General features: G+C 40.4%; 2 protein-coding genes across 2 annotated transcripts in view; one reads left to right on the top strand and one right to left on the bottom strand.

The window, feature by feature from the left end:
• dnajc24 (DnaJ (Hsp40) homolog, subfamily C, member 24) overlaps positions 1-3,605 on the top strand; it is a 10,587-nt gene extending 6,982 nt beyond the window's left edge. Inside the window, exons 4-5 of the mRNA XM_024280812.2 lie at positions 1,882-1,950; positions 3,236-3,605. Coding sequence (XP_024136580.1) covers positions 1,882-1,950; positions 3,236-3,423 — 257 coding nt within the window. The 3' untranslated portion in view covers positions 3,424-3,605. The remainder of the gene's footprint in view (positions 1-1,881; positions 1,951-3,235) is intronic.
• A 20,241-nt stretch (positions 3,606-23,846) lies between these two features.
• LOC112152474 (paired box protein Pax-6) lies at positions 23,847-51,438 on the bottom strand. The gene is made up of 11 exons (XM_024282079.2): positions 51,083-51,438; positions 48,398-48,451; positions 41,101-41,231; positions 39,087-39,302; positions 38,031-38,193; positions 32,584-32,736; positions 32,424-32,506; positions 31,148-31,298; positions 29,547-29,656; positions 28,827-28,968; positions 23,847-27,743 (listed from the first exon to the last, which is right to left on the bottom strand). Exons 1-11 carry the CDS (start codon positions 51,093-51,095, stop codon positions 27,658-27,660), a joined length of 1,302 nt encoding a protein of 433 aa, XP_024137847.1. The 5' UTR covers positions 51,096-51,438; the 3' UTR covers positions 23,847-27,657.
• Positions 51,439-53,508: the final 2,070 nt, after the last annotated feature.

The raw sequence follows: 53,508 nt of genomic DNA, 5'->3' as shown, positions 1-53,508 counted from the left end.
TGGACGCCTCCCTGGTGAGGCGTTCCGGGCATGTCCCACTGGGCGGAGGCCCCGGGGAAGACCCAGGACACGCTGGAGAGACTATGTTCCTCGGCTGGCCTGGGAGCGCCTCGGGGTCCCCCCAGAGGAGCTGGAGGAAGTGGCCGGGGAGAGGGAAGTCTGGGCATCTTTGCTTAGACTGCTGCCCCCGCGACCCGGTCCCGGATGAAGCGGAGGAAGATGGATGGATGGATGGATGGTTAGATGCTGTAATAATCAGTCACTGAATCATGTTTGACCCAAACCAGATGTAGAGCAGGGTCCAGTATCACTGTTCCTGTCTGTGCTGGCACATTTCTGATGTCTACATGAGTTTTAGACTTGGAGTCCTGCACTGATGACATGCTGTGTTCAGGTGATGCAGGTGCAGATCCACAGAGAGAAGTTCACTTCCTGTTTCTGCATCAGCATCTCAACGCTCCTGTTTGTCCTCGTGTTATCATCGTTTGAACCTCCTTAAATTATCACAAGTTTAGCAGCTTTTATTGCTCTCTCAGTGTATCGCTAATTAAAAGTGACGCACTAATTATTCAGCGTCATTATGGATGCACAGCCGCACGAGCCGATAATGACTGTTACAGTTCAGGAAAGACCTGTAAAGAGAGCGAGAACATCTGTCTGTCCTTCATTCCTCATCCTTTGGTTTGGTTCAGAATAAAACTAACGTTCCAAGACACTTCAGATCCAAAATGTTTAGACAGACTCAAGCTTTCATGGAAGGTTAAATATTTAAGAATCAAAGCAGCTGAACATCACCACTAAAACACACAAATATGATGTTTAATAGAAAGGTTACAGTCACATCAAACCAGGCCTTTGCAGACCACAACACTGCGGCATTTATGAAGCTTAAAGAGTTTTTGGGGAACCTCTGCAGAGACGAGCAGATCTACAACTTCTTAATGACGTCAGTCATAATTCACTGTAAAGCACGGCGGTGGGGGGATGATGATGTTGGGTTGTTGTGCAGCTGCAGCACTTTGACGTGAGCATGACCTCCATGTGAATGTCAATGTAGGTCTGTCTGTCCAACAGCTGAGGCTTTGGTCAATTAAAAGAGCTTTACTATGGAGAGAATATAAACTAACTGATTTGTGATTCTTGATTTGTAACTCATATTCTCAATTTGTGTGTAAGTGATGTGTTTAAATGCTGCTGCGTCATCAGATTTTTCTTATCAGTTGCTTTGAAACTAAATTGGGAAAAATATCTTGACTTTTTTTCCACTTTTTAAATAGATATCCCCAATAATGAATATAAAAAGGTCTAAATATGCGTTTTTAAACCACTCAAAACACACTGTAGGTTGCAGGACGAACATTCATTGAACACATAAAAAACTAAAATGTTAAAAATTTAAAAATGTAACTTTTTAACATAAAAATGAATTATAACAGACAGGAATATTATTCAACAATAAATCAACTTAAACCTTAACTAACTTTCAATATTTTGCTCTCCATAATAAAATACTTACAGTCAAAATTATACAAGTTAGAAAAAGAGTAAATGTTGAAAGGAAAAGCCTTCAAAGTTCAAAGGATCTGGCCCCCAGGCCTTGACTTTATACAAAGAGAGCGGACAGAGTGATCACCCCTACATGTGGAGAAGGACTGAGGGCCGACGTTCCAGGAAGAGCTCTCTGTTTTTGCTGTATAAGGAAGGGGTGTGCTGCCATCTTTAAAATACTTAACATATTTTTGAGTCTTCCAGAATTCATCGCTCCCTCGCTAGGGTTGTTTTTAGAGAGGATTGAACATTATGACACACTTAAGTTGCAAAAAGTTGATTTTGCATGATATAAGCACTTTAAGCTCACAGTTATGATTTGTCCTTTCGCAGCTGAGGCGCTGACACAGGACTGCCCAGTGGACTCTACAGTTCACCTGGAGGACATGAACTTTGACCTGGGTAAGAACTGCTGCGATATGACCTCAAAACATCAAACTCTAGAAAAAAAAAACTTTGACTCCAGATGACTTATGTTGACTGGGCAGGAAATACTGATATATATATATATATATATATATATATATATTACAACTTCCTTAAGTTTGGTTTACTTTCACACTGAATTGTGGAAGTCAACCAAACCAGACTGAACTGTGCCACTCCCCCAGCTTTCTGTAAAGGGCTTCTTCACCCTAAACAAACTGATTGTAGAATAAAAGCATAAAGAAGGAAATTCACCAAAGCTATCTTTTTTTGATTGTACTAATTTACTATTAAACATCTTTACCCTCACACCGCTGAGACATTTTGCAGAATTTGCTGAAAGAACCAACAAGTGAGATAAACCCAGTACAGACCAGACAGTCCAGAGTTAAGTGCCCAAAATTCCAAGGTGAAAGGATTTTTCTGATGACCTATATATAAATGGGTCTTTAAAAGTAATAGTCATTGCCATTCTTTTTAAAAATTAAAATAAACTTGTTTAATTCTTAAAAACATTGTCCAAAGCTGTCTTTGTGCTGCCCCCTAAAGGTTGAATCGAGGTATTACAATTGAATTTTCTGATTGGTCAAACCATGTACATTTCAGAAGTCCCACGTCATGATCTGCAGCTCCAGTAATGATGACAGTCCTGTTCCCCAAGCCCCACCCCTCTGACTGGATTTTCAAATTTCTGTTGTAGGTGGAGTCAGCCTCCAACTTCCCTGTTTGATTACCCTTTAAAAAGAATGTGTTATTTTCTGCCCCCGAAGACAGCTCAAGGGTTAAAGATCCAGATCCAGTGAACAGCTTGTGAGACGTACAAACTAGAACTGACGGGTCACAAGCTCCTGCTCCCGTCTATTCTGGTGCGTCCACGCGAAGACATAGATCCATGAACTTCTTTGATTTCCTCGTCTGAGCTGCCTCAAAACCTTACGACTGGATTGCTCCAATAGTTAGGCTAGTGAGGGGCAATAATAATGGAAGAGAGTTTAAACCAAGGCATCATGAGAAATGATGCATGTCTGGGTCCTATGGGAAATTCCATTAAATGTTAGCATCAAGCTAGCGGACTTTAGCTTTACATGCTAGATCGATCTTTATTTGAATGGATCGATTGTTGATCTATTAAGCTTATAAGCTTAATAGATATGAATAAATCTATAGATTTATGAATTAATCGATTTTATCAACCCAATCCTAATAAAGCATAAAAGACGCCGCAGCTCAATCTCCTCTGACTGAGCGGGTGTCGTTCCAGATGACCACATGTACGCGTACGACTGTCGCTGCGGAGGAGGGTTCAGCATCTCGGAGCAGGAGGTGGAGGAGGAGACGGAGCGGGAGGACAGGGAGGAGGGAACTCGCAGAAGCGTGCTGGTCTGCTGCGACACGTGTTCGCTCAGTGTATGCGTCACCTGGACATCCGACTGGAAAGCGAAGGCGTAAGGAGCGCTGTCATGATCCGGATCCTCGTGACTCGGTGGAAGTGTCATGTGACTGTTTTCATGTGACCTTCTCAAAGCTAGCCTTGAACTGTTGCAGATCCAAGCACCACTGAATCCTAAAGTACTTAGGATTTAAGTAATTTATTGTTTATTACTGAAAATAAAAATGAGTAAAATGGAAAACCTGACCAAACTTCTTATTTAACGTTTTACTTCAACAATTCTGCCTGCAGTCTCTCAGATGGATTATCACATACCGGCATTTCAAATCTACATTTTTCAGCAGTAAAAATGTTTTGCCTTCTTTCTTTGTTTTTCTGCAGCTCCGTTATGAAGTTTAATTTTCTCTTTTTTTGGGTTCAGGAATCATTTCAAAGTTTGAATATGATCTGTTGATGGGTTTTGCATCAAATTGAATATTAAAAAAGGTGAGCTACGTCTTAAAATCTTTTATGGTCACGAAAACCACAAAATTTCAAAATATCTTTAATAGCAATAGCCTCTTCACTCAGTTTCTTTATGAAAATAATTCTGATGAACAGAAATCAATAAACTTTTATCAAATTTGAATGTATTTTTCATTTTTAATCCAGTAAAAGTGACCAGTGTGGGCTTTTGTTAGTAACTGGGGGAACTAACAGTTTAATCAATCCTGTCTTTAACCTTTAAATGCACAACAAGAATAAAAGGTTTGATTTCTAAGTTTACAAAACTCAACAATGACTAGTTTTTATTTTCTTTCAAACAGGTGACTTTCTGTGTTGGGGGGTTGAGGCCGTCGTTTTCATTAGCGCCTCATGATAGAGGTCTGTCATACCGTTGGTATCGGTGGTAAGCACAAAGGCGGGGTGTGTCCGGTGGGGAGGGGCTTGTGTGACAGCTAACTGTTAATTGAAGGCGAGAAGGAATATTAATGTGACGGACACATGCTGTGCACAAAATCACTCCCAGCTGCACTTTAGATCACTTTCACCCCCATCACAAATCCACCTCCAGAGAAGGCCCTCCCCCATTCTGCTCATGCAGCAGGCCTGTTCCTATTGACCTTTACCTTAAATTCACTGATCTGTGTTTAGTAGGATTCCACCTTCCAAAGCATTTCACAACCCCCACCCCGCCAGGACTGCTGCTTCTGACCAAAAGTGTAGAGCTTGTGTCAAAGTCAAAGCACGGGGGCCGGATTTGGCCCTCCAGATCATTTTATTTATTGTTATTATTGGCCTGATGTTGTCTTGTGCTTATTTCTAACTTGTATAATTTTGACAAAATACATTTTTCAGGAGAGTAAAATATTGAAAGTTATAATAATATTCCTGCCTTTTTATTATTCATAATAATATAAAAAATTACAGCTTTAAAGTTTAAAAAATTGGCATTCTGCTAGTTTTTTTTTAACTGTTTTGGCATTTCCAAAGATTTTTTTGGGCTATTTAACTAATTTTAAGCTACATGCTAGCTGTTTTAGATGATTAAAGCTTTTTTTTAAGTTTTTTAGGCTGTTTTAGAGTTAGGCTAATATTTACATGCTAGCTGTTTTGGCTAACCAAAGATTTTGTTTAGTTTTTTAGGCTAATTCAACATTTAGCTAATGTTTTAGCTGGATATCTGCTTTAGCGTTTTTAAGTATCATCATCTTCAGCAGCCAAATTCATCCAACAGCATTCACACTAGTATTATCACAGGTAATGCTACATATCTAGTTCATAATGATGTGAAAAAGTTGTGGTTCTAAAATTTAAAAAATTTAGTTTTAGAGTGTTCAATAAATGTTTATCCTGTTTGTTCTGCATCCTAAGGTGTCTTTTGGCCGCTTTGTGCGATCAACTTTTGACACCCCTGGTGTAGAATATGTACTGTCATAGGTGAACTACAACTATCACTGAAATATCTCAAAACAACAATGACCTAGCCTAAATACACTAGAATCCCAAAGGTCACAATCAGGACAAGCTTCATCAACAAAAGCAAATCTGTTGGGATCAATGACTGCTTTTTATTTCTGAAACCAGTGTTTATCACCTGATACTGTAAAGTCACATGAATCAGTCTCTGAAATGAACACACCCAAAGATGCTAACCAGAACCTGAGCCACTTTAGGTTTTTCAATGCAGTTTGGCCTTTCTGAGTTGAGTAGGAGCATATCGACAGCACCAAACCTGGTGACATTATGTACAGTAAAAGATACGCTTCAATGGTAGAAATACAATGTGAGAAGAAATAGTAATTTATTAATATAATGGAGCAGAAAATACTGATTTTTTTTTTATAAATAATAAAAAATGTTTTAAAATCCAGGGATATTTCATCCTCAATTTTCTCATTGATGGATTTTCATCCATCCATTGTTTACTTCTTACAGATATGTTGTCCTGTGGCGTTTGCAGAAAAACAGACCCAAAGCATGATGTCTCCACCTCCATGCTTCACAGTGTGTTGTTCTGTCTCCAAACACAGAAAGTGGCTTTTCCATTAAAGGGTTTCATTTTGGTTTCATCTGATGCCACCATATTCTCCAATCTTCCTCTGGATCATTCCGATGGTCTCTGGAGAACTTTAGACAGGTCTGGACATGTTCTGGTTCACGCAGAGGACCTTTGCTGCGCTGCAGGATTTGAATCCATGACAAGTTTTGTGTGACTAATAACCTTTGTCCCAGCTCTCTTCAAGTCATTGACCAGCTCTCTTTTGTGGCCCTGGGCTGTTTCTTCACCGTTCCACCAGGTGAGATCGTTCATGGAGCTCCAAGTGGAGGGAGATTGTCAGAGGTCTTATATTTCTTCCATTTTCTAATAATTGCTCCAACAGTGACTCTCTCCAAGCTGCTTGTTTATCATAGACTGATTTATACCAGAGTTGTTTAGGTCTAAAATCTTGTTTAGACAGCGCTTTGCTCTTGGTCAAGGTGGAGAGGCTCCAACTAGTTCAAACAGGTAACATTTATGTATATAATGAGTGGAGGATAGAACTTTTTTAGAAGTACTAACAGGTCTGTGAGGTACAAAATTCTTGACTTCCATATCAGGCTATAAAAATATATTTTAGAATGAAACCACGTAATCAGAAAAATGTTGGGGACCAATGAATATAAACACCTGATGATAGATTAGAGTGGTACTGTTTCAAATCATAACGTCCGTTTCTACACAACCTAAAATGTATTCATTACATAAATTGAAAGAAGAAAAACCAGAAGAAAACAAGTCATCAGAAGTAATGTACAATACTGTCAAAAATCATGTTGACAACAATTTTGACATTTGCCTTAAAAAGGTTTTTCCATTTCGATGTTCGGCACTTGCATGACTTAAAAAAAACTTTGTGAGACATTAAAATGTGACATTCAAATAGCGGAACAGATTGTACATGTCCAGGATTGGTCTTTCATTGCTGGACATAAATACATATGACCTAAATGTCCATCAGACAGCTGAAGTTCAGTGATAAACACCAGTGAACTCCCAGGTCTGCTTTCATTATACTGTACATCAAGTGCAACACCATGACTTTATCTTCGATGTCAAATATTTCTGTTCAGATGTGGCTTCTGAAATTAAGTACCACGACAAAGTCAGTAAAGTGCATTTGTTTCCTATTTTTGATTAAAAACAATCTGCCTTCAAAGGTAATTTCTAATTCTCTGTGGATTTCTTTACCATAAAAATCTGTAAATTAAATTTCCTGGTTTTTTTTTGGCAGAAACAACTGAAGCTGCAATAAGGGTTCACTTTATTAATGCTGGAACTTGCTTAGCCTTGCAATACAGCTCATATCTGTGTTTATTAGCTAAATTAAGCAATTTCAAAAACATTTACATTTTTTTAAGCTAAACACAAATTTACAGAACAGCAGCAACAACAAGAAATCTGTCTAAAAATTCTTAAAACGCAGATTCAAAGCTCAAGAAAATCATTTTCCTGAAAGATTTTCCATTGCAGTACAAATATGAAGGTGTGAACCTGTAGAGTGTAACTGCCCTCTGCAGCCAGGGCGGCTCAGGGGGTGGGGTTTTTTGTGTGAATGTGTGCACGCGCATGTGTACATGTGCACGAGTTTAAGTATGTTTGAGTAATGTGTGTGAGACCCAGCAGCAGCTGTCTCTGTAACAAGAAGCACTGGGACGTCCCACTGGGAGCTCACTAATTGGCTGAGGCAGGCAGCTCCTCAGAGATCTGCTGCTCTTGTCAAGGCATTAGCACCTTGTTATCCTTTTTTGATCATCCAGCTTCTGATAAATTGAGTCAGACCTTGTTTGTTGTGCTGACAGTAAAAGTGTGCAGAGAGGGATTCTTCCCCGAAAACAAAGATAAGTTTATGACCTGAAGATCACATCAGCTCTCTGGTGGCGGGAGTGAATTCTGGTTCTGTCAGTGCTAGTCTGCTAGTAAAAGTAAATAAAGAAACAAAAAAAGACAGAGGGCAGTTTTTTTCCATGTGAAGACCATGACATTAGAGGTCGCTCATGATAAATAAATGAAACTTTGGCTTCTTGGCTGTAAAAAATTTCAAACTGTTCATACGTGTCCTGCTATAGGTTTCCACAACAATAAGGAAACTTGCTGCCTGTTGATCTTCCCTCGTAGATGAAGCCAAATTTATGGCTTGTAAACCACACGATCTGATAAGGATGTTTGCACATATACACACTCATCGACCAATTTACTGGTTAAACTTTATAAGTACCAGGTTGGACCCCCTTTTGCTCTCAGAACTCCCTTAATCCTTCAACAAGCAAACATTCCTCAGAGTTTGGTCCATACTGACATGAGAGTATCCTGCAGTTGCTGCAGAAATGTTGACTGAGCATCCATGATGCCAATCTCCGGTCCCACCACATCACAAAGGTGATCTATTCGGTTGAGATCTGGTGACTGTGGAGGTCATTAGAGTCCAGTGAACTCATCGTCATGTTCTAGAAACCAGTCTGAGATGATTCCAGCTTCATGACATGGAGCCTCAACGTGCTGGTAGTAGCATCAGAAGAGGGTACTCTGTGGTCATAAAGGGATGGACATGGTCAGCAACAATACTCAGGTAAGCTGTGGTGGAACCATGCTAAATTGGTACTAAGGGGCCCTAAAGGTGCCAGGAAATTAACCCCCACACCAGCAGCCTAAAGCATGGATACAATGTAAAACGGATCCATGTTTTTCTACCCTACAAATATCACAGCAGACATGGAGACTCATCAGACCAGGCAACATTTTTCCAATGTTCTGTTGTCCTGTTTTGGTGAGTTTGTGTGAATTGTAGCCTCAGTTTCCAGTTTGTTAGCTGACAGGAGTCGTACCTGTGTCTTCTGTTACTGTAGCCTATCTGCCTCAACATTTGACGTGTTGTGCGTTCAGAGATTCTCTTCTGTAGACCTCTGTTGTAACCAGTGGTTATTTGAGTTCCTGCTGCCTTTCTATCAGCTGGAACCAGTCTGATCATTCTTCTCTGACCCCTGAATCAACAAGGCATTTCTGTCCACAGAACATCCACTAACTGGATATTTTCTATTTTTTCTGACCATTCTCTGTAAATCCTAGATCTCTAGAGATGTGGACCTTCAGTAGGGGGGGTGGTAGGGAGAGGGAGGTTGTAGTGGGTAGTGTAGTGGGTGGGAGGTAAGGGAAGAGCTGCGGGTGCATCGGGATCTCTGGGCTTGTGCCAACCTGTGGTGATGGGACTCCGCCTGGTTGGTGGCCGGCTACTGGCTCCCCCTTTGGCCCGCGTCTTGGTGGCTGGCACCCAGGGGCTCCTTTGGATGTAACCTGGGAGCCCTGATGACAGGGATACTCATCCTCCGCAGTGCCAGGGAATCCCTGTAGGGGGGCCTCCTCAGCCCCTGGTTGGTGGGTGGGCGCTCTCCCTCACTCAGGCTGTGTGGGGATGCTCCTGGGTCTGGGGATTCTCCTGCCCCCAACTTCTGAGATGACCAGCCGGGCTGGGGAGGATCTGGTCCCCCTAATGACCACATGGTCCCCTGCATGCATGCATTTCCACGCCCACTATCACACTGCTCCCTGTCTGCTATGTCGCTTGCTTCCAACCCACTTCCAACCCACAGTGTATTGATGGAGACATCAGACATTTTCTGGTATGGCCCATTATCAGTTTAAAAAGTCTGTCTTATTTTGAGAATTTCATTTTTGGACATAACATTTTTCTTTCCAGCTGGTTTAGCATTAAGGTTGTACAATTCAAAATCATAGCCAATTCAAATTAACAGCTTGGTACCCGTATATCCTCATTTCCTCTGCGTCTTTCTTTCTTGCTTCTATTTCATTCCCCACCCCCCCTTTTTTCTTTCTTTTTCTTCCCTTGGCACTTTTACTCTCTCTTTCTTATGTCAAAAAGAAAGAAAATATTCATGTATAAGATATAAAATTTTATAAATAAAAAATAAGAAGCAAAAGGGGTTTATACAAATATACAAACTGGATGTTTTAAGATACATGACCCCTATTGTAAAGTAAATCTGTCCAAAACGAAAGGCCTTCAGCTCTTATCTGTTTGCTCAGCTGTTGAACAAGACAAGTTTAAAAAAAAGAAAGAAAATCCTAGTACATTATCAGTTTCTGAATTCCTCAAAGCCCGTCTGACACCAACAACCATGGCACATTCAAAGTCTCTTCATTCAACCTTCTTCCCCATTCTGATGCTCAGTTCGAAGTGCAAAAGATCGTCTTGACCAGGGTTGTGTCCGAATTCTGTCCCACTCACTATAGTGCGTTCGCCATTTTCTAAAGCTGTCCAAATCTACTGATTCCAAAATCTAGTGCACTTGAAATTTCCCAGAAGTCTTTGCGAAAAACTAGCGTGCATCGATGCTCTCTAGATCAGTGAATATAGACCACAATGCATTTTGGCCGAACAATTTCGAACAAAAAAATGTGTTTAAATGTAATATTTGAATATACCATCTACATTTTCACCATCAGAACACTCAATTTCCACTTTGTGAAATCAGTGAAGTCATATCCAGTGTTTAGAAAAACTAAAGAAAAGTAGTGAGCATCATGTCCGAATTACCTTTAAAATCCAGGGCAATACATAGTCCCACACTATATAGTTTTTTAGTAGTTTGGGGTTAGGGGGGAATTCGGACACAACCCATGTCTACATACCTAACTGCATTGAGTTGCTGTCATGTGATTGGCTGGTTAGAAATTTGCTTTAACGAGGAGTTGGACAGGTGTGTCTAATTTAGTGGCCAATGAATGTAAAGAGTGTGTACAGTGTATCATGTTCCACTATTCCTGATTTTATTGATGTTTGATAACTGGTGTCCACTTAGAATACATCTGTCATGTTGTGTTTTTCTTCGGGTAATATTTTGTTTGCCTCATAATTAACTTTTCTCAATGTACACCCCACCAAAGCCTTGCTGCACATGAAAATGGGGTTGCCATGATTGAGATCTATGGAGCGATTTCAGAGATCTGCCCTCTGGATGGAGCAAAATAGAAAGAAGGGGCATTGTACCCCGGCCGCAGGAAAGCTGCTTCAGTCCAGGTTAAGCGTGAGTAATCTGTGTTGGCTCACAGGCCCCCGTGGGGGTCACCGTCCCCCGCACCCACCCCTGTCTTTTCTGCCTAATCTGCTCCTCTCTATGTGCCCCTTGCCCTTCTCGGGCCTCTGGGCGCACCTCCCACCACCCTATTGTCTGGATTATCGGTGAGACTGGGAGTGAACTAAACCCCCCCATTCAAAGAGAGGGGCCTCAGCCCGGTCAGAGTAAGATCATGATGGAGGTAACTTCTTGTTATTTTGGGGGTTATTACATTGAAAGTACATTACTCACTGTAAATCATATTGTGAAAAACACAGTGGATGTCATTTTCATAGTGTTTGTTTCACTTCATTGATATTCAGGATAAAGAGGTAATTGTATTGGGGTGATAGACAGACCTCATTTACTGTTTTACACATAATGGGCTCACTGTGTACTGTGTGTTTTACTTGTTGAAGCAAAACCAAAAAAACAAAAAATTCTAAAAGAAAAAAGTTTTCATTATGCCATCAATTTCAACATTCTGTGGGTATAAAAAGCTGATTTTCCAGTGGGCAATCACCAAGTTCATCATTCAGTCATGAACATACAACTGCACTTACCGGAAGACCAGCGCCCCCTGGCAATAGTGCACCTTCGAGTTGGTAGTAGACAGTCAGATGATTCAAGTGAACTTGATTTGTCTCAAAGTGTCATCAGCAGAATTGCATTAAGGCACAGAACTATAGTCAGAGTTTGTGACAGACGCAGGAGTGGAGCACCACAAATGACAGACCACAACCACGATCAGTACCTAAGGACCTCTGCACTCATAAATATTAAGCAAATGCCACATAGCTGCAGGCCCATTTAATAGATGTGAGGGGTAGTAGGGTTTACAGACAAACCATTCACAACAGACTTCACAGCTTTGACTAGGAAGACTTGGTGATGGAATGAGGAGGTGCAGGAGTGTAGACGGAGTAAGAGGCTAGCTAAGAAGTGGGAAGACTGAGGAGAGTAAACAGGAGAGAGATGCAGCGTAGGGTGAAAGTAGAGTTGACAAAGGCCAAACAAGAGGCTTATGATGACATTGTAAGAACAGCCATTTTCATAAGAAGATATATTAGGAATGACTGAAAACATGTATTTGTGATACAGCAAAATATGTAATAAGTCCATAACTTTTATTGATTAGGCTCTGGTGACGTCTCAAGGTCACAGGATGAACTTGGACCATAGATTGAATAAAACGCAGAACATGGATCCTGATGGTGGTTTGAGCCCAGACCATTCCAATGTATCGCTCTAGTTGAAGGACGGAGTGAAAGACAGGCAAACAGAAAAAGATTCATAAATTTAAGGCAGAAACATGATTGTGGTTGGTTGAGCCATTGGCTCATAGTGAAGGTCTATTTGATAATGATGTGTAGAGTGGCATAACAATCCAGTGCATCTGGAAGAATATCTGTCTTCCTCACTATAATCATGCCAAGACTTCACAACAGAAAAAGTTTTCAAACCGCTCATCTGGACGTGGCTTTTAGGTGGAAGACAATTTACTGAGAATTGAGAAAACCTCTTGGATAAGAAAAAACTTTTTTAACTGAAGAGAACTTACAGATGACAAAATAAAACAAAGATTTGACTGAGGGCCGCAGAAAATACAGACTCATATACATCGTCTGAAGGTGTCATAAAAATTAGCAGCAGCAAATGCCATCAAATTCATAGCAAATCTATTAAAAATGCTCAATTAAACACACCAATTAGCAAGGTCAAAGGTCATGAACATTATTTACCTCGGGAGGAAAGGCTTCCTACTGTCTAAAAACATGCTTCATAGGTTAATTGGTGACTCTAAATTGTCCCTAGGTGTGAATGTGTGTATGGGTGTGTGATTGAGGCCCTGTGACTGGTGACCTGTCCAGGGTGTTTCCTGCCTTCACCTAGAAGTGTCAATGTTACGAGTTTAGAAAATGGATGGATGGATAGCTTCAGTCTAAGAAGATTGAGATTTCAGGTTAAAAACAATTATAAACCCCCACAGGGATCTGAACCTGACTTTAATTGCTCTCATGTGTTACCAGCTGTCCACTGACCAATAGTATTTTCGTGTCTCCTTCACAACATTATTCTCAAGTTTTGGTCCAGATTAAACAACAGGAAACCGTTTTCTTTGGTTATTGTACTCTAAGAAAAGTTCTGTACTTTAAATGTGTAATGTTAAATTATTTATAAGCCATTCGAAGACCTGTGTGACTTTTTGTTGTGGTCACATAAATTTTCCATCTTCAAAAAAAAAATAAAAATGAGGAAAAAAGCAGCCATTCCACAGGTTACACACACCCATCAAGTCCTACATACGTGCAGTTTTTCTCCCCTTTAAGGGCACTAAGATAAAAGGAGAAGGGAGATGGCGAGGAGACGAGTCCACGGTTACGTGATGAGCAGCATTGTGTGCAGCCGGAAGCCTCACCTCAATGAGAACCGCAGCCGTTTCCTGACAGTCAGGCGGCGTCAAAGCTTTGACAGCTGCAGCTTTTTAGACATGACCTGATGACAGGGAGAAAATGTTCTATCATTAAGTGCTCGTCGTCTGCATGCACTGTCAGAATAAAAGGAAGCCCAGAGGACAGCGGGCCTGTCAGCCGCTGTACCTCTGCCTTTGACGGAGCACACAGCAGGTTAGCAGAACACATTATGAGGACCAGTGTCTTATTATGTTTTCCAGCATGTTCCAAAGGCTTTATTCTCCCATCTTTACATCTTCATTTTTCATGCTCTCTGTCATTTTGTGGCTCTGAGAAACAGTGAATCCGTAAATGAAGATGTGGATTTTCATCATGTTATAGTCACATTTTAGGAAAATGTGTGATAAAAGTCAGTCTAAAAAGTCCTGATGATATTTCCAGCATAGGCTGCAAATGACAAAAGGTTTAATTTAGTCAGGAGTTCTGTAAATAGTTGTAAACAGAAAATAAAAAAATGAACAGTGGAAGAGATGCATGACTGAATCAGCCAGGTTTTGTGACTATTGTATCTTCATTGAACCGAATAAAGTAGGGACCAGATTTATGTTTTAAACAAAGACAGAATTAAAGTCTTAAAGTTTCATGCCAACTATATTTTTTTCCTCTTTAAAATCGTTCTCAGTCGTCTTTTAATCATGATTATGCAGTTTTTAGCAAAATCGTGTGATGAAAACTTGTTTGATGCGATGAAATGAAGAAATGTTTGTCAAGCGGTTTCAAGAGTATTTATAGATACACGCTAGAAAGATGCGAGGAGAGAATCTGCAGCTTCTCAGCCTTTTAAAACAAGCTCTGTTGCTGGACAGATGATGATGTCATGCACACTCTGGACAAAATGTTCACACCAAAGTCTAAATAGTTATTATAGTCTTCTGACAAAGAATCAACAAAATCTTGTGACGCCTGAGCTGTACAAAGCTGCATACAAAGGTCAGAAGTTGGTGAAATATAAAGTCAAAAACAAATGATTAAATGCATTTTTTCTAGGGGTGTGTGTTGGCAAGAGTCAGGCGATACGATACCTATCCCAATACGAAAGTCACGATACATATCCCGATAATTTTTTTAAATTATACCAGACTATTTTTATTTTAAAAGAGCTTCCACTCGTCAGTGATGTAAAGAGCTGTGATGGTTACGTATGATTCTGTGCACCTGGATGTCCAAGCATTACACGTCATCGCCGCTCTCTCAGCCAAACTGAGTTCATTAAGTACAGTTTCTTTAACCTGTTTGTATATCCTGGGTCTAGCACTGTCCGTCATGTATGGTATGGCATAACGGGGCTCCAACATGTGCACCACGTTACGAAAGCCCTCGTTCTCCACCACACTGAGAGGGCACATATCTTTACAAATTAAATTAGTACAGACTGGCTTGTTTTTTTGTTGCACGTGCAGAGCTCGGCGGGAATTTGACAGAATTTGCTTGTTCAAGGATGAGTTGAGATCCAGAGTTAGCTTGTTTCACGTTAGCCTTGACCTCCATTCCTCAATGATGTCTGGCAATGTGTTGCTGCGTCACAAATCCAACTTTTTGAATCCGCGGGTTTTCGTCTGCTCCTGATCCAACACAATGTGAATAAAGAAATAGTCAGAAATGTAGTTTTGATCTTAAATTATTTTATATTTGTCCTCCTTCATGGGAAAATGCTACAAAAACAAGTTAAAAACACAATTTTCACTGGACTGTCTTCCAGATGTTACACAACTCTCTGCCTCCCTGCAGTATTAGCTTTGCTTTAGGAAACCAAACAACATGATTAATACCTGGAAATTTGGTTCTTTATCTAATTCATGAAGGAACTTGAAAGTTTCTGCCTTTTTTTCCTGGTATTTTAAGTTATTTTCATACATTTGCGAGCTTTACTTGCAAAAGTACTCAACATTTTTACCTCAGGAGCTTTTAAATCCTTCAGCTATTTTAACATTAAGCTAATTACGTCTGTATTCTATCCAAAAATCTTCAGCATTTTAGTAAACATTTCTGCTTTTAGCAAACTTCAACGTCTTAACTACTTTAGCATTAGTCCAATTGCTTCAGCACGATAAGCAAACGGCTTAGGTATCTTCAGTGATCACATTCAGTTCACTTGCCTTTTTGTCGTTACATTTCTACTACAATAACCTGGTGTGTCTGTCTGCGATATTATACAAATTCTGCGATAAAGCATATAGAATGGTTGTCCTTAGTGTGTGTGCGATTGTGTGCGTGTGCCACGTGTCTGGATATGTGTGTGGCAGGCTGAGACCAGGCAGTGCCTCTTGGGTTCTTTCTGCATGTCACTTTGTTCCCCCAAGACCTGAAGAAAAACAACTGTACTCAACAGCTAAGTGATGACAACACACTGTCTGTGAGGTGGATATTGTGTGTACAGACTGTTAGTCAGCTCGTGTCTGTTTGTTGCAGCAAAATATGCAGCATTTGAGGATGTTTTCTCACATGTCAATCCTTTTTTTCTGCTATTTCTCAGCGGTTTGCTTTATTTTTATAATTTAAGAACACATGTCTTTCAAACTACATGTATGTGACTCAATATCTATTACTTTGACAAAAAAATCTCAGTGACCATTTTAAAATGTAACTGCTTTGGACTGCCCAGCACTTTGTTGATTCTGGCAGCAAATAATAAATGAAACTGAAAAAATATTATTAGATCTATTATTCATATTCACTTAAAATGATCCAGCGCGATTTTATTGATCATTTTATGGTCGTGCACAGCTTTAAATTTGGGCGATAGGTGGTGATGGGCGGGGGCTGCGCGTGACGTCACTTCAGGGATCCCAGAGTGTAAACAACAATGGAGGAGGGTTTGAGAAGCGACATAGACCCCGATTTAGCGGATATTTCTTTGGATGAAGGTGATGAGCCTTCATCAAACACGGGAATTTTAACGACACAGGGTTCGGAGGGTGTACAGCCCTGCCAGTTTGAACCGGAGGTTTACTCATCTGAAGATACAGGGGCTTCGGATGACGACGGTGAAAGCTCATACAGCGATGGCGGGGAGAAGACGATCAAACTTGACTATTTAGAGGAATTAAAAGTCCTAACAAGGTTATTATTATTAGATTTTTATTCATGTTGGGATTCTAAGGAGCTGCTAATTCAATCCAGTCAAGGTTTTAAAACCTATGTTTCAATCACAGAATGGGATTTAAAATGGACAAACGTGTATGCAAACTTCTCACCAACAGAATGATCATTTGATAGACAGAAATTATGCAAGTTGCAGCTGAGCATCATCTAACTGTTAGACAGAATCCAGAATAATACTATTGGTTTGTTGTTTACGAGCTTCACTGAACTCATCGTTCGCTCAGTGTTTGTGAGCTTGTCAATCACTTCTGTTACCATGACAATGGCTTTCTGGACTTTTTACCAATCAGAAAGTTACTGAAGCTTAGCACCTCATCTGTCTGTGATACTACAAACTTCTTTTTTTCTTATTTTATCTGTTTCTAGTATCACGATACCACATGTTTCATATGACGACATTGTTAACATTTAGCAAACTTTCTTCCAAAGAGATGCAAAGATTATTTTTAAATTAAAGGCGTTTGGGACCAGTTCTCCGGGATTATCCGTTTCAGAAACAAAACTTCAGGCAAATCCATTGTTTTGTTTTGTTTCTTTAATTGGCATTGAATTTACATTAAAAAATATAAAAGTTTGAGGCTTTCTATCACGGGTGATTAACTTTTAAAAGGCTGTGACTGCAAGGCTCATGTGTGAAGTTTTTTGGGATGACGGGTCTGTGGGACAAAAGGTCCCAGTGGGTGATGTTGATCTGGTGTGCAGAAGGTTTATTGAGACACTTGATGATCAGATGTGCTGTCACAGCCTTTTGTTGGAGGTCAGGCTTTTAAGTTTGCAGGGTGGGCTGGACGTCTTCATCACCTCCCTGTCCTTTGTGTGCAGGAAAGCCTCTTACAGGACTTCTTTCTCTCTTCAGTCTCAGAGCTACTTGCAGCCAAATCAACCGCTCCATGGGACTGTGCTGCTCTCTCAGGTGGTTGATTGTTCAACATCTGGACAGCTAATAGACCAGGGCTGCTTTTAGCTTTGCAGGGGCCTCATAAAATGTAATATTAATCTCAGTTTTTTACACTATGAAGTTTCTACAACCCTGAAACAAACGATGGTCCTTAACTAAGACAAACTTCTTGACAAAGTTGGAAACACAACATAAATTGAGTCATAAAATTGGTTTTACAGAACATTTTTACAAATCACTTCATGATGTGGATCACAAATACATGCCAGATCTGTTGGTGGTTCACTAACCCAGCAGGTAGAACAGAGTCAAAGCCAAACTGTTTTGTTTTTAAATTTGAGCCGTCTTTCTGGTAGGATTTTAAAGTGTGAGCCCTCGCAGACCTTGAGGTTTTCTGTTACAGGCTTTTAGTAATTCCAAAAGGTAGAACTAAAACTTCATTCAATAGTTCTTGACCTCACCTGTTGAACAGCTTCCCAGAGATGTGTAAATATTTTTTCATGTAATACTTTTTTCCTTTTTTGTCAATTATTTTTGTGAACATTTAAATTTACTTTAAATATTAGGTTTAAACCACCTGAAACATTTCTCTGTGACAAGAAGAACAAGAGAGAGAGGTCAGAAATCAGATTTTACTTGTGAGAACGGACATAGAATGTTGAAACCAGTCTCCATCTGAACCGCCCTCTGTCGAAACTCTCCTTTTATAGATAGATCAGGGCGTTCCCTAATCATATGAAGTCTACATATTTATCACTGATGTAAATTTCTCTATCTTCCAGAACACGAGGGTTGATGATGGTTGTTCAAGTTCCTGCTATAAATCAGCTTCTCACAGCCTTCATCTGGGTTTGGCTCTTGTTTCCCTATCAATTAAGGTCTATTTATTAGATCTTCCTTCTATGCTTTAATTTGTGTGAATGCTGAGTCTTTATTTCTTTGGCAATATTTTACTTCTGTACGTTTTTTAGATGTACATAGCTCTTCAACCCCTTCACCTATTCAGCTCATTCAGCTATCAAAAGGTGCTCCAAAGGTGTTTTGAGTGTGTTCAATGTTTTTTTTTTACCTCTGTGTACTGTAAATACATGTATAAGGGTTATTTTAAACTAATTTGGGATTGATTTAATATTTTAGTTGCTAATATAATAACTGTTTTGGGTGTTTTGGCATGTACTGTGTTTTTTGAGACATTCTGGAATTTAGCTGTTATATTGGCATTAGCTTTTTAGACATTTTGGAGTAATATTTCAGGTAAATGCTAATTCACCTGAAATATTGTTTTAGCCAATTTCGGCATTTTTTCAGCTGGCTGCTAGCTGTTTTTGCTAATTAGGATTTCTTTCAGTTTTTTTTGGCTATTTTGGTGTCTAGCTAATATTTCAGCTACATGCTAGCTGCTTTAGCTAAATTAGACATGTTACCATTTTTTAGGCTATTTTGGCTAATATTTTATCTTGCTATCAGCTTTAACGTTTTCTAGCTATCAATTTCAGCATCTTCAGCTACCAGAATTCACACTAGCATGATCACAGGGAATGCTATATATCTGGTTTTCTTTCGTCTTTTTACATTTTTCTTTAACTTCAGGATTTCCTCATGGGGATCCTCGCTGACCAACCCTTCTCGTAGAACACAGCGCCGTAGTGGGGTCTCCTGGGACTGGGTTGGTGCTTGCTTTGATTGGAGTGGGGGGGCTTGTGGTGACTTCTTCTGAGATCACGAGGGGGTCCTTGGTGTGGACAGTTCCTAAAAATACAATTTCATAAAACATCAGCATTAGGCCAAATTTGTAATTTTGAGTTTTATTTCTGTCTTTATGTTTCATTTTGTTGGGTCTGAATTCTTTGGGCCTGAGTCGGGGGTAAGGGGAGTGTGGGTTTTTATATATATTAAAGATGTTTTAAATCTGCAATGTACTTTGTGTTTCACTAGAATTAAGTGTTTTATAAATAAAGTTTAATTTGAAAATTGCTGACATTTGATGCACACATACTGAATGTCATCAGGCTTTAACGTTCACGTCTGCAGCTTTTTAGACCAGAGTGACAAAGACCTGGAACATGAAAAGCACTTTTGTTGATTTCAAAACTAAAGTCCAGCCTAAAGATGACGGATCTCTTTGAAGTTTGTGTTTCCTTCAGCTGCTGATAAACAGGAGCTCCATTGGTTTGTGTCAGAAATTTTCATTACAGCTGAAGATTTTAGACCTTTTTGTGCCGACGGTAATCCGGTAACAAAACACTGAATATCACTTGTGTTCAATGACGCTGAACCATTAAATGGAGGGGAAAGAAGCACTGCTGCCTGTTTTGAATACGTTCCTCGTTGTAATTACAAGCTTAGTCAGAGTGTTTGTTCTCCCATTGAGAGGCGGAGAGGACAGTAAACAGAGGCACACGTTGTTTGTCGTCGATGTTGATCCACGGCGCTTTCCGAGGATGCGCAGAGCCAGCAGCAAACTCCACTCAGCAGCTCTGACAGCCATTCAGTTTGCTAAGTCAGCGTTAAGCTCCCATCATCACGAGTCAAGCTGAATTCTTGACTGAGCGTCTCGACTGGAATTCCCTCCATTCTGTCACTCATTCATGCACAAGGACAACAAGCTGAAGCCTGCCACAGGTATGGAGGGAGCCGCTGAAAGGCCTCGCAGAGCCTGAATTCAGATCTGCTGCTGCTGCATTGGGAGGAACTGATCCGTGTTAAGATGTGGGGATGCAAAATTGAAGCTGCATTGAGAAGCAGTGAGGTTGAATTGAGATGTTTTGAGCCATATTTAAATTGTACTGGAGCCGTATTGGAGCTGTATTGAGATGTATCAGAGCACAGCTAATTGAAGCTGAGCAGCAGAGAATGTCGTGCTTTGTAAGCAGACGGGATTGTCCACGCCGCTGCGCTGCTGCGCTGCAGTCCAAAGGGATCCTCCATGCTATTGTGGTGTAAGAAGATTGGCCACAGTGGAGGGTAAGAAGAAGAGAAAAGCCATGAAGAGAAGGAGCACTCGAGCTGCCAGAGGTGGTGTAAGTCTGCTGTGTTGTCTGTCTGAGCGAGCCGGGCTCAGATTAGCTGTGTTCAGTGTGTGGCCCAGATCGGCCGCTCTATTGGAGACGTGGATCAGTTTGACCTCTGCATTTGATGTGCAGAGCAGCCTGACCTGCCTTTGTCCCCCAAAAAAGCTTCTAATACAGAGAGCAAAGGCCTTTACAAGGCTCCACTCAGAAGATCCACACACAAGCTCTACAGTTTACCATCTATCAGAAGAACTCGGATGTTGTGACCCAAATGCAGGAGTTTAAGGTCCTTTTTATCTGAGTGAGATACAGTTTCTCTACAGTATCGCAAAGAAGAGCTTCCTTTATTCTCCTCTGGGACTACAGGTGGATCTGCTGCTCTGACTTTGCACTACAACGTCTTCATGTCTTCATTTTGTGGTCTGATGTGACTAAAACACTACAGAGCCTCATCAGTGGAGAACTACTAGGACTACTTTAAATATTGATAAAGAAATTCTGAGTGAAATAAACATTACTTACTGAAGTGTTTTGTTTTTTAGCATTGTAAGAAAAAATCCCCTAAAAGTTTCTGTTCTTCCTGTAAGTCAGCTTCATTCTGTGCCTCTAAAACAATGGTTTTGCTCATGCAGGTCAGGTACCGTCTCATCCTTCTTCCAAATATCCAGTGATATGTCAATCATCTTTAAACTACCTCGTGTTAACTTTCTGTTACCATCCAAAGTCAGTTTCTACCCAAATCAGCTTTAAAATACACTAAAACCAATATCATTTATCTTGTTAGGCTTCCTTACCCATGGAAATGTTGGTTTTATTACGTTTTTTTTTGGGTTTCTGGGCCTTTAAAAAAGTATTTCAATAAAAACATCAAACATGACCTGAAGAGAATCATATCAATAAAACAAAGTTTAGTATGTGACTTCAATTTTACTGAGGGTTTAGAACATATCACTAAAATTAGTTTGCGTGATCTACATTTTTAATTTTAAAATATGAACTCTTCTAACTTCTATCACATTATGGGTCAGTCTTGACCCATATATATTTTCTTCAAGAACATGCAAAAATACAGATTTATTTTTGTCAGCAATAGAACTTTAATTCAAACACATTAAAATGGAAACAACTAACAAAACAAATTAATCAGACTAATAAAACCACTTAAATCTTCCAAAAGAATTAAAATCAGAAATTTTTTTTGTTGCTTTTTTTGGAGCTTTACTGGATGAATGAGCATCCGCTGACGCTCACATGGTCAGGGGAGGAGGTGACTGTCAGTGTGTTGGCTGAAATCCTTATTATTTTCTAAATTCTGGCTGTAGTTATTACTTCATAAATCTGTTTTATATAAATGGGTCAAAACTGACCCTAACGCCAGAAGGACATAATTTGAACCAGAATATATTAGAATAAAAAATTGAAATAAGTAATTTAGTTTAGACCAAGGTTACCGAAAAAGTCAAAAAACCTTAATGGAATAAATTATTTTTAAGTGATTCTTTTTTGCAATTAAAAACTTAAACGGGTCGTTATGGACCCTAACACAAGACTAAGGTTAAAGGTGATGTTTCTGCTCTCAGCCCACATTTTAGACTCAGAATTTTACTTTGTGTTTTAGAAAAGATCGTGTCAAATCTGTGTTTTTAAGCTGTGTTTAATATTTTTGTGTGTGGGTTATTTTTTTTAATAATAATAATCAATTTTATTTAAAGTGCGTTTTCTGCCAGTCAAATACACTGTACAGAACAAAAAAATGAGCAAGAATAAATACACAATAAAACAGGAGCACAATAAAATCAGCCAATAGATGGATGGGTGATAAAATCAGAGTGAAGAGAGATTCAAACGGACGGGTTTTGAGTCTGGATTTAAAGATGGAGAACGAGTTAATGAGTGAGAGCTCCAGATTTGGCGGGCCGAGTGGCTGAAGGCTCAGCTCCCCATGACCAGTCAGATGGGGGGGTACGGAGTGCTGCAGAGAAGAAGAAGACGAAAGAGCGAGATAGAGTGTAAATTTGGAGGGGATCGGATAGATAAGGTGGAGAGATGAAGTCTGAATCATATTCATCATTTTACTGGGAAACAGTGGCGTTCTGGAAACGACCATGATTTTGTGATTTGTGCATGATGTTGTCATCTTAACATGATTTTGTCATGTTTACATGATTTGTGATCTCTACATGATGAGCCACTGGAGTTGCTGGAGGAAGAGTGGTAATGTGATGAAATGGTGGAGTTCTAGAAACGAACATGGTTGTGTGATCTAGACATGATTTTGTCATGTAAATATTTTGTGATCAGTAGATAATTTCGTGATTTGTACATGATTTTGTGATCCTTACATGATTTTCTGATTATCATATGATTTTGTCATCCTAACATGATTTTGGGATCTTCACGATTTTATCATCTATACATGATTTTGTGATTTTGATTTTGTCATCCTAACATGATTTTGTAATCCTTGCATGATTTTGTGATTTTGATTTTGTCATCCTAACATGATTTTAGGATCTTCAAGATTTTGTCATCCTAACATGATTTTGTGATTTTGATTTTGTCATCCTAACATGATTTTAGGATCTTCAAGATTTTGTCATATATACATGATTTTAGGATCTTCAAGATTTTGTCATCTATACATGATTTTGTGATCTTAACATGATTTTGGATCACATGATTTTGTGATCCTTACATGATGTTGGATCACATGATTTTGTGATCCTTACATGATGTTGGATCACTACATGATTTTGTCACCTATACATGATTTTATGATTTTGATTTTGTGATCTTAACATGATTTTAGGATCTTCACGATTTTATCATCTATACATGATTTTGTGATTTTGATTTTGTCATCCTAACATGATTTTGGGATCCTTACATGATCTTGGATCACATGATTTTGTGATCCTTACATGATGTTGGATCACTACATGATTTTGTGATCTGTACATGATGAGCCAGTGGAGTTGATGGAGGACGGGGTGATGTGCTGAAAGTTCTAGAAACGATGCGAGCAGCTGAATTCCGGACCAGCTGGAGTTTATTGAGGGTTTTTTTTAGGTTAACCAGAGAGAAGTGCATTACAGTAATCAAGGCGTGAAGTAACCAGACTATGAACCAAGATGGAAGTGGAGTGGACAGTGAGGGAGGGACAAAGACGATCTGTACTGTGCAGATGAAAATAACTGTTTAAGGATGTTACTGATGGAGGGTTGGAAGAAGGGAGGACTATCAAGGAAGACACCCAGACTTTTTACCTGAGGGGAGGGGGATTTAGTAATTTTTTAGCATTTTTGTACATTTTGAAAACTTTATGTTTTCAAGTCGTGTTTTGGGTTTTTTGGCTGGCGTTTATTATTTTTTTGTGTGTTACATTTTTTTGTTTTCTAGTCTAGTTTTTTGTTTTTTTGAGTGATGTGGGGGTGAGGATCGTACTTTTCTGACATAGCTTTCTTTTGTAACCTTTAGTTGTTTTTGACTTTTTAATAAAAATGAAGATTTTTTTGGGATCTGCAGGTTGAAGATGCCTCATGTTTTTGCCTTTCTGTGTTGTAAAGTGTTCTGACACAGTTTTAGCTTCAAACACGGCCTTCCCACTGTTCCATCGTTTCACTGTGTGAAACTACTCTAGGAGGAGCAGAACTTTCTTCATTCATGAATAGATTTGAGACGATTTGTTCTTTGATGAAATAATCATCTACTGACAGCTGACAGGCATCATAGTGGTCACAACCTCTGGCTCCGTCAGTCAGCTGTTTTCGTCACAGCGGACGTCTCTGCACAATGCGGACGTCTCTTCTGCTTGAAATAAAAATGTCAAAAAGAATCAGAATCTGCTTTTCCTTCATCTATCGTTCACGTCTTCACGTGTTCGCTGTCACGTCTCCATGGTTCTGATTACCATGCAAATGTTTTCTATTAGAATGTAAATGATCAGCACGGCGATGACTTTAATTAGAATGTAAATGATGAGTGTTTGTGTGAAGAAATCAATGGCTGAGGGATTGACAGCGAGCTGTTGTTTCTGTCAGGGGATGAATGGCTGCTCCTGCATTCATCTGCAGACAATCATTCAGCTTCTTCTGTCGCCTTTTCTTCTGCCAACATCACAGACCATCAATCCCAGTTTAAGCGTCCTTTCCTCACCACTCTACACAAACGCAGGTGTGTAGAATTATTATTTAATGGTCACAGCAGTAATTTTTTAATTGTTAAGACGATCAACGTCATTCCAGTCGATTATGAAGGAGAAAAGCGGCGTGAGCCGCTTTTCTCCTTCATAATCGACTGGAATGACGTTGATCGTGTAAACGGTTGAAAAGTTACAGTACATGAAACGTTAATTTCTCGCTTTTTTTAAAAGTATTTATTTAGTGAGGGCTGTGCTTCTTTCCTTAAGTGGTAAACGTTTACAGAGGTTGACCGGCAATCACAAACAAAATACAGGAAGTGAGAAAAAGCGGAGTTTTCCATTCTTTTGACTCAGATTCTGCGCGTTCAGTTAAACCCCTCCCCCTCGAGTTTAGGCCTCACTTTATTACACACACTCACATTCACATCATAAGTGTTATTTAAACAACAAAATAAAGACAGATCAACACTTTCTCACACTTTTCTGTTGAATTTTACAAGCACTTTCTTTAAAAAAAAATGTGGTTTTCTCTTCCAGATCTGATTATAAGGACTTTATCCAGTTCCTCCGTCTCTGGTGGGGTCAGGGTCAACACTCTCCAGCAGCGTGAAGGACCGAGGAAATTCTCACACTGCAAAACGAAATCTTCCCAACTATGTTTGTCCATTTTTTCATTAAATAAATGTTTTACACTTGAAATAAGATGACTTTTCTTTCAAACATACATCAAATAAATATAGAAAATGCTTGTTTTAGTTAAATAGTTCATGTTTGGTTACTTTCAAGTGAAATTTTGTTGCTTTTGCAACACATTCTCATTCCCGTTTTGGGTGTCCCCAACTCGTCGTTTTTTGATGTGCTGACTGTTCCAATGAAGTCAAGGCTCCCCAACATCTGGACCGCAATATAATACCGGTCTGGTACTGGGACATGGACCACAGTGGTGTCCTAACCTTTACGTAAACCTGTACCGAACGCGGATTGGTGCAAGACACATCGGTGCCGGTTCCATACAGATACGGTACCCGTTCTAGACGCAGACCGGGCAAGGGTTAGGGTACTGGTAGCAAAGACTGGTACTCGTTCCAGATGTGGTACGGTTCTGGGGCGCAGTACCAGTTAGTTAGGGTACCGGTAGCGGACGCGGATCAGGACTGTTTCCGGGCACAGTACCATATGCGGACCAGGCAAGGGTCAGAGTACCGGATTATGGTAGCGGTCGCTGATTGGTACCGGTTCCAGATGTGGTACTGGTTCCAGACATGGTACCAGACGAGGACCAGGCAAGGGTTAGGGTACCAGTAGAGGATGCGGATTGGTACTTGTTCCAGATTTTGTATGGTGCTGGGCGCAGTACCAGACACAGACCAGGTAAGGATTAGGGTACAGGTAGCGGGCACGGATCAGGACCGGTTCCGGGAACAGTACCATACCCTGATCAGGCAAATGTTAGAGTACCAGATTATGGTACCGGTAGACTGATAGCGGTCGCCGATTGGTACTGGTTCCAGATGTAGTACTGGTTCCGGACATGGTACCAGACGCGGACCAGGCAAGGGTTAGGGTACTGGCAGAGGATGCGGATTGGAACTCGTTCCAGATGTGGTACGGTTTCAGACGCAATATCAGACATGGACCAGGTAAGGGTTAGGGTACCAGGTTAGGGTACCGGTAGCGGACGTGTATCGGTACCGGTTCCAGGGATTATACCATACTTGGACCAGGCAAGGATAAGAGTGCTGTAGCGGATGAAGATCGTACCGTTCCAGATGTCGTAAGGTTCTTGACAGTACCAGACGTGGTCAGGGTAAGGGTTAGTGCATTGGGCTAGGGTAGGTTAGGGTACCCGTAGCGGATACTGGTACTCGTTCCAGATGTGGTACGGTTCCAGGCACAGTACCAGACAGGGACCGGGTAAGGGTTAGGGTACCTGTAGCGGATCATTATCGGTTCCAGATGTGGTACTGGTTCCGGACATGGTACTGGACGCGGACCAGGCTAGGGTTGGGGTACCTGTACCTGTTGGGTCTGTGTCCGACAAAACAACCCTGATTTAATTGGAACAGCCAACTCGTCAAAAAACGGCGAGTTGAGGACCCCCTGCAAGCGACGTGGAGGGTCCTTAATGATGTATCAATATGACGACTTGGGAATGAGAATGTGTTGGCATGTCGGATGATTTGGAAATCACTTTTGAACCGTTGCTATTCAGTTAATGCGTCCATTCAGACTAAAAAGTAGACAAATACTTGGTCAGATTTAGAGGTCCTTCAGTTGCTTCTTCTGCTTTCAGGCCTTCATCCCTAAACACCAGCAGAAGTCCAGCTTCTCTGCTCAATCAAGTATGACCAGTAATGGATTTGTTGTCATGGAAACCACCTCAGATCACAGAACAGAACCTTTACATGTCCCGAAGTCAGAACCAAATCTGCAAACATTCATTTTATTTTTTAGATGTGGAAAAACTGTATCATGAGTTTTTCTTCTGTTCACTGAATCCACTTGTTTCCAGCCGTTTCCAGCTTTCACGTTGGGAAGTTGCATCCATGTGATGGTTCACGATACCAAACACTTCTTACAAGGACAATGAGATCCTGTCTGAGGGAAGGGTCGGGCATCTGCTGACAGGAAGCAGAACTACAGTCACAGCAGATGTTTCAAGTTTCAGTCAGTCCTTCCTTTTACACTCCGGTCCACATTTCCTTTTACAAGTACACAAGTGCGCTGGGGGGTGCCGCACGTCCTTAAACAGTTTTTTTGTCTGAAGCTCTTCTTTGCAGAAATGTTTCCACATTTGGCAGCTCCTTGCTCAGATCCCCTTTCCTCCCCAGGCGGATTCTGAACACCCCCTCTCCAACGGTGCAGACCATGGATGCAGCCTCAGATGAACCTGATCCACATCTGATCCTTCCAGCAGCTTCAGGCTCCTCAGCAGCAGGACTCCTCAGTCTGAGCACATCTGCTGAGGTCCGGCGTCGGTCACTCCCAGCGCTGATGAAGACGGACAGATCTTCACACCACACCCCCACACAGAGCCGGAGCCCCTCCTGATGACCTCCACTGCAGGAGCAGCATCACTGCAGGCGGGGCCAGTACTGTGACATGTCTGCTTCGCTTCCTGGAACTTGGACCGGCACAGAGACGCCAGGAGAGATCAGACCTGGTGAAGCAGGAACAGCACATGGTGTCACCATAACCCGGAAACATGACAGGAATACCTGAACTGAGCTGCTGTTCAAGTTCATTTTCAGGAGTCAGAGGGTGAATTCTTCACTTACTAGTCCCCATTTTATCAGGTGTAATGTCACAGTTCAGCTCACAGATTTCTTATTAACCTGTCAGTGTAAAATCACTGAGATCCATTTTAATTTGGATTTTTAAAATCAAACTTTCTATGGAACAGTCTTTGTTTCTGGTCTTCTCTTTTGTATGAAGGTTCAGAAGAAACCTGTTCATGTGGATCTGACATGTGGGGCTCCTCAGGGCTCAGCATTGGGCCGTTGTCTAGTTCTGTGATACAGATTATTAGGGCTGTCAAATGATTGCGTTAATTGGGATTAACTAATTACAGACATTTTAGCGCGTTATTTTTTTTTAAGCGTCATTTTTGCGTCAGATGGTTACTTCTGTGTTTTGTACAACTGGAGGAGCATTTTATCCCACTCATACAAAAGTCATTTAAGAAAAATGTAAATATTAATAACTTATTAGAGCTTCAGTGCTGTTATATTTTTAAGTTAAATTTTTTTTTTTTTACAAACGCGGACTGTTTAATGGGCGGTGCGTTGCGTTGTCATGGTAACGGCTTGAGCAGGAGGAGAGCGCAGTTTGTGCACATACGAACCACGTTCCACTCTAGCTCCTTTTGGAGAAAGGTGATCGTCATAACATGTTAAACAAGCATTATTTTAAAAGGAAACTTCACTCCGTAGTGCTTGTTTTTGTCCAGATGATGAAGCAATAGTTCATTTAAAAAAAAAAAGTCTAAAGTCTAAATAGTTCCTCCACTGTGTTTCATTTCTTCCTTCTTAGATTCTCTTCTCTATTTTCTACTTCATCCCAGTCTTTAAAATGATCAAATTCACTCAAATAGGTTAAAGGAAACTATGAAACCACTCTCATACATTTCTACTGTCTTGCTGTTGTGATAAACTGTGGAATAAAGTATATCAACATTTGGCCTGCACAACACAACGATTAAACACGATCCACCATGGGGTGACTCCGTCACATGACCACCCACCTGTCGACGACGTGGCAGAGGAAGTCATAGACTGGCTGCTGAGGTGAGGCTGCATATGTGGGGGGGTGTACGTGTCGTAGCTTCGAGCGTTGACAGTGGGGCTGGTGGGCAGCATGCAGGAATAAGACGTCTGACTGGACGCCTGGAAGCAAACAATCATTTGACCCATTAAAAAAGGAAACTTTAGTCCAACAAAAACAGGAGTCTTCATGACAAAACTTCAACCTGTGGATTTCTGACCTTTGTTAAAACATTGTGTCTTTTGACAAACATCTGTGCAGTAAACTGCATCCCACAATCCAAAAAGTCAGGTGCACAAATGCTCAGATGGGCAAAAGATGACTTTGGGTCATAGGGAGGATCTTATTTTTGGAAAATATATCCTAACATCAATTTAATCCCAAACTTAAGTAATTTTCTACTCTTGATAAGCAGACAAATGCCCATCCACAGAGAAAAGTTCTGCTAATTCAGAGATATTTTAAATTTGCTGCTATATAAATGCTTTTGTTGTAAAAAAAAAAAAGAATTTCATTTCAGGGAAATGTTGCCAAGTAAGTTAATTTAAATGGGTAACATACCTGGTGAGATGTATTGTATTTTTTTAAGAACATTTATTAACACGGGCCAAGTTATTCAATTATTTATTTGTCATTCAAATGACATGGTAATATTGTTTTTCTGTTGTCTGTGCTCGTCTAACACACTACTGGGTCTTACCTGCATGGGCAGGCTGGCGGCCATGCTGAAGCTGGGCATGGTTGGGAGGCTGTAGCTGTTGGACAGAGCGGGATCTGACCTTCCCAACATGGAGCCCGAAGAAAACGACACTGCAGAGGGAGGACAAGGCAATGTCTTAGCAGGAACTCCAGCTTCACACTATTAAAATTAGGGCTGGGATGATAACACTGATTAATCTATAAGCGTCATAGATCAATAATGTTAAAATCTGCTAGCTTGATGCTAGCATATAATGGGATTTCCCAAAGGATGGCTAATGCTAACAGTGGGTCGATCTAATCATACATTGCTGACTAAATGAACATCTTTATAAACTCATAGACATACATTTTCCAAAATATTTTTTTTTAATAACCCTTTGAATTCTAAAACATTTTTTGCTCATACTTTCTTCTTCTTCTGGAATAAGGTGTAATGCTGTAGCGCAATCGCCACCTAGTGGCCGAACTGAAACGCCCTCCAGGAGAAGCAGAACAAGCTTCTCTGTTTGTAACGCTATATGGTGTTAATAATCTCATTAAAATTTCACTACTAAATTTTGCAGTACATCAACTGTATCCCATCAATATGAATATCTTTATAGCACATAGATAGATTATTAATGTATTTCTAAAATAAATGTATCTAAATGTTTAAACCGTGTAAACTCAGAGTTGAATTGAGCGGATCGAAAGAATCAAATTGATTCTGGAAATTAATGGCAATACCCAGCCCTGATTAAAATAAAACTGATATAAAAACTTTCAGCATTGATCCACAAACGTGAACAGCCTTGATGTCTCATCAAACACCATAAAATGTTCTAAGCTACTGAAATCAAATTCCATTGTTAGAGAATGAATGCTTTAACTGTAGCAAAAGTAATACAAAAAATACAAAAATGATGTTTTAAAGTTAATGAAAATGTATCTTTAGAAAAACAACATTCAGTGAATACATTTTTTCTCCTTCGTCATGGTCTCTACATTAACGTCTTCCACTGTCGGCTGCTTCCTGAGCTTCTGCCGAGTGGACAGCTGAGGCTCCGCCCCTTTTTTCTAGAGGATGAAAGTTTTGCCTTTAAATAAGGAGGCGCCTTTGTGTTTCTGCAGCGGAAAAGCAGGTGTGATTAAACATGGTCATTCTGAGCCACGCTGACTAACAGCGCTCTGCTTGTGGGTCCAGAAGCCTCCGCTGGGTCTTTCCACCCCCCTGCTGCGGCGGGAATAAAGGGATGAATGGACCAGAGAACAACAGACCACAAGGAGGCTGCTGGTACGAAGCCGGGGAGTGACCCGGAAACAACGCTTTCTTTATCAAAATAAAGTAAAATTCCCCAGTATACCTTTGCTGTCCTGTATAACTATTGCGGTTCAGAGACATAAGCGTGTTTTTTTCTCAGGAGGGGTGGGAATCTCAACTCTGTGGAAATGTGGTCTGTGACGACAGCAGTCGGATGGTTTATCCTTAAAAACCTTCAGTGGTTAAAGGAAGAACATGTTCTCATTGCTGATGGAGATCTTTGCATCCCTGTTCTTGCTGCCTGAAAGAAGAGCTCTGCAGTTTGTGGTGGTGAAGAAGGCGTGGCGTCTCGCCGGTACCTGGTGCGGCAGGTTGGGGGAGAGGCTGGTAGGCGGAGGAGCTGAAGCTGCTGCTGATGGGAATGTGGCTGCCGGAGCTGGATATCTGCCGGCGTTGATTTCGCAACTTCTCCTCTCTTCTCCACTTTGCTCGTCTGTTGGAAAACCAAACCTGCAGGTGGACGTGAAAGCATCTCAGTTTTATCGACGACACTCGGAGGGAATTCCATCGAAGTTTGCCTGCATGTGATTTATATGGAGAGAAAATAGACTCACTCCGGTCTGTGTGTGTAATTCTTGATTTGTGCGTAACTTTGTAAATGGTTAAAAAAAATATTTGTTACTCATATCAATACATTTTGTGCATAAGTACATAAATTCCGAAATTAAAAAAAAATACAATTTACACATGCACAACTTAAAATTACAACAAGTTGAAACTAAATATGTACACAAATGTTTAAAAATTACGCACAAATTCTTTGGTACACACAAATCTGACGTGAAACTCTTTTAACGTCTCAGAGAAAGAAAAACATGTGTCTGTAGGTGATGCGTTTAAATGCTGCTAGAATGCTGAGTCATCAGAATTTTCTCTTCAGCCACTTTGAACTTAAATTGTGTTCTGTTGAAACTTAACATTTTTCCCACTTTCTTTAACAGATAAATCTGATAATTAATACAAAAAAGTCTAAATATGATTTTTTTAAAGCACCTTGCCATTCAAAAATGAAAATGTTTTTTTTTAAAACTAATTGCTTCAGACTCCTCTAAACACCCACAGGTCAAGCGGGGCAGTGATGTCACCAGATAATATTCACAATCCAATCGGCTGATAAGAAAACTCTGATAACCCAGTATTCCAGCAGCCTTTAAACACATCATTTACGCAGGAATCTTGGAGACGTGAAGAGTGTCACATCTGATTGTGCGTAAATGTGGTTTGGTGTCTGTGTAACAAGCGATTTGGGGGTAATTTTTAAAGATTTATGTATGTTGTTATTTTCAAGCTGTTGTAATTTGAAGTTGTGCATGTGTGAACTATATATTTTTGTATTTTATCATTTTTGTACTTAAAATTTATTGTATGAGTTACAAATCAAAAGGTTCCAAAGTTATGCACAAATCAAGAATACGCTTGAATAAATAACGGTGAGTCTATTCTCTCAGCACAGATTTGAGCCTAAACGTTGGAGCATGATTCTAACACAAAATCTTCCATTATTGCTTCTTACAAATCCTCCTCATGTCCTTCTGCTGTGACACTGTTAATGAAATGATGGGATGCCCAGCTTACCTGTATCCTGGCTTCAGGAAGGTCTATTTTGTTAGCGAGACGCTCACGAGCGAACACATCTGGGTAGTGAGTCCTTTCAAACTCTGGAAGAGAAAAATGAAAACATTTAAGAACTTTGTGTGTTCAGACCCATGTCTGCCTCACACACCACGCGTCTCACCTTTCTCGAGCGCTTCTATTTGGTCCTGAGTGAACGAGGTTCTGTTCCTCTGCAGCTTCCTCTTCAGCTGAAGCCTCATCTGCGTCTCCTCGGAGTCTTCTGTGTTGGAATTCACTGAGATGCTGTTCTCTCTTCCTTCTGCCTGCGGACACTCTGCAGCATCACAGGAAGACAAACACACAATTGTTGATGATGACTTCCTGTCATCTTTCACTTGTTTGGTGCAAAAGAACGAGGATCCTCAACCCCAAACAGCAGTGAAGATAATCTGCTGTGTGATGCTCTCTAAAATGTGTCATTTTCTCCTGTTAGTTCCCTTTAGTCCACACTGAAGTGAACCACACCAGAGTTCATCTGAAAGAGAAATGAGTCCTTCATCTGAGGACAGAAATCAGAGAACTTTCACAGCAACTGAGCATCAGAGGAGAACAGCTCTGAAGTGGACTCAGCTTAAGTTGGAAGGCACGTGAAAAGGCCTCATTTTAGACCCATCATGGAATTCATTCATTAGGGATGCTTAAAGTTCAAAATAGAGATGCCAGAGAATCTGCAAAATATATTTATTTTCACCTCAGAAGAAGAAAATCATAGAAGGAAATATGAATTTAAGCTTCATGTTGCTCACACTGCTTTACAGAGACATGTTTTTCTTTTGTTGATGTTAAAGTTTGGAATGCTCAACAGGAAATTATGAAAAGTTGTACAAACAGAATATTTGTAAATAAAAAACTTGAGAAATATGTAATGTGCAGTTAGTGTGTGGGGACAGAAAAGCCATCTAGGATTGCTTCTTTTGGTTTTCTTTTTAAGAAATTAAATACCGGTAAGTATTTTATTCTTATTCACGGCTCCTTTCCTGCCATGAAGATATGTGGATTTATGTTGTGTTCTGAATGTGTTAATCTAATGCTCTCTTCATGAAATTCAAGTGAATGAAGTACAAGATATCAAGATATTTTTTTCATTTTTTTTAACGATCAAATTATTTGTATTTATTTTTTTTGTTTCGGTTTTGTTTATGTCCACTCTTGATTATAAATGAAAATGAGAATTTTGGCTGAACTGAAAAAAATGCAAACTAATAATTTCTTCCAAGAAAGAAACGTTAATTATTATATTTTTTATTTGTTTTCACCATGTGCAGGAATAATCCAATAAATAAATGATTTTTTAAAAATTAGCATAGTAAATATGAACTTCAGTGAACGTTTTTAAAAGTATTTTTTTAATCATTGATGCATGAAAGAACGTCACCGCAAATGTAAAAAAAATAAATAAAAAAAATAAAAGTTTGGCAAAAAATTCAGTCCCAACAACACATGCTAAATACTAAAAGTTAATTATTTTACTATTTGGTGCAACATTTTTTGTTTGGTTGTCATAATTACAACAAAATGAAAGTAGTTGGAAATTAATACAAACATTTTTTGAAGGACAATTAAAAATATCTTGCATGTTCATTTTTGAAAGTTGAAATTGTTGTCATTATCTTTACTACTTAGAAAATTCTGAAAAGTTCATTTAAGTTTAGAGCTTATGAACAGGTTAGTTTATCCAACTTTACCAGACACTCCGAGCTCTTTCATCTGCACACACGCACTGCTGACAGATCACCGAAAAATGAAGATTTAGTGGATTAATATGGAAATTGAACAAAAAATACAAACTGAAAAATCTGCAACTTATCAGTGTAAAAATCTCCTTGTGATTAGAGTAAAATGGTACAGAGCAGCTGTAACAGCAGAAGCCTGGGGCTCGCTCTTACCAAGTCCTACATGTCACTGACTGAGTCTAACCGTCCTCCAGATCCTCAGTGAAATGTTTTGATTTGTTTAGGCTACAGGTGGACAAAGACATTTCTATGCAAATGCTTGTTCAAAAAAGAAACATAATTATTAACAAGATAGCAAGATAGAAAGATAAGGAAACAAAAAGAAATCTAAGTAATCCAAAGGTAAAGTTATCATTTTTAAAGGGCCACAAGTACGGTGGCCCTGAAGCCCAAATCACTCCAATAAATAACTCAAAGCAAAAATATCAAAGATCATGATGATATTTAAAAATGAAAAACAACTAATAGAAAAAAAACATTACATTTTAGAAAAAAAAGAATCCAGAAACAAAAAAAATTCCAAAGAAATTAAACCAAAACATGTAAAAACAAAACGTTTCAATTTTACAATCACATAATTGTTGCCTTATATGAAGTTGCAATGACGGGAAAAAATGTTATTATCCAATCAGTGATGTCCCATACTATCTACCTTTCAAGTTTATTTTTGTATCATTGTTAACATTTCATTTTGATTACTAGAATTTACTTTAGTTCTCTGAAAAGCTTCATTTTTATGTATCTTCATTTTTTGGACTTTTGTTTTGATTTCTAAAACGTGAAGTTGCCTCTCAATGTTTTTCTTTTTTTTGCTTCTTTATTTGTCGTTGTAATCTTTAAAATGTTTTTGCGTTGAATGATTTGTTGGTGGGATTTTCACTTCAGGGCCACCGTTCAAAGTGACAGTTATTTAGAGAGTTTGAAAATGCCATGAGCTGAAATCAAAAACCCCTGTGAGGGGTTTTATTTATTTTTCATGGTAAAATTGATAAAAATCAATTGAAATTGAAGCCCAGATTAAAATAGATCAGATCTTCCTTGTAATGTATCACCAGAGAGTGGGAGAACCTCCAACACTTTGACTCATTGAGCAAAAACACATATGTACAATAAAATAAAGGTAAATAAAGGGATCAGGTTTGTCTTCAAAGTGACTTCGGAGTGGAGATCTCCAGCTTGTGCTGTGAGCAGACGGAGCTTGACTCCAGCTCCCAGCGGTGCTCATGTTTTTTGTGGTGCTAGCCTAATTATTCATTATCCCCAACAGACAGAGGCTGCAAAACAGAATGAAGCCATTGCTCAGTGTCACAGTCAGTCAGGCAGAAAGAGAGGCGAATGAGAGCAGACGCCCCCTCCCTGCTGACACAGACACGCACACACACGTCGCAGCCGGCGCCGCCGTGCTGCAGCGCCGCTTTGTTTCACCGTTGTAATCCCAGAGCGATGGAGGAGGAGCGGCATATGAGACTTTTGCTCGCTGCAAATGTGGCCCTCAGACTGCCACCTCGAATAACAAACTCAACCACAGAGCTGGGCTCCAGTACTTAAAATCCAGACTTTCATGCATCTTTGGCAGTGCCCATGAACAATCATTCTGATACATTTACTCTCTTTACAGCAGCTATTACATCTGCTTCCTACAGCTGTGAGCGGCTGCAGGAGCAGCCTATGGCCACGCCCTCTTCTTTTAAACTGGCCTATCAGATAGCTTCACACCTGCTGACAGCGAGGAATCAATGCCAGGCACCCCCTCAGCTGTCCCCTTTTATACTTCTTTAAAATATGTCTTTTAATTGTCAAATAAAAATCAACTTCTTAACCAGTCAAAAGGAAAGAAACAGGAAAAAAGGTTGGTGGGTTTTTTGGATCTATGTCCAGCAGATATTTGAAGTTAATGTACTAAGCAAATTTAAAATCCATTTTGTGCTTTTTCACAAGTTCCTGAGGTTTCCACAGACGTCATGGATACGCCTGATTTAATCTATGAAACCGGAAAGGCCAAAAATACAATCTGGCCTGACTCGGTTTAAGAACTGTTTTTCAGCAGGTTCCTCCAGTTCACAGGAAGACCGCTCAAGACCTTTTCAGTACGATGGATTGAGCACCAGATATGTTCAGTAAAACCAATAACTCTCCGCACATAAGTCCATAAGGCCATAAGGGCAAGATCAGGATCATTGTAGCTGCTGAGGTCGGGACCGCTGCTGGCTACTCCAGCATCACCTCTTCAGGTAACGACAAATTCAAGATGTTAGCTTAAGGCTAAGGTCACAGAGTCTGGAAGAAAATCCACTCTGATGAGAATTTTGTTTTTAACATTCTCTTGTAGCATTTTTTTTCTTGACAGAATACATATGTAAAAAAAATCCGAGATTAAAACTGCATTTCTGAGTATTTCTCTTTTCAAATCGTGTTGATCAGGAGCTCTGGTTTGTGACATAAGCAGGCTGAAGTCTGACGCTCCAATTCTAATATATCCACTTGTGGACAAATAGATCCATGAACGTCTTCATTTTCCTCATCTGAGCTGGTATCTGACTCAAAACTGTACTACTGGATAACTCCAACATTCCTCGCTTTTTTCTGCCACGCTAATGTCAGCTTGAGCTTGTGAGGTGCTATAAGCTATGAGGAGAGAGTGACTGTAAATAAAAATGGACGTCAACCTTAGGTAAGGCCTCACCTTCGGCTCCAACTAAATTACGCCAATACAGTCACCATTTTTGATACGGGCACGGCCATTTGTAACCAGTAGTCAGTCTAAGTCAACGTTTCTATGGCAACTACTGTAGCCAATCATGAGTGGGATTGTTTGAAGTCCACACCCCTTCCACTGAAAGCAGCCTGGAAGAATCTGTCAATCAAACGATTGAGGCGGGGCCAGCCGGCACCACGTGTTTTTACTGAGCTATCTGATTCGTCAGTTCATAACTTGAATATCTTGTGATAAAGGAAAAATATCTTTAAAAAATGGATTAGCAAGAAGATGTTAGTCACTTTATTTTTGTCTCTTTATTTTACACTTTACTCCAATGTCAATTTAAAAATACTCTGTGCAGTTTCTGTCACAGTACTTATACCCACTGTGCAATTTCTTCCTCTTTATTTTCTTTTGTTTCCGCACTATAACTTTGTTTTCTTGGTAAATATGAAAATTGTTTAATTTTTCTAATTTTTTTATTGCCTGACCTTTTCTATCTGTAATCCTGCCGTAACAATGGAATTTCCCCACCGTGGGACGAATAAAGGACTATCTTATCTTATCTTAACTTATCTTATCTCATCTTATCTTATCTTATCTTAAAAATGTATCAGAACAAGAATGGTTATTCTGACAGATGTGATGTCTGAGTAATAGCTGTTTATTTCTCTGTAGAAGTTTATAGAAGGGGGTTTGGCTTCTTGGAGCCAGCTGGTACTTCCTGTTTGGAACACAAGGGGGGAGGGGGTCACACTGTCCAATCGTATATACAGTCAATGAGTGTAAACAAAGGGCTGATGGGAAATTGGCAGAGCCAACTTCCGCTTCAACAGAGACACCCACAAGTCGGAGGCAAATTTCTGATGAACTTCTAAAACGTCTTTCACCAGGAAAAGACTGAGATTTCTGATCCTCAGCATCTTTTCTGTTCCTGTTTGTATAGCTTTACATGTAGCTGGAGCCAGCGCCACCCCAAGAGGCTTGAGTCAACATCTGTACTCACAGAGATGTCCCTCCCCCAGAAGGACACCTGAACACTGACAGCTAACTGAAGCACAGCAGACCGAAACGAGCTCCAAGGAGCAGACCGCCACGGTGGACTGTGGGTGACGGCAGTCAGAGGGAACATCTTACCTGTGGAGGAGAGCGTGGTCCCGGCATACCAGCTGGAGCGCCCCCCCCAACTGGTATGCACGTTGAGCATCTTGAGTTTGTCAAACATCCCTTCTGTTCCCAACGAGCCCATTTGCTGCTTGTCACTGGCTAAATTCCTGAGGACTCGGTTTATCGAGGAGACCTGGAGGGGAAGAGGAACAGGGTGATGAGTTCTCGCCACAGTCTCAAAAAACTAGTAGAATGTTGATCCAAACGGGTCAAAGCATGACAGAAGGCAGACTGTTCTAGTCTGGTTTTTCTTTCATTTTCCATCTCAAACTGTTCCTAGAGCCATCAGAGCAGAACATCTCCACCAGCCCCCTCCAACAAACAAACATCTACTATTATGGAAGCCTCAATGTTCCACGACTCCATCCTTTTCTACAATTATGTGATAGACTGACAGAAGATGAGCAGAAAGATGAAGACTCAATTGATGGACAAGGGAAAGAGTCACTCAGCTTATTGTAAAAATATTCTTGTTTAACATAAAAATATTTCATAAAAATATTTTATTTTAAAATAAATCCTTCATTCTCAGGTAGACCTCACCTGTTATTGTATGATCTCTTATATCAAGTTTATTTGACTTCAAATTAGGAAATATATTTAAAAATACATTTAAATTAAAAGCCTCTGCTGGGAAACATTTCAGAAACATCCTTAATTTTTGTCTGATTTGGGGAATCTCATTGTCCTTAATATAATCCAAGCAGAATTAAAGCACTTATCACACTCATTGTTTTTTTTAAATCAAATTAAAGGTGGTTTTTATATTTGTTTAACTGAGAGTCTGGTTGGCGGTTCCTGTACTTTGAGCTGTCATCCTCTTAAAAACAGAAGGCTCTGTACAGTTTCTTATTGTTGTTACTGTAACTATGCGTTATTTTATTTTAATTTATTTATTCTATCTTATTTTCAATTTCCCTCTATGACTTATTGCACTGAGCATTGCTGCTGGTGGACCACCTACAATTTAACAGGTACTGACAGTTACAATAAAGCATTTGAATCTTTGAGTCTTGAATCTCTTACGCTGGGGATGTTGTCGTTGGAGCAGACGCCCTCCGCCAGCAGCCGGTCTCTGATCTCCCAGGCAAAGATGGACGGGCACTCTCTCTTGTACTGGGCAATCTTTGTGACCACCTCCGGGGTGGCCACCCTGGGTTTACTCCCTCCGATGGCCCGGGGACGGATGGATCCGGTCTCGTAGTATCGGCCCAGGATCTTACTCACACAGCCATTGGACACCTAGAGACACACGAGTCATTTCAGTTCATTCATGAAGCACCAGTTCAGAACCAGGTTTCCCACTCCAATCATCTTTTGATCTAATTTTATGGCGTTCCCAGTGGGCTTTTAAACATGATTATGCTGTTTAGCCTAAATAACAACAGCCTGTGTCGTTTCCTAGGACATAGTTTCTGCAGGGCAGCAGTAATTCATTTGAAATTTTCCTCTAAATTGTTGTCAGGACTGTTGGTACAGAGTAAGCCTGAGCTAATTTCCCATCATCCCTTTGTTTACAGTCTCTCTAGTTTACAGCCCCTCACAACCTAACCAGACAGATGCAACAAAAACGGCGAGCAATATTGGAGCAATTCAGCCGTACAGTTTTGGGCCAGATACCAGCTCAGACGAGGAAAACAAAGACGTTCGTGGTCCATACTTAACAACAATATTCCACCTCATTCTCCACCCTGTTCTGCCTCAGAATACATCCTCTGTTCCACTGTGGTGCAGGGGTAGGGCGGTTGACCTCTGATTGGAAGATAGCAGATTTGATTCCTGCATTGACCAACCAGATGGCCTAGGGTAAAACACTGAACCCCCTTTTATCTCTCATAGTTATATATATATATATATATATATATATAATCTACAAATTCAGAATTACACTCTTTTTTTCATTTGAAGCATTGAAACCCGATTCATAAGGCACTATATCATCTTACAAATAAAAAACTAGAAAAAAGTCCAGAAAAATAAATTAAAAGTAACTAAAGCATAATCTAGATAAGTCAATAAACAATTCTAGAATTGTATAGCCTTCTTATTGTGTATTTTTCCATGGATTTATAAAAAATAAAAAAACATGAGGTCACTTTTTAATTACAAAAAATGTGGCTACTCTTTCAGAAAATTATCTTTATTAATATTAAATGTCCCTAAAATTACAAAATTGTTAAAAATAAACTGAATGCTTTTGTCTTTTTTGATACAACCAAATTCAATGGAATTAACCAAGTAAATGTCAGAGTTGTGTGTTTTTTTTTTGTTTTAAGCTACCATTTGTATATAAATCATTCCAGAAAATCTGATAATTATAAGTTGCCGCCATTGTTTGACAACAGAGCCGCCAATAGTGTGTGAACGGGTCTGTGAAGGTAAAACACTTTGGCCTTCGAGGAAGGTGGAAAACCGATAAACAAGTTTACCATCCACACCTTCAGTGTTCAGACTCTGAGCTTTCTACACCAGAGGGTTCTGCACCTGATCAAAGCCCATCACCTTTCAGATTCTAACATTTACGTTTATTCGTGTAACGTTCAAAGAAGTCATGCTTTATTCTAATAATATCTCCCTTTTCATTAATTTCAGCTCGTTTGAGGAGGAAAGAGGAAATTTCTCCCTGCATTTTGTTTGTAGTCTATTCTTTCACCTAAAGGTGAATCCCTCCCCCTTTTGTCTAAGAGTTTGTCAAAATCAGACCTGACTTCTTAAGCTTAAAACTGTTCTTTTAGGATTCTATGTTGAGTGTTTTTCTTGTTTTTTCTTGATCAGAGAAAAGCCTCATGTCCACAGTCTGAGCCTTTTCTGCATCCTGATCTGACCCTAAAAGGCTCATATTCCTGCTGGATCTACAGATCTATCAGTCTGTCTGTGTTTGCTGTAGGTAAAACAAAAAGATTCTTCTTCATCGTCTATCACAAGGCCTCTGATGGCGGCCTCCTGGTGTAAGCAGGCTTACAGGTGTACATTTGTGATGGCAGCTGGCAGACCTCTTCAGACCATGTGGCACACAGACACCAATACACACCCAAAGTACCTGAAGGATTCTGGATATGTCACACGGCCGAGCGCCGCTGTGGGCCAGCTCCACGATCTTCTGCCTGGTGGAGTCGGGCAGAGGTCTCCCGTTCACAAATACTCCCCCGAGCTGGTTGACCCCGCTGTGACCTGTGTGCACACAAACCAAAAAGTTCAGACACCATAGTGTTTTTTTACATTTTTAGAAAAAAAAAAAAGATTTTCTTTCTAATTCCAGAGTGATGCTTGCTTCACGATGAGTGATGAGTGTCTCTATCAGTGAACAACAGCAGTGGTTTCATTGTCAGCTGTAGCTGCTGGCCCTTCAGGACACACCATGACTGACCACAAAGCCCTCCACCAAACACCAGCAGCAGCACAGGTTATCCTGAGGGGGAGGAGCTCCGCCACTGCAACCGCCATCAGATCTGACTTTATAAACAAATATATAACAAACCTGAAGTATAGAAAATGTTCACCTTCATCAGGTAAACGGAAACTGAAAATGTTCGTAGATTGAAAGCAGAAAATCCAAATGTATGTGGTATGTGTAAGCTGTTATTTGACAGGTTGATTATTTACACTGTGGTGGCTGAGTCTCTTGACTAGACGGCGCTGATTCACTCAGAGGATTGAACGCCACTTGTAGCGGGTGAGCTGGGGATATGCATATTTTTGTTGACTGCTAAATGCTTACTTAATACATGGATGTCATGTTGCTATTGATACAAAGATTTCTTGATTTGTGAGGATTGTAGACTTTTATTTAGTTTTGTTTGGTCATGTTCTGTTTTTAATTGTCCTTCAGTCACATTAGTGTCAGGTTTGTCATGATTCATTTCAGTTAATTACCTCAGTCTATTTAAGTTTCTCAGCTCATCTGCTTTGTTCTGTTTTATCACCAGTTTTGTCTCTCCATGTTAGATGTTTTTAGTTCCAGTCACCCAGCCTGGTCTCCTGCGTTTGGATCTTCCACTACCACTTCCTGACAGATTGGTGATTTATGGTTTAGACGTGACTCGTAGATTCTCAAATGTTGCTGAAATTAAGAAGCTTCGACATGGCTGTCATGATAATTCAGCCACCACAAATCCAAATAAAACAATAGATAATACGCTCAATAATCACTTTCAAGTTTACAGTAACTCGTCTGTGTCATCACTTTTAAATTCCCAGTTTGCTTGCAGCAGAAAACGTTTTTCTAAAGTATCAGACATGGAGCTGCTACACTATGGTTGACAATTCAGTATAATTAGTCATGTTGCAAACTCTGTAAATATAACCAAGTCTAAGGCCCAGTGCGAATTCTTCTCTTCTCCCTTCCACTCCATTTGAAGGGGCAGTTTAAGTGCAAGTCGTGTCTGGAACATGTATTTTTAAAATTTCACTCTCCGTTGCGAGGGTGAACCGCATCACACTGAGAAGCGCTTTTCTTCCGGTGGGCGCGCTCTAAAGCAGAGACGTTTACATTTAAAGGTAAGTAATGACTTTTGTTGTAGTATGACCTTTTTAAAGTTATAAAGCTGCTGTTGCAATGTATGTTCAAGCGATCGTAAAACCGCATTAACACTAGCAGACCGGTGATAATTGATGACGTCATTGACGAAAGTGACGTCCAAAATATGAGACGCTATTTTTTCGTAACTCTGCGTTTGGAGGGCTAAATGACGGGAAAGGGAGAAGAGAATTCATATTGGGTCTAAGTCTCATTTGTTGTTTGGTTTGATTTGATTTACAAAAAAAATGTTCTTGTTTGAGAAAAACTGAAAATAGAATGTGGTGATGTTTGACAGAAACCCATCTGTTCAGAGAAAGAAAGAGAAAAGAGAGAAAGAGTTTGAGTTTAAATACAGCTTTAATGACCAATCATCATTAGCCTACGCAACGCAAATATTCACATTACAACAAAAAACGAGTTAAAGAAACAAATTCAAAAGTTCAGCACTAAAGAGTCTTTGCTAACAGAAATCATTTCTTACAGTCAATAAATTGACAAAAACTAAACTCCACCCTCAACCTAGCCACTAAAAGTCTCTTAATCTAAGCAGGACATCTTTGGACCCAACTCCTCGAATCGGATTTTTTGTTGTCATCCACACCACAAACTTAGCCTCCCTCAAAGGAAAGTTCAGCAAAACTCTTTACTTTTACTAATGAAAACTGATAAAAACTGTTCCCCAAGCAGATGAAAGAACGAACTAAAAGGGGGAGAAAAGTCCCGTCAGACACCCAAAAGCAGAAAAAGATGTTCCACAGTTTCAGTAACAAAATGGACACCCATCCCCCGTGCCAGGATTAAAGTGCACCAGATATCTGTTCGTGGCTCCAATCCCATGTACAACCCTCCACTGGAGGTCACCTACGCGTTTTTCAAAGCGGGGTTTGAGCAGGGATCTCCAACAACCTATCAGAGCAAAGGCTCAGCAAGACATCCAATTGAAACTAAACAGAAGATCTAAAACTCAACAGATTCATCACCAAAATCAAATTGCTAACATGAAGTTTAGCTCAGTAAACAATTCTTTTCTCCTTATGTTTTGAGATTCTGCTGCTTGATCACATGACATGCTAAAGTGTACACAGTGGAGGTGATGAACACGCATCAGCCGACCCGACGACTGCAGCTTGAATCCAGCCGTCAGGTTAATGCATCCAGATGTAAAAGCTTAAAATCCATGACACTTGTATCCAATCAACTTAATGTGGCAGTCCTGCTGCTCTCCATCCTGGTTCTGCTCAGCATGAAGCATTCATCAGGATGATGCATTCTTCTGTCTGCTGTAGATGCTCTGCTGGAGCTACCTTCATAAAAAATCATGTCAACCACAAGAACAGCTTTGTCACCTTGTAGCTTGAGAATTAGCTTGTTTCCAGATGTCCATAAAACCCCAAAAGGGAGACAGCGGGTTAGGAAAATGGACGGAAATCCACAAAAGTTTCTGTTTGTTTCCAACTGACTCTCCTTAAAATGAAGATAAACAGAGACGAGGGGCAAACATCTGCTGCTGCTTCTAAGAATATGTGTTTAAAGATTTTAGAAGACAATCTAGAAAAAAACAACTATTCAGTGGAAACGTATGTGTGAATGCTAACAGCTAGGGGTTGGCTAAACGATACGTATTGTGATACACATCTCACGATACCACTCACTTTTTTTAAGAGTATGACTAGAAAAAAAAGTCATAAAAACAAAAACTGTGAGGCTGACTGAACCACTGAGACTGAATATTTAACACGAGCTGGTCTTGTTGTTCAGACCTCTCAAAGTGTGCCGAGCTGACAACTAGCGGAAGAAGATGAATATTTAATTAAATATCGTCTTGCCATCATTTTACAAGTATCACCAAAAGAAATATTATAAAATATCACTGAATCAATTTTTCCCTATACTCCTACTAACAGATGAAACAGTTAAAGGAAACATAAAAACTGTAATAATTCACAAGATTTAGAAGCAAAATTATCTGAAGATACAAAGCAAACCGTAAAAAGATGCAGAAGCAAAAAAGTGATTTCAACCAAGAAGCTTCTAAGATGTCAAAGTAATAGTAAAATCTGCCTGTTTGGAGAAATACAAGAAATATTATATTTGAAAAATGTAGAGGTCCCTCGTTTAAAGCAGAGTTGAGGGTTAAAAAAATAACTTGAAAACTTAAATATTTGATCCTAAATTCTTCACAGCGAGAGGGTTCAGCGGGGTTCTTCCTACGTTAATTTTGCATGTTCTCCTTGTGCATGTGTGGGTTTTCTTTAGGATCTTTAGCTTCCTCCTACAGTCCAAAAACAGGATTCATGGGTTTAACCCTCTCATGGCCAAATTAAGTTTTAGTAACAAAGAAAATTAGATATTTTGGGAAATTATCATACATTATTTCACTTTTTAAAAATGTTGTGTATTTTTACTGTTTTTCTTTCTCTTTATTCTTGTATTACATTTTGTTTCTAATTTTATGTTTTTATAGGGAGACAATTTTTATCAGTCCAGGGACAGCAGATGAAAAATAGCTCTCGACCCAACTCTGGTGCATTGGCAGCGATGCTTTTTAATGTGCAATGTCCCTGTCAAATAAATGAGTTCTGAGGTTTTGCAGATTTGTAACATAAGTGACCACTAAAGACTTGAATATGGTACGAACGCCCGGTTTATTTATTCATAACTATTCAATGTAAGAAAGCTATCAAAGCTAAAAATAATTAGCATTATGCTAGCATTTAGCTTCTGTAAATCTGCAATGCCTGCCTAGAGAGTTATTTGATCACCAGGTGTGAATGTGTGTGTGTGTGGTTATCGCCCTGCAACAGACTGGCGACCTGTCCACGTTGTATCCTGTCTTTGCCAATCAGTAGCTGGGATAGGCTCCAGCAACCCTAAGACCCCAAAATGGATTAATCCGGTTCTGAAAGTAGATAAATTCTTCACCCAAAAAAAGTGATTGACAGAAAAGTCCCTTTTAGAAGGTATTTAGATCTGTGTTAAACATTTTGATAGAAGTAGCTGAAAACATTTTAAGGACGGTCTTTGCTGAAAAGCAGACTCAGAGGAGGATCTGCAGCGCTCTCATCGTTGCAGGAGCAGAGCGGCCTCCTGAGGATCTGAAGCCTGAACTGCTCCGAGTGCTGACGGAGCTGCAACGCGGCGCCGCTTAAGCACAGATTTGCTCTCCTTCAATTGTCTATTGTCTGCTAATGGCTGTATGTGGGGGGAGTGAATTGCAGATTTATAAACCTCTCAACAGGACATTAATAAATCATGCAGCGAGTCAACACGCATGCACGGACCTTACATAATGAGATGGGACAGTGTCCACTTCATGCTCCATTAGGTCATCTCCTCAGCCGCGACTGCAGCTCATATCCTGCCGAGTCGGCTGTTTTCCTCACTTCACATGCAGACTCAGAGCATGGACGGCAGAAATGTGTGACAGCAGCTGCTGCCACAACTCAAATCAGCTTTCAGAAATGTCGCTTTTGGTCTCAGTTTCACCTTCAGGGAAGAGTGGAAACCAAAGTGTGAATCCTGACCTCTGAGAATTTTATCAAAATTAAAGACTTTAAGTGACGGAGCTTTTGCAGCAGTAGCTCCATCGCTCTGGAACTCCCTTCCTCTCAGCCCCAGATCTGTAGACGCAGTGTTTGTTTGTTTTTTTCAAAAAGCAGCAAAAAAAAAAAAAAAAACTTCTTTTTACAATTACTTTTTCTCAACTCTATTTTAATAGTCTGTGTTTTACTGTTTTATTCTGTGTTTTACTGTGCAGCACTTTGTGGTTTTTATCTTTAAAGGTGCTATATAAATAAAGATTATTATTATTAGTGTTAAATTATGTATTTTAATTTTAAAAAAATATAAATGTAAATCCTGTTTTTTACTTCTGTAAAAACATGCCAGACGGCTCATTAAAACGGCAATAACGGCATTTTATTGAACCCAGACTCTTCATAAAGTTTTTTCAAGAGAAAAAACAATGTGGAATACGAGACTGCAGGACTGTGGACTTGGTTTGAGACCTGAGACGCTTTTATGGGGACTTTAGACTTAAAATGTTATCTACTGAAGGGGAATTTTAGCATCATGTTAGAGGTTATGGCAACAAAATAAAAAGATTCAGTTAAATCCAATTCTTGTTTTTAAAAACGTGCTGTCTTTAATTTTACAATTGACTCTTCATTTACCTTCTGATGGGTTTTAGGGGATTTGGCTGAACAGGAATCAGACTTGATGGAGGAATCACAGGCTGGACTGCTGGCCCCTCCCCTCACATCTGGAGAAGCTGATCAGAGGAGGCCCACCCCCCGACAGCACCGCTCCCCCCGCCCAGGAGCTGCAGCCTAATTCAATTACAGGGACAGTTGTGGCCCGTGCGCAGAGCGTGACAGTAGATGTATCCTGCCTCTCGTCACGAGCGCGCGCGGCGAGCGCGACGCCGCCACTGCAGAAATGTTAATCACAGTGTCATCCCCCAGAGGAGCGCGCCGGGCTCTCCTCTGCTGACACACAATTAATGTGCAGACATATGGAGTCAATTTGGCTCCATCCCTGTGACGCGCGCGCGCCGAGCAGGTGGGCCTGTGGGAGCCGCTCCGCAGCTTTCCCTGGAAATCAGCTCATTCTCTCCGCACCTGACTTCAATTAACTCTCACTCCGACTGCAGCCTGTTGTTGTCGTGAACTCCGCGGAGCGAGACGGCGGGACCCGTCAGTGGGTTCGGATGGGGAACAGGTTTACGCATGACGCGCATGCGCAGGAGGCTTGACAGTATGGATCCAAAAACCGTTTGGTCTTCAGAGAGTTTACCGGAAAGATAAAGGCTCCTTGAGTTTGTGTTTGGGACTGCAGAGTTTGGGTCCAGGACACCTCAGAACCGGGTCAGATCAGATCAGCTGATGACTTGTGGGGGGAGTATCAAAGAGAGGTTATGGAGGCCCTTCATCCTCCTCCTCATCAGTATCATCTGTCTGAATCCTCCCTTCTTACAAAAGATGCATCTTTGTCTGTTTCTGTTATTTATTTATTAGAAAATCACTTTCTCCCCATCTTTGATCATCACCAACGCTTTAATATCTCTGCTGATGTTTGTCACTTTCATTCATTTCAAGTTTACTTTTCCATCACTTTTGTGTGATTTTTGTCTTCAGTTATTTGTGTTGTTTCAAACCCTTCCCCCTGCTGTATTAATTCATTGAGTAATGACCTCAGTAAATGAATATTGCTGTTAACCTTCCGAGCCTCGTTTCTCTGCAGAATTAGAACTGATTAAATGGAAGTGTAGGTGATTAGAATAAATTTAATCTGAGCTTGTTGGGGGTGTCGCCCGCACTGCAACCTAACATTCAAGCTCTAGATCAGAGTCAGAACGGCTCGTTTTGGTTCATCTCTTTCAGTTGGACTTTCCGGACTGTAAGGCGGAAGTTTCCAAACTCAGTGATGGAAACAAGAAAGAAGAGGAGAAAATGAACTCATTATCTTTTTAAAATCACTCTGAGGTGTATTTGTCTTTTTGTCAACTTCATGGGAGACTCAGTGACCTAAAGATGCTGAGCAGACAGATATTCTCAAAAGAAGAAACAAAGAGGATCAGATCTCCTCTGGGATCTAGACATCTTCACTTCCAGCTCACACACTGACGTCCTCGTGTCATTTTCACCCCAGAAACCTGCTGTTACCCAGGTCTTAACATGCCAAACGCTCATCCCTCTGATGAACCTGCACCTTCAGCTGAGCAGGGAACTGCAGTTCAGCTTGAACTAATTTTCGTTTTGATTTTTTATGAACAAAAGAAATCTCAGACTTTGAATCAAGAGCAGTTTGAAGAACTCACTGTTCTGCATCATGGAGGCCACCCCGGTCTCCCAGCTGGCTGGACTCCTGTAGTCTGCAGACACACAAACGGTTGGTCAGAGTCCTGCACAAAAACACACTCATGGACACACCTGTGGGTGAGGTGATGCTCGCTCACTGAAAGGTTTCAGGGTATAGATGTCACTAACTGAATATGTAGAGAACTCTTTCCTCCTTACTCAGTCATAAAGCGATTCTTCTCTGTTTTCCAGGAGCTGCAGAATCTGAACATGTAACTTTCTTCATGTCTTGTGTTTAAAGTGTGTTATTGTGTTCATTTCACTGCTGCTGTTTGTCTTCATCCTCTTCCTCATTGAGACAGATTTGGAAAATTCACTTCAAGATAAATCTGGATGTTTTACTGACATAAACTCTCATGTTTTGTAATAATGTATCTTTTTATCTTGAAATATAAATGATAGAAGATGAGCATCTTCAGGCTATTGCCTGAACCACATTATGGGATGTTTTTTTTTTCCTCTGAATATGTTCTGTTTGGAGACTGCACAATCAGAACTCTTTTTTAATCGCCTGATGGAAAACATTGAAGTTTAACGCTGAGATCCAGACTGCAGAAAGCATGAAGTGAATAAACGAGGGAGCCATTCTGAAGTTCCTGTTCAGAGTGCCTGATGCTAAATGTAGAACACATTCATGTGGAAAAAGAAAGACTTTGTTTGTGACATATGGGTGAAAGTTTACGAGTTTATTTAAATAACCTGATGAAAATCAATGCGATGCTTATTAAAAATAACCTAATATTTATTTAATAAAAATAAGAGCGTTGTAGTAGTGTATAATTAATTCGTTCAGTGAATTTGTGAAAATAGTTGTCGGCTGAGCTGAAAGTCAGAGGAGACCTGCGCGCGCATGGAGCGACTTTCCTGCTTGAACGACCCAAGGAAAATTCTCTCAGGTGTTCAGCCTGACTCCACCTGCCGTCTTGCCCGCATACAGACGGTGGGGGAACGTGTCTGCTGGAATTGCGTGAAGGTGCGTGCGTTCTGGGCCTCCTGACAGAGCAGCGGCTTCAGGAGCAGGCCGTCTTGAAGGAGCACAAAGGCCCGGCCCGGCCCGGCCCGACCCGGCCTACTTAATGCCCTGCAGGCTTTGTGCGCCGTCGCCTTGTTAGTTGCGGCTCGTTAAAAAGCCTGCGACACAAAACCGCCGCGGGGAGCCCGGTTTATCCCGAACAAGAGCCTGAAAAGAGCTGAGAGGAACCGGCGGACGAGTCAGAGCGCGGAGCGAACAGAGCGCACGAGAGGCGCGGAGCAGCGGAGCAAGAGCGCGTCCACGACGTCCATCAAAACAAGAAGAACTAAAAACAAAAACAAAAAAAGTCAAAGTGACAAATTTCTGATGCTGAACCAATACGGACTGAACACTATTTTAAAGTGACCTAATTTTCTAAATTGTGTGCCAGCGCGGAACTTTGTCCTTGGCCGCATGGACCCGGATGAAGAGTTAAGGTTAGTTTATTATGTGAGGCCAACATGTATGTCCATCAGTTTTTGTGCTGCGAATAACATACGGCTTTTTATATAAAAGCGCAGCCTCCTCTGAGCTCCGGCGCGCTGGTCAAGGGAAGCCGGCGGGCCTGTGACTGGTCGTTGCTCTCAACCGAACCGAGGAAATTTCCCAGGTTCCCAAAGTGCCTCTGAAACTTTAATCGCCACAAAGAGAAATCTGCGCCTCCGTGCGTGTTTTTCAGCGAGGCTCAAAGTTTACGCATTTTTGTCCCGCAACTTTACGCAGAATGAGGATGAGGCGCGCGCGGGGCCTGCGGATCCCGCAGCTTTGCGGTGCTGGTCATGAGAATCATATAAGGTCCTGCTGAATGCCGACCTGCAGAGGCAGTTTTCTGGAAAAAGAGCAACCATCACTTCTTTTATTTTGGCACTTTTTTGTTTTTCATAAAACGGGAAAAAAGGTTTTCTATTTTTTCTTTTTATTAGTTTTCTTCTGTTTTCGTCTTAAAATAACGCAGAGATCGAATGTGTATTTTGTAAAATAAATAAATAAATAAATAAAGAACTAAAGCTTCATTTCTATATTAAATATTTTAGCCTTTAATTAAAAAAATACGCGCAAAAAGTGCGTCATACCGCAGCAAAGTTTCCTCGTTTGTTGCCGTAAACTCCGTTTCCCTTCAGCTTCTGTGGTTTATTCAGGTCCAGTTAGATGAGCTTCATGAACTCAAAGCCCCGCATTTCACATTTCCAAACTCCATCCGCGCGCAGGTTCGGGGTTCCTGAACGCATCAGGACGGTTCCAAAACTACTGATTCTTTACTACTCTGCGCGAGAGTCACAGAGGCCGAACCGGCCGAACCGAACCTGCCGGGTTCGGGCTCAGTGGCTCAGAGGGGAGCTGCTGCTGCAATCCACCTTAAATCCACCTTAAATGTAACTTTTGGATAAGAAAACGTCCGTTATTGATCCCGAAAGGGAGAACTGAGGGAGAACTTTTGAAGGAGAAACTTTTTTGTCGGCCACAAAAAATAAAAAGTTGGAGAAAAGCTCAAAGAATTTTCTGAATTAGCAAATATTTGCAACAGACCAATTCTTTCTTTTGTTCTTTCTCAGATGGGGAACAAACGGAAACTTTCAGCGCGCGCGCTTCGTCGCATTGATGGAGTGAGAGAGGAGGGAGAGGAGAGGCTTACCTTTCTGGGGCATGATGAAGCGCGTAAACTTTGCGTTTCTTCAGTTTTCCAGCCGCTTCTTCCGCGTATTCTTCCCTCCAATTAGTTTCTCCTTGACTGAGGAGACAAGTGCAGAGAGACGGAGCTGCTCCTCTGAGGAGGGAGGGAGGGAGGGAGGGATGGAGGGGGAGAACAAGTGGGAGGGCGGAGAGGCAGCTCTGGGAGCCGGGATGGGAGGGAAGGGCGCGGAGGCGCTGGAGCCCAGATTATCAAAAGAGAAGTGCACGAGGATGTGTGCGCGCACGTGGTTTACTGCAATGAAATCTTCCGAAAGCTCAGAATTGTTTTTTGTTTTAGTCTTTTGAAGAGTCTTCCTGCTCCGAGCCTAAACTCAGACCTGCTATGATGTTATGGATTCAGGTTTTTAAAAAGTGCATCCAGCCTCCACTGATAAATGAGTCCACAGCTTTCAAATATTGGAAACTAAACAAATGAAATCTGTCAAATAATAGTTTACATTTTCAAACAGAAACAGGGTAGAATCTTACAGAATTTACAAAGTCATGTGACCATACAGTGTGAATGTTCTAATCATGTTCCCTTTGGATTATTCTGATGTGGAAAAACAACAGTGAACAAACTAAAATGTAAATGCATTTGACATTCATTCTTGTTTACTTGTTTGAACACAAATTTGATTTATACATGATTACCTTGAAGAATACAAGGAATCTGGAAAACTTCACCTGCACTGTTCAACCTGGTATTTATCTCTGAGTCACACTGGTGGAAGTTTTGGAAAAAAGATGTTCTGGATCCATTTTAGGTCAGTGAACTGGATCAAAACAGATCATTCAAAATGAGTCAATATGGACCCAGTGTACACATAAATATAATATGTGAATAGGAGCAGAGGAGGTCCTCCATCTTGGATGTGAATGCTTGGAGAGAACTTCTTCGGGGAACCCGGCTGCAACCTTCAGTTCAGGAGCAAAGAGAAGATCATTGAGGAGACAGAAGAAAATGTAAAAACATGTAGACTGGGTCTAGGATGTCATTCAGGTCTTTTTGAAGATGCAAAAAATACACAAATATTATCATAAGGTTAAAAAAAATTGTGAAAGAAAATTGAATTGAAGACATTGCTGAAAGCTCCTCAGTGCAATGCTGATGTGGTGTCTCGCTCTCTCATTAGTCTTAATCATGTCTTTAGTATCATGTCTGCATAGAAGTGATACCCCTCCACCCCCTTCTCCCTTCCCTCCCCCTCCATTATTCTCTGCCTGCAACCGTCCACCCATGTTTGATCGTTCTCCACATCAGTACCTGTGATGCAGATTCACCCGTCTGTCTCATTCCTCCAGCTCTCAAGATGCCAACAAGCACAGATACTAAACACTCACACATTGTGTTTCCCAAGAAAGTACAAAAAGACAAATATTTAAAGTTCTTTATGTTGTGTACTCCTTCTGGTATCACAACTTCGAATAAAAGAACGGGAGGCCGAGTTGAACTGCACACGAGTGTTTTAATTCGCCATCTTTTTATACACTTTACACGTGACTCTTTCTGTGCTCTTTCTTCTAGCGAGAGCCTGCTACAGCAACACATTAGGGACAAAAATCACACAATCCATATATAACATATTCCTTTCCCCTTAATGTGAACGTCACTGTAACAAAATAAACATCCTATATACTCAGTTTCCTTCAGTAATTCTTTGAACAAAATAAACTTATGACAATGCTTTTTTTTTTTCTTTCTTAACATGTCAAAAATAAACAAATCCTAAACTAGGAAAGGGGGGTAGACTACCTCCAATCCAGACTCAACCCTGGGAATTATTCTGTCCCAATGTAGAGGGTTAGTCACTAATCTACAAACAAAGTCTATCTGGAGGCCGTCTGTTCCGTTTGGGATAAACACGACCTCTTGGTGAGTGAGATGTAATGTCTTCCTGAAAAGCTGAATCTTCCGGGCTAGGAGCACTTTCTGAAGAAATCATCAGAGGCGGTGTGGAAATAGATGGAGTATCATCCGGAGGTTCCGCTTGTTGTTCTTTTCTAGAAAGTTGTTCCTGGCCAATGTCAGTCTCTGGAACAAAAGATGTTTTAAGATGTGGGCCAATGTTTAGCTCCGAGGTATGAAGCAGCTGGTCCACATGTCGTCTCCATGTTAGATGATCTCTGGTTTCAACGGTGTATGACACAGGACCGGTTTTAGCAACTATTGTCGCTGGGATCCATTTTTCACCACTTCGGTAATTCCGAGCGAGTACTGTGTCACCATTTGCTAAACTTCGTAGCTTTGACTTGTTTCTCATCTCTCTTTGCTTTTGTTGTTGCATGTGTACAGTCTCTTGTCTTGTGTGGTCTTAGCAGATCAAGTCGATTTCGAAGCTGTCTCTTGAAAATGGATGAGGCAGGAGAAACCTTTGTGGTGGCATG

The sequence above is a fragment of the Oryzias melastigma genome, linkage group LG6 (assembly GCF_002922805.2).
Source record: "Oryzias melastigma strain HK-1 linkage group LG6, ASM292280v2, whole genome shotgun sequence".
Taxonomy (NCBI): Eukaryota; Metazoa; Chordata; class Actinopteri; order Beloniformes; family Adrianichthyidae; genus Oryzias; species Oryzias melastigma.
The sequence above is the reverse complement of the archived record's forward strand: the minus strand, read 5'-3'. Positions and strand labels throughout refer to the sequence as shown.

Excerpts from the sequence above, each read along its gene's own strand:
- LOC112152474 (XM_024282079.2), bottom strand. Across the intron at positions 32,507-32,583 it reads AATAGAAGCGCTCGAGAAAG|AGTTTGAAAGGACTCACTAC; the intron begins GTGAGACGCGTG and ends TTTCTCTTCCAG. Across the intron at positions 29,657-31,147 it reads CCCCCAACCTGCCGCACCAG|TGTCGTTTTCTTCGGGCTCC; the intron begins GTACCGGCGAGA and ends CTCCCTCTGCAG.